This window comes from Elaeis guineensis, chromosome 8 (assembly GCF_000442705.2).
Source record: "Elaeis guineensis isolate ETL-2024a chromosome 8, EG11, whole genome shotgun sequence".
Lineage (NCBI taxonomy): Eukaryota > Viridiplantae > Streptophyta > Magnoliopsida > Arecales > Arecaceae > Elaeis > Elaeis guineensis.
Genome location: NC_026000.2, coordinates 24,188,740 through 24,260,828, shown reverse-complemented (window position 1 = coordinate 24,260,828; position 72,089 = coordinate 24,188,740). Strand labels below are relative to the sequence as shown.

General features: G+C 36.0%; 1 protein-coding gene and 1 pseudogene across 3 annotated transcripts; one reads left to right on the top strand and one right to left on the bottom strand.

Annotated features, from left to right (window-relative positions):
• Positions 1-1,481: 1,481 nt before the first annotated feature.
• Positions 1,482-4,026, bottom strand: LOC140851184 (protein FAR1-RELATED SEQUENCE 5-like; annotated as a pseudogene).
• An 18,254-nt stretch (positions 4,027-22,280) lies between these two features.
• Positions 22,281-59,937, top strand: LOC105049827 (flowering time control protein FPA). Of its 3 annotated transcripts, XM_010929587.4 has the most exons (7): positions 22,281-22,834; positions 25,292-25,537; positions 25,688-25,819; positions 25,957-26,864; positions 26,959-27,860; positions 27,960-28,296; positions 59,614-59,937. In XM_010929587.4, the coding sequence occupies exons 1-6, from the start codon at positions 22,529-22,531 to the stop codon at positions 28,274-28,276; spliced, it is 2,811 nt and encodes a 936-aa protein (XP_010927889.2). In that variant the 5' UTR covers positions 22,281-22,528; the 3' UTR covers positions 28,277-28,296; positions 59,614-59,937. The 3 variants fall into 3 exon arrangements, with proteins under 3 accessions (XP_010927889.2, XP_010927888.2, XP_073117801.1); XM_010929586.4 differs by having other exon boundaries at positions 26,959-28,296; XM_073261700.1 differs by having other exon boundaries at positions 26,959-28,296; positions 59,537-59,937.
• The last annotated feature ends 12,152 nt before the right edge of the window (positions 59,938-72,089 follow it).

Sequence of the window (72,089 nt, the reverse complement as noted above, 5' to 3'; positions counted from 1 at the left end):
ACTGGATCACTACCTTATCTCACATTGACATAATTGTTGATGCTTTTATCTAAATGGAGATGCTAAGGATATTTAATAAGGATGGTATTTGTAGGAAAAAAGAACATGAATGCCAGAAAAAAAAAGCTAAACAACATCCAAAGGGTATATGTAGATTCAAATCATTAACATGAATGATTTTGTACCATCTAATTAACAATATCAACATACATAATCAAAAGCTATATATAATGTAGATAAACATGTGTGTATGGAACTCAAGCAAATATTCCTCCAATTGTTTATAAAATAATTATGTATATTGTAGTCCTTTTGTAAAAGGTGCAAGAGATTTGGTAAAAAAAAATTAAAAGATTATTTTTCAAAAACTAAATATCAATAATTCTTTAAAGCAGAGATAATTCAATGCAAAAAAAAATAATCTGATAGAAAAAACAATCTAATAGTTGCTTACTTCAGACTTTTCTCATTAAAAAATTTAAGAAATAGATAATTCTATCATTTGTAATCTCTTCCACTAAAACTCTATCCACTTACAAACTTCTTCATCAAAATTCTATTCCAATCCTTTCAAGTGTTTCAAACACTTTCAACATGGTGGCCTCCATTGATTACCAAAAAATTTTTGTAATTATTAAAAAAAAAATAGTATTAACATATTAGAATATAAAATAAAAAAATATTATATTTATAATTCAATATCTTGAGATATGTTTGGCATTAAACCAACACCGTGCATCATGGTCGTAAAAGGAATATTCCACCCATTCATATTCCAACCAGCACTTGCACCCTACATTAATTAATTATAATATATAAAAAATAATTAATTATAAATTAGAAGGACTATAAGAAAACTAGTAAATCTATCATGTAAACTAGGACACAAACTTTTTTTTAAAGATATCACTTGATATAAGTTTGGATAGACAACTTGTGTTGGAAAACTTGTAAGTGTTACAAATGAACTAACATCCGGTGCACCCATTATTTGAGTAAATGGTGTCGCAACTTGGATAGTTTATGGTGCATCACATTGGGCAGTTGTTAATTGAACTCCATCCTTTATATTTCCTACAACATATTAATGTAATAGAAATTGAAATAAATTAATTAAAGAATTCATAACATTGTTAAGAAAAAAAAATATATAAACCACTTACTAGCTCTTGTTTCAACTTTAGGTTTTTCTATCTTTCTTTCTTTTTTTTTTTGATACAAATGGACGGTCACATCATTATAGTACGAGAACAGCCTAAAGAGTCAGAATACAAAATATCTTCCAAGACCCAAGGGCAGATGTCACCTTGATATCAAGTCCAGTCTCCAGAATGCTCGACAACCAAAGAAGCTATCCAGTTTGCAGCACTGTTGGCTTCCTAATAAACATATCGAATAGTCATCTCAGTGGAAAGACGAAGGGATCTCTAAATATCGTAGAGAAGCAGATGAATATCTGGATATTTTACCTCATCCTAGATCTAAGCAATGACAATGGCAGAATCATCCTCGATGAAGATCCTCTCAGTCCATAGCTTCTGTATCGCGTAAATGATGTCTGTCCAAGTGGCACGTAGCTCAGCATCGGAGACGGTCGGGTCAAAGAGCTGAGACCTCCCCACTGCCAAAAGCTTCACATCCAAACCCTAGATGACAAAGTCTGAACCACCTCTGCCATCTCTAACACTGCTATCAAAGTTGACTTTGATAAATTCTGAAGGTGGGGGCTCCCAGAAAATGAAAAACAACCCTCCAAATCATTGCAGGTGCAGTAAGGAAGTCTTAAAAACTTAGGATGGTATGGTCTGAACTAGTAGTATCGAAATAATAGTACTCCATAGTTAAGTAGCAGGCTCTCTCCAGCACATGCCGCATAGGCACAGTGTCAGCGATCTTTCTCTTTTCAAAATGCTCTTTTAGTCTAGAGGTGGATACTCCTTTAGGGCTTACATGAGGAGGATCTAAGATATGAGTTTCATTACTTTCTGCAACTATGTCACTATCTTTATCAACCAAATAGCCTTCTTCATTTGACTTCTTGAAAAATGCTTCAAGCTCTTTGTTTGCATTATCTAAATGCTTCCAAAAGATTCTCCTTGCTTCATCTTGTGCTTGACTCCTTGTGACAAGCTCATAAGTATATCGCATGGCACGACTTCGAAACACAAGTTCGCTCTCTTTACCCCCCTTTGATGATTCACCAAATGAATAGATTCTTATTTTTACAGCTTTTGTCTATCATTCTTAAGATATATTGATCGGGAATTGCATTTATATTTTTCAAGTAAAGTGCAGCCAATGCATGAGAATGAAGTATACCAATAGTTTCAAACTTTTTACAACTACAACTCACCTCCATTAATGACATGTTGAGATCAACAAACCTTACTCTTGGGCCTCTTTCTTGTATCATGAACTGAAACTTATATAAAGCATCACCATATGGAGTTTCTATGAAATTAGTTGCACCACATCCATCAAGATATTTTTTTTCAAGCATCTTGTACAACTTATGTGTGTAAACTTCAGATACTTGTTTAAGGATACTGCTATGCTTGATTGCATGTGGAGGAGCACTTTGATGGCAATAATAGTCTTCATATCCCTCATTGCTATGTCACCTTTTACTAAATTCTCAAAAGCAATAACAAAATTTGTGAGAGAAATAGTTTTGTCACCTATTCTATTCAACACATTATTTATGCTGTCACTTCTTTGAGATGGTTTAATTCCACTATCAAAAACATCCTTATTAAGAGCTATGCACTACTTATTTCGAATTTCATACAAGCCATTGAGCCACTTATGATTTTCAAAATTATACTCTGAAACCATTTTGGCCCATGTTTCTTCAAACTCTTCTTTGGATTCACACCCTTCAAGCATTTGTCAAACAACTTATGAAAACTTTGATTAGAATTTAGCCCTCCTAAATGTGAAGGTGCATTCTTTGAAATGTGCCACAAGCATAAGTGATGGCGAGCTTCAGAAAATATCTTTGCAATTGCTCTACTCATTGCATGATCTTGATTTATAAAAAGTATTTGTGGTTGGCGACCACCCATCGACTCCAAAAATGTAGTAAACAACCACTCAAAAGAATCTATTGTTTCATCTAATAGAAATGCACAACCAAATATTACATTTTGCCAAGGATGATTAACTCCCACAAATGATGCACATACAAGATTATATCTATTTATTTTATAAGTAGTGTCAAAGATAATAACATCTCCAAAGCAATCATAATCAATTCTGGACCTACTATCTCGTCAAAAAAAAATTGTCATTTTTCCTCTTTGATCCAATTGAACATCCCACCTTTTTCATTGGTTTTTTGCTTAAAATAATTAACCAAACTTTGTGAATCTCCTACCTCAATCGATTGCATTTTTGTGTATAAATATAATTGGAAGCATCTTTCTCTATAAATTTCAAATTTTTAACACCACCACATTCCTCAACCATATAAGAATATACATTTATTGTTGGTATTCCAGCGTTAACCATTGAATTTAATACATGAGCCTTACCTGAAGAAATAGATCATACTAATCTTAAAAGATGTCTTTCTTCTATTGCTGCAAAACCATGATTATGCTCTTCAATGAATTGAGTTACTTCCCACTAGCCTTGTTCATCAACTATGAAGCAGATCATTGCCTTGCATCCAGTTCTTGTCTCTGGCCTATTAAAAGATGCTTCACTTGGATGCTCATCATTCTTCAAATCTTTCTTTGAGCAATAATAATTTTTTGTATGAATTTTTTTTATCCCAACAACATATGTTTGTTTTTCTTTTCTTACACTAAATCCCATGGAATGCGCATAGTTGCGGTATAGCTCATATGCCTCTTTTTCACTATGTACAACTTGTCCTAATTTATACCTCACTTCAATTTTATGGTTTAACATATAAGAATTTTCTTGTATCCTTTTCTCTTTTTGTTTCACTTTGTTATCATCATTTTTACTATCAAGAGACACAACTTCATTACTTCTAATCTTAGATTTAGAGTTTTTCATTCCTGTAATATTTAAAAAAATCTAAGATAAGTGAGCCATGAGTAATTATGTGTAGATATAAATAAAAAAATTAATGATTAATAGCTGTAGTAGTTTTTTTAAATAGCTGTTAGGATAATGAATACTTCAAAGGAATAGTACATCGTTACGGTTTTATCATTTACTAGAACTTGAATGGTATTGATAGTTGACATGATAAAGATTATATAAATGATATTGATATACTTAAATAGTTGATGTGATAAAAAATATTATCAACGGTACTTCAGAATTGGACTGAAAAAAATTACTAATAGCTAGTCCTACTCTAATAAAAAAAAGTCAAATGAATGAGAAAAAAAACTGACCAATGGTGCTTCAATAATGAATTAACAATTGCTTGTTTGCTTCAGATGCCTTGATGGTTGAGTTTCAATTGATTTGCATTTCATATCGTATAGTAGAATTGTTTATAGAACATTAGGGAAGAGAAGATGGATGGTTATGGCCGGAAGAGGGAGAGAGAGTGTACGTATGGGAAGAGGAGGACAAAAGAGTGAGTGGGTATTTGGGGATGATTAATTTTTATTATTTTTTAATAACCTATGTTAACTAGAGTTTAGAACCTTCTGGTATTAATTAGGACTATTAATACTTCATCTAACATGACTAACTTTATTGATTTGGCTACATTTAATTGGTCATTCTACAGTACAAGGTAGTAGAATGATTCTATCCAAGAATTTTTTCTTTTAGAGAAGTGATCGTAGAAGAAAAAAAAGTATAAAGTAGATTTTAGATTTTGATATGTAAATCAAACCCATTAAGCATAAATCTATTAGAGTCTTTGTAGTTGACTAAATAAAATCAAATTGAATTGGTTTAATTTGGTTTAGGGGTGTTTTGTAATTTAACCCTTAAAAAAATATTTATTATATAAAATTTCTTTTTTTGTAACTAGCTGAACTAGTTTTAGGAATTTTTGCAATTTAGTTCCTGATAAAGTAACAAATTCTATAATATTCTTAAAAATTATATTTCAATCCCTATAATAACTTAATTATATAAAGATTTTTTGATAATTATAATAAGATCCTTATTATATGGTTTTATTATAAATTTGTATATTATATGATAGATTTATATGCTTTTTAATTTGTTTATATGCAAATAAAGAATTGTAGACCTATTATCTTATTCTTGATGATGTGTTCAATGCCATATAAAGTTAGTAGATTTATTATATTTAGGAGTAGCCACAGTATCTTAGATATAGTAAAAATTATATAAAAATTATAAAGTATAGTGCAATGGCATGTGAATAAAATTATAATTAAGTTATAGAATTAATTACTCGTAAGGAGTGATTATATTTATGATTTAATTGGAATAAGATAGATATTTAGGTATTGAGGATAGAATTTTTTTCTAGGCCCACATATATGAAAATTTACTATTTTTTGATATCTATATTGTTGATCTTATTAATAAAATATTAATAATTTTTATGCATGATGCATCTCTACCCATAGGAATGTTAGAATTTACTGCTGAAATAGTATTGATTATTTCAAACTATAATTTAATTAGTCATATTATTTGATAATAATATGAGTATGTATTATTTATAGTATTAATTTTCATAGTTATTAATAGTAGCATAGAATTTTTTTTTTCTTAATAGATTGAATTTCTTAGAATATAAAGAGAAAAATAGTACTCACATTAGGGTATACTGACCTATATCTAATAATTTGAATGAATAAATTTTAACCACTTATGGATGAAAGTTTATCAGAAAAGAAGAGTTTTTGAGAAATGTGAGCGATCTAATCGACTCATTTTGCTCTGTAAGAAATTTAATATGGTACATTAAGGGATTCATCCCTTCATGTTATAAGGCATGTGTTTTCTTAGATATTGTAAAGCAAAAATTAGTAAGCTCTGATAAAACAAAGACCGACATTCATGAGTATGTTATAGAGATAAGAAATATCACAACACCGTTATCTAATATTAAAATTTTCATATCAAATATCCTTCGATCCACTTTATTCTTACTTTTCTTCTATCGGAGTATAATCTCTTTAAGATCTCCTATAAGTATACATAATGAAGATTGAATAGTTAGTGAATTACTGACCAAATGTATACAAGTGGAGAAGAGATTGAGAGAAGGAGAAGATAGAAGCATGAATTTTACATCATATCAAGTTAGTGAAAAAGCAGATAAAGAAAAGGGTGTACCTAATACAAAAGGAAAAAAATATTTATTATGGTATTAGATGAAGTCATTAATAAGATTATCAGATGCTTCTTCTGTAAAAGATATGGATACTTAAAAAAAAACTATATGAAGTATGAAAAGTGATTGTAAAAAAAAAATACCCTTTACTCTTATGTGTGTTTTGAATTCAATTTAATAAATATTTCTAATTCTACCTGATGTATTGACTCTAGTATACTAATGCATATTATCAATAATTTACAAAACTTTCTATTAAGAAGGCCTCTGACTGAAAGTGAATGATATATTTTTATTGAAAAAATCAAGTACATTCATTTATTAAGATAGTTGGATGCTATAGGATAGTCTTATATCTTGGAGTAAGTTTTTATTTTGAAAACTCTTTTATGTTATGGCATTGAAGAGTAGGACATATTTTCAAAAAAAGAGACATAAGGCTAGTAAAGTATAAGATCTTATGATCATTAGATTTTACTGATTTATTGATATGTGTTGATAGCATAAAAGAAAAGCAGACATATATATTTAGAAGGGTGCCAGAACGATTAAAGAAACTTTGAAAATCATTCACACTATTGTATGCCAATCTTTTTTCTATATTTAATAGGTAAAAAATATTTCATCACATTCATTGATGACTATTCATAATATATATCCATATCTTCTATTTGATAAGGCTGATATCTTTGAGACCTTTAAGAAATTTTGAAATAGAGATAGAGAGATAATCAAAAAAAATGATTAAAGTGATCAAATCCAATAAAGATGGTATTGAGATGGGATAGTAGCTATGATCATTAGTAAAATTTTTAAAGACATGATATTATATTGTATTACATAATGTAAAAGCATGCTCGATCAAAATGATGTGGCTAAAAGGAGGAATATGATGCTTAAAGAAGTTGTTTGAGATATAATAAGTCATTCTATTCTATCTATTTATTTGTGGAATAAGGCTGTAAATATAGCTATATATATCTTGAATAAGGTTCCTACTAGGACAGTTCAAAAGACTTATTATGAGTTATAGATTAGTGAAAACCTATTTTGGAATATATGCATATATAGATTTATCTAGCTGAAGTTAAAGTTTTTAATCCATAAGGAAAGGTGTTTGATCTCAGAATGATTAGTGATTTTTTTATTAGTTATTTGGAGAGATTAGAAAGAGTATAGATTCTATTGTTCATCTCATAAATCACAGATAGTAGAAATTAATAAAGCTAGATTTTTAAATAATAACATGTTTAGTAGGAGTAGAGAATTTTGAGACATTGTCTTTGAAAAAATATTGGATTTGTAAAGCAGACTGAAGTAATGATTCTTATTGTTATTTTTTAAGATAATATTTAGGAGGGATCACCACTTTATCAAATTTCACTCCATGAGATTTCTATTGTCGATGAAGTAACTATCTAATCACCACCATAAGCGGATTAAGGAATAGCTTTTTGGAGATCTATTAGAATAAAATTATGTGGTATATTTGATAGATATGGATAAAAAAGATATGACTTAGATATGTTTACAAGTCATGAAAGATGAAAACTCCTTATAGTGGTTGGATACCATAAAAGAAAGAGTTGGGCTCTATAGATAACAACCGTATCTGAAAATAAGTTGACCTATTTGAATGGTGCGACAAATAAGTTGTAAAAAGAGTCTATATAATCAAAGAAATCAAATAGAAAGATCAAATGATATAAAGCCAGACTTATGGTAAAGGAGTTTATACAAAAGAAAAGGCATTGACTATTCTTCTTTTAGAATTGTCATAACTTTAGTAGCTCATTTTTGACTTAAAGATATATTGGATAGATGTTAGAATGGTCTTTCTTTACAGTGATCTAGAGAAAAGGGTCTACATGAAACAATCTAAGAATTTTGTGGTCAGTGGATAAGTGCTTATAGTTTACAGATTAAAAAAATTCAGTTATGGACTTATATAGGGTTTCACACAATGGTATCCCATTTTTAATAGGATAATTAGGTTTTTTAGATTTAAAAATAAATACTATTGATTAATATATATATCCGAGGGTCAGTGGGAGTAAGTTCATAATTTTGGTTAATATTCTATTTATCAATAGTAATTTTGGTACTTAAGAAAATTAAATAATTTTTATTCCAAAAATTTTGAGATGTAAGTATGGATGAAGTCACTTATGCTATTAGCATTAAGATTCACAGAGATAGATCCTTAGGGCTACTTGGACTATCTTAAAGGACTTACATCTCTATAGTACAAAATTTGAGATAGAAAAATATTTCTCTGGATGTACTTATATTGTAAAGGATGATAAATTTAATAAAGCTTAATATCAAGAATTAAGATAAAGATAGAGAAAATGAGGTTCATAACCTATGCATCTAATATTGGGAGTCTATACATATATTTATATGGGTCCGGATATTGCTTATGTTGTATCAATGCTTAGATATTATTAACATGATCCAAGATTGAGCATAGAAAAGCTAAAAAAAAAATCATATATTTTCTATAGGATATAAAAATTTATATGCTTACATATAGTTGGTCTAATCATCATGAAGTAATAGGCTATTAGAATTTGTACTTTACTGGATGCACTAGCAGTAGAAAGTCTATTATTGATATATCTTTCTACTTACAGGAGGTGCTATATCATAGATATATATAATATAAGATTTTATTTACTATATTTACTATGGAAGTAAAGTACATAGCCTATGTGAGACTTCCTCACAAGTTATAAGATTATAAAATTTTATCATAGGATGTAGAGTTGTTAACTCTATTAGTAAACTGATAAAGATATACTGTGATAATTCTACAGTAAGATTCTTTAATAATATGAAGAATAAGTGCTTGCAAGCATATAGATATCAAATACCTTGCTCTTTGTAAAAGAATAAAGGAGAATATAGTATCTGTAGAATATATTAAAGAAAAATTGATAATTATAGATCCACTGACTAAATGACTCATTCTCAGGGTTTTGAGGATTAGAAAGATCATATAGGATACGACTTCTTTTGTGATATGTATTAGACACCATATATAAAATCATCACATTGAATTTTATGATAAAGTTCAGTTTATTTTATGCTGATCAATTGTTTATCATGTGATATAAAGATGATCAAGAAATAAGTATAAAGTTTAGTTTATTCATAAAGTAAAATTTTATAAAAGAACTTGATTATGAGGTATCATTAGTATGGTGATAAGGTTGTGTGTTGATCGATAACATATTTATCACCATAATTCATACTGGTGATTATTTTATAATCAAGTATATGGTGTATATCCTATGGAGGAATAAAGTTTTTAAAATATGGTCACATTAATTTTTCAACTATCAGATCTAGATAAGATTTCATTAAAGATTTTTGAAATACTTTAAATAATTAAAATAAAGATGCTTGTGTTTGGTTGGGCCAAGTGGGAGAATGTTGTAATTTTTTTAATTATATCCATCTAGATGTGGCCCACACTAATACGCATTATGATTTATTTTGCATGTTTTAATTGATCTAGACTTTGACTAAAAATAACCTCTAATAAAGTGATAAGGATATATTAGATGGTTTAATAAAATTGAGCTCTACACAATCATTGTGAATAAAACCCATCTTTCAGTCTTTGCAACTGATTTAGATATTATTTCTGATGGATGAGGTATGTTATAAAAGGACTTCTATGGACTTGATTTCAATCTGATCTAAGAGTTTGTAAGATCCTTTCCATTGAATAAACTCGGATAAGGGATTGAGAAATCAAGACATTGCTCAATGACAACGAGGAGCATCTAAGATTGATTTTTTTGTGGTTATAAGTTGCAGATCATTGTAGGCTTTAGATCATTGATTCAGATTGTTTGAACTTGAACAACAATGGCGAGAGGTATGATTATTTTTATATTAAAGATTAAATTTTTGAAAGATCACTTCAATATTATGAAAATTTAAGAATGATATTTCTGTAACTAAATGAAGTGATAGATTTTATTGATAATTACTATATTTAGTTATCAATTATTCATTGTCCTTTACTTTATGCATTTTGAACCCCACAATCCTTCCCTTAAAAAAATATACGCACCACCTGACTATTATACCCTCATTATGGATGGATTATATATAGAGAGAGAAGGAGAGAGATTATCTCTTTTTTTTCTTATTTATTTGTGATATTATCTTTTATTTATTTATTTATTTATTTTTAAGTATATAAGGCTTACAAGAAATTTGAAGCTATGAAATACAGGTATTCCTTGTTTGGAACATTCTTCCCCACAAATTGATCCTCATTTTTTTTACGCTTCATTGTAATGTACATTTTCAAATGGGCATGAGCTTGTGTATTAAAATTTCGGTAGTCTAACACTAGCTTCTTCTTGTAACTTGCTACATAAAACTTAATTTGGTGACATTGCCCCAAGTTTGTATCATTTATTATCTTGGAAGGTGATCTTTACCTAAAATAGATGGTCAAATATTATCTGATAGTACTATCATGTCATTTTCCTCATATATCATACTTATTTTAATATGAGATAGCCCCAAAAGTAACATGCATACCCTAAATTATAGGCTATCAGTAGTTAATTATTTTTTTTTAAATTTTAGTGGATAAATATCAACAATCGGAGCTAATACATATAATATTTTAATTATAGTTATAATATTTAAATATACTATATGGTTATATATAACCTATTTGAGTTAACTAATCCAATGAGCGATATCGCACAGACTTCATTTGAATGCAGGTCTACATTCTTCAAAAAATTGATATTAATGAAACTTCAAATGGTGAACTGGCTTCACCAATGGATACAAATATTTTAATTCAAAAGATACATAGAACTTCAAATTCAATTGTAGACTTGCAGCTAGAAATGATATCAATGAAAGTAAATCTTTTTCTATGAAAAAAAAGAGTAAATCTTTGGACAAGAACATTATGTGAAGATAGATAGTAGAGATTCTCTTTTGTGGGATTACAAGGACTTGAATCTTTTTCTGTTAACAAATATATAGATGATAACTATGTTACCATAGGCATAGAGGTTCAATGCTAAAGAATGATTTATAAGAAGTAAGAATCTATAAAAAAAATTTTACCATACTGCAGTATATCTTTTTTTTAAACTTATATTAAGGCATTGATGTTTCTCTTTGAATTGGACTTTTACTCGAATGAGATAAGGGGAGATAGATTATACTCAAACTACTTTCTGACTTTCTTATTTCTCAAAATATCAAAATTATCAGTATAATGATTATTATTTTGCACTTCATGTTTATGTTTTATTTTTCTATGGTGGCACATATTTAGAATCATGAAATTTTATACTTTTGATATTTTCTATCTTTATTGCTTGTCTAGAGTCATCTTTGACATTTGATTATTTGGATGGATTTTATATGAGGGGTGATGCAAATCTATGTGATCGTAACTTAAGATATCTTATTATGTCAAAAATTAAAAAGTGATAATTCTTTCATCTTCTTATATACCATTATTACCTCACTTTCATAGTCCATTAAAAAAATATTCAATATTGTAGTATCTTTCAAATAATCATACAGAGAATGAACCTATTGCATGACTAGTCATGATAAAATTGCTTTTAGTAGAGTAAGTTTGAAAAATATTAACATAAAATGGAGGACTTGACCGTTAGGTTTCATCGAATCCTTGGAGTCGAGCTGCTTTGCTTATGAGTAGATTGACATTCTTTTGTCTTTCTTAAATGACAAGCAAATAGGCTAGTTTATAATTTTATGAAATTTGATTTATAAACTAATGATCCAAAAAAAAAAGAGAAATTACTTCTCAATCTCTCCTTTGACGTCGCTCTAACAAATTATCTTTGTTGACTAAAACTTAAACTCGTGGTCCCTCCTTATTATGTTACCATAACAGAATATCTTTTTTGCACAATTTTACTTTAAAAAAATATCTAACTTACATTTTGACTGGGACTTCTCTTAAAAATGTTTCCTATTCTATAGTTTCTAGATTTTTTGGACATCCTATTACATGTAGAATCCTTTCCCCTAAGATTGAAAATCATAGATGTTGAAGTTGTCCTATTTAGGTATTCTTCTTGGCCTTCCCAAATATTCAAAATTCTTCCATTTAGATGTTCTTCTTAGCATTCCTAAATCCTATTTGATTTAGATTGGATTATCGTGATACTAAAATTTAGGTATGAATTAATTTCTTTATATCTCATCCCAAGTCTCTCGTTCATGCCAAAAACCTTTTCTGTTCTTTTAACTTGTCCAGGCCTAAATATTTTTTTTATTTATGGATGAGCTGTTTATCATAAATCTTTAGAAAAATCTAACTTTCTAAAAGATCTCATCTAGATTTCTAGCAGTCATGGATTGTAAAGACATTGAAAATTATACTTTTATGACTGTGTGCTCTTATGATAGTGGAGCTCATATCATTTCAATTTCATAATACACAACTTTCAATGATATTTTTAATGAAACAATGAAAAGATGAAAGCATTTATCTCCTACAATGATTGATATAAAATTTTATATTCCTAACAATTTGAGAATTTTTGTTATGCTCATGACGGATAAAGATATTAGGAATATGTATGAAATACATCTAAAGTTAAAAGCTACAATAATTTATATGGTTGTATATCATTTTGCATCGGTGACTGAATCAGTTAATGTGATAATCAATATGAGGTAATATAAAATTTATTTATAGTTTATTTTAGTATTCTTTTGTTTATATGTTTGTTTGTGCATTTAGATATAGTTGCCGCATGAATATAGTAATCATAGTCTATGTATAAATATAAAATTAATTGATAATATGTTGATAGAATAATCTTTTTATATTATAGGGATAACGATCTATCCCAGAATACTGAATATATATATTGTTGCAAAATTTGTCAGAAAAGTAATTCATCTTGTTTTTTCTCATTTGCTAGTTCAAGCAATTTTATTTGAGTTATCAAAAAAATAGAAGCTATTATTGAAGATGAACCAAATCTAAAAAATATGTTTGATGCTTAGAAGAGCTCTATAGAGGATGTAAATTAAGAATTCAAGGATGTCAAAATCTTTCATATGTGATATAGTTCATAATTTCTATATTATAAATCACAAAGATTTTATATTTGTGAAGAATGATCATGAGTGTGTGACCATCGAGTGTGTATATAAAGGATGTGGATAGCACATTTATACTTTTCATCTTGAAAATCAAAATAGATTTATAATTAAAATAATAAATAATAAATAAATAAATATATATATAATAGGGTTGCAAATTTGATTATATCTTAAGGCTTTGATACATTGGGTTTCAAACATTGTGAAGGAGCAAATTCAAGATATGTCATTATATAGGCCAAATGATATTGTAAAAGATATTAATTGTAAATATGGTGTGAAATTGCCATATCATCAAGCTTGGTATGAAAAAGAGATTGCTATCAAGGAGCTCTATGGTCAAAAGTCAATATCTTATGAATGAATATAATGATATTGTGATGTCATTCTTCAGACTAATCCTGACAGCATAGTGGAGCATAAAGTCATCGAAGGTCAATTCAGATATTTATTTATTTTATTTAAAATTTTAATCAATAATTTTATAAAAGATTGTAGATCTCTAATATTCATAGATGCAATATTTATTAAGCATAAGGATGGTTCCTTATAGCATATGCGGTTGTTGATTCAGAGAACGATGATAATTAAGTTGATTTTGTCAGATTTTGAAAGGAGTCTTAGAATTTTATGTCGACTATTATAAATAATAATTCATAATTATGACAGATAGATATCAAAAATTTATGAAAATAGTGCTAAAGTACTTTATTAATAGTTACTATTCTTACTGCATCCATCATATCAAAGATAATATAAAAAATCAGATATATAGCATCTTTTTCTAAATTTTTAAGTTGCATCTTTAAAATACATGGGTATGTTAACATATAAGTGATCTATATGTGATCATGTCATTGTTTTATATGTAGGTACTTGTCCATTATTGTACAGCTGAAGGAAAGAGGTTGATTGATTTATTATATATGGCTACATGTACTCCAATGCTGAATATTTTTTAAAAATTAATCAGCAACTTATAACAAAAATCTTGAGAATAAGTAACTTTATCATGCATGCAAAGCCGGAGTATAAAGCAAATTCAGTCTTTCTAGATTCAGGTGAGGGTATCATGATATTTAATATGACTGAGTATTTTAATAGTTGAATCATGGAGGCTCGACATCTTTTTATTCCTCAAATGGTTGATCATATAAGACTCTAAATGATGCAATTGATGCATGATAAACAGACTCAAAGTTATAGCATCTAAACCCATCTTTGCCCCAATCTTGAAAAAGTATTGTAGAGAAATGTAGAAGAGGGTTGGAGGTCATCCATCTTTTGCATCAAGCATTATGATTTATGACGTAAAGGATACAAAGTAGTTTTTAAGGTTGACCTATAGAAATGTACTTGTTGGATGCCATGTAAGCATGTATATGCATACATTAAAAAAGCTGGTAGATCATTATATCATTTCATTGATAATTATTTTTAGGCTAAAATGTATAGCACAGGATATATAGAATCTATCAGTCTAATTTTTGATATTGAGATGACCCAAAGTACCTCAGATGAGATACATATTTTACCTTATATCATAAAGACTCATCTTAACAGGCCTAGAAAGAATTAGAAGAGCTTCACAAATAGATTTATTAAGAAATATGAAATATAGATAAGATGAAAAAGGACACAATAGAAGGACTTGTAATAAGGTTTTAAGTAACTATTTAGGATTTGGATAGAATTATAGACATGTTGCAAAGTGCAATTTATTGTGAACTTGTAAAACTTGAAAATATCTATATTTTTCTGTAATTCAGTTCCTATAATGAGACATGCTTAAAATTATCATAATAATCTCGAGCGACCTCATGTAAGTATTTCTAAAAACATCAGCATATACATTTCGCAATCTACTCTATGATAGCTATGTTGTAGACACCTATGAACATCTCGAACTTGAGCTTTAGGGATATGGTATCCTACTCATTCTGATAGTCAAAAATATATAAATATTGCTTATATAATGTGGTACAAAATACAATACATTACCTATAGATTTTGTTACATATAAAAATAATAAATATTTATCGAATACTGATACTCATATATTTATTTGCATCATCTGATATATTAAAGCTCCATAATGAGTTGTAGCAATCAAATCACTATTTTTTTAAATCCAAAACTAAAAGGTATCAATGCCATTGTGTGTTCATTGAAATGAATAAGTACCTATACTGCTCAAGATCTAATAAGTAGATATCCCTTATCTATTTCTGTATGCTTGGCTGTATTGAATCTAGAATCTAATTAGTAACCCCAAGAGTTACCTTGGTGATACATGAAAGGCATTAAAGTACAACACTCTATACCAAAAAAGAGAAGAGAAAGATGAGAAAGTCATAAAATCTATTACTGAAAATAAAATATATGATTCTAACAAATTTTATACTGATATCTCATAACGCAAAACTAAAATAGAGTTCTCTATGAGCTCCCTACACTCTATATGAAATAGCTCTATCATATGAAAGTATAAATTAATAAGGAGTGCATAATCAAAAAATAATTAATTAGGACCAAAAGATAAAAGAGCAAGTGCGACAAATGAGCATCATTTTCATACATCACTCCCATGCAGCCCATCGTGGAGAGCTGATCCAATGCATGAGAGATACAGGAAGGTTTAGATGTATCTTGGTCCTCTCAGGTATTAAAAAAAGAACTTATAATGAATAATGAGATATAAAAAAATATATTCTATTAACTTACTCAAAGTGACTTTCATCAATATAGAAATTAATTGTTGCTTTAAGATATGATGGGAGTATATTTTTCTCTTTTCCGTAATAGATGCACCTCCATGCCAATCATATTAGCCTATCTGACATCACTGATCTTTTAATATCTATCACTGTACTAGAATCTCGAATATGCTAAATACATGAAGCATAAAAAATATTTTTAATAAGTGAATTGAATATTTAATGTATGTCATACAAGCATATGATATAAAGTTACAAAATGTCATAGAGATTTAATAATTAATACATAAAAAATTTTTAAACTTCTCTAAGAGGGATGAATCTCCTTGATTCTTAACTGACTATGATAACTCTATAAGTGCAATAGTGATAGACCCTAAAATTGAAGACAAGTAAATATTTGAATTACTTTTGGTGGTGGTTAAGGCCATACTTCCTTCGCCTTTGTTCCCCTCTTGTTGTTTCTTTCTTGCATATTTATAAATTTTAAAAAGATATAATATGATTTTTTTCTTCTCGATAGACTCTCTCGTGAGCTCTTATTTTCACTCGCTTGCCTAAGGAGGACACATATGTCACAACAGTATATTTTTTCTCATACTCAACATTAGCTATCCAACTGACTTGACAAGAATAAATAAGTTGGCACATAATAAGCATTCATATTATCATATAAAAATCATGTCTTTGACATAAATTAACAAAAACTATCTCCACAATTTCTATACTATGAGGGATATTAGGATCCATTTCAGTTGGATTGGACTCTTCACCTATAACAGAAAACTCTACCTCTTCTAATAATGAAGATTATTTAGGTCAAAAATAATATCATATTTAAATTTTGATATTATAACTACAACACGATATTCATCTTAGTGAAAAGTACATCTATGCCTATAATATCATCAGCTGGCATTAAACTCTTATTTCAGAGCATCTTCTTAATATACGAAACCTTTGTAGATAAAGGTAACTATCCATACATTCTCCACTGCAATATCCTTAATGAATTGAGGGTCTTTTAAGTGAAAACCATAAGAAATCAAGGACCTCTCTACTGCTACCATACGTGTCTCTAAAGCATCAATAGGAAGTTATTTGGTTTTGCAAGATGATGGAATATGAGATATCATAAAATCTTATAAAGATTGTATGTAATAAGCAATGTACAATGAGAAACTATATTTGTTCCTATATAGTGAATTTTTAAGCGTGCCATCTAAACATAATATGCTAAATATCATGTTGGCACATAACAGCTATGTGCCAGATAAAAATAAATATATGTTACATGAAGATAATTGCATCTTATCACAATAAAAAATATGTAGTAGAATACCATTTGTATACAATGACATTATATGTGTGTGGGGTGGATTTTACTATGTGCCTGTGCCAGCACAAAATATGTGTATACTAAATAAAAAATAATATTTGAGTTATATAACTAAATATAAAGTATAAGAAATAAAAAAAATTAAGATTATATATACGTCTACTTTTGTATCAAAATCAGCCCCTATGACTTTACTTATGATAGGAGGTGCAACTCCTCTTCTCTAGACTTTATGCTTTTGATTATCTATCAAGGATAAAAAAATTTAATTATGCATCAGCTTGAAATATTTGTGATGTTAGATACAAAATGTATATTACAAATCTTTTTAATCTCTTTATGACTTCGGTAATCGCCTCCACCTTATGAAAGAATAGGGCGTTGCTCCAATGCAAGAGAGAAAATAGATGAGTGGTGTTCTATAATTTTTAAAAAGATTATTGACATGCTCAACAGCCCATGCCTACACAAATAAAGCATAAGTATTATATTTTAAGTCAATTTAACTCTAAAATAATTAAATTATAAGTAAATATAGACAAGCTTACCATCAGAACTACAGTTAATCCATCTATATACCCAGCAAAGCCTCTTTCAGTCATATTTTTTTATACGCATACTCTCTGCTAGACTAGGGATCCACTGTCGAAGGAAAGAAAAAATTGCAAGACCCCAACTATACCATACTTGGTAGTCCAAATCGTCAAGATATAAACATAATATCTTAGGAACATTATAGTATACAATTGAGAAAATGATAATCACAAAAAGATAAAGAACCCATAACTTAGTGGAGTCCTCTATATCTTGCAATCCAAACTTTCTAACAAGATACACCAATTTATCTTTCACTAAATTTCTGATCGTCTTTTTGTGGTCACCATCGAAAAATCTGATGATAAGATCCAACCAAAACTTTTCCTCCCTATGCAACTCAAGCTCATCATCCATGGCTCTCAAATCAAGAATAAAGATAATATCAATCTCCACAAAAGGAACCAGAGTCTTATTAAACTGAAACCCCTCATTCTCATCCTCCCAAAAGGAGATAAGTACATCTAATAATGGCCTACTCTACTTGATGTATGGAAGCTGAAGCAAATGGCCAAATAGAGTACCAGCCACCTTTGCCTTCTGCTCTTTAGACATGGACTTCATAAGTCTATCAATAACCTTAATGTAGTAGCTGAAGTAGCATCTGTTATTAACCATATTCATTAGGCCAATATAAAATGCTTTACCTCTCCCTAAACTTGCCATCATAATACTGCATTACAAATCAAATTCAAACAATATATATTAGAAAATATCATCATAATATCATAAATATATATTAATCTAATTTATTATGCATTAATCATTGATCATCGTAATTTTAACAACTAATGCCTTTCGCTTCAAAATCTATAACTCCTATCACAAAATTATTTTCAACATCTGGGGAAGAAAGAAGCTTGGGCTAGTGATGTTGAAAGAAATGGATCCTTTGTAGAGAGGATGAATTCAAATCAGAAATCTAAAATATTCAACAATGAAATAGGAAGTAAGCATTTTTTAGGCTCTAATTTTGATTTAGCAGGAACTAAATTCTCCAAATAAGGAGAGTTTTGATACAACAAGACTAGTGACCTATTATGGATCAATTTGGCCACTTGATGTTGGTTGGAACAAGTTTCGAGAGGAACATCCATAATATATAGGATTTAATTGAGTTTCAAAATATTAGAAAAACATTAGTTCTAATTCAAGAAGAATTTCATATTAAAGATTACATTGATGTGGAAGTCAAGGTCAGTCTTTTGCTCATATTTAGAATTTTCAAAATATTTTTATTATAAATTTTTTTTGTAATTTATATCTTTCTTTAATCTGGATAGAAATCAAATTTGATTTGGATTGGATCTCACTAGTATGAAAAGAAATTTTCATTCTCATCTAACTATATGGGGAGCCTGACTTAAATGAATAAAGTAGATCTCTATGAAATAATAAAGAATTTATATCTTCCTTTTAAGCTAGGAGAAGAATCCAACTTCGATAAAATGGACCTCACTAGTATAAATAGAGTTTATATGTTGTGATTTTGTATAAGGAGAATATAGGGGATAAAAGCAAAGAGCATCGTAAACTCTACTTTCCATCCATTAGAAGTCCAGCAGAGAAACTAAAAATAAAGAGCATAAACTTTATTTTCACCCATGATACGTGCCATAATTTTTGCAAATTTTAAAGTTAATGAAAGTGATTATATTAAGAAAAAATTAAAAAAATACTCCATCAGCTTTAGCCTAATTTTATTTACATCTCTGTACTTTAAAAAATATCAAATCGATCCTTCTAATTATCAATATGTTTCATTATGATCCAGCCATCTATGTTCGTTAATGAAATGATATTATGTAACTATCATATGATACTATTATTTTATAAAATAATAAAAATATCCTTATCTCCACCTCTCTTCTTCTTCCCTCTTTTTCGATTGATCTCCTCCTCCTCCATCGCCAGCGATCCTCTTTCTCCTCCCTTTCCTTATCTATTTCTCCTCCTTATGGCTCCTTCCATCTCTACTCATTCCTCTACCACCTCCCCCTCCTCTTCCCTCCTCTTCAATTGATCCCTCCTCTATCATCGCATCCCTCTTTATCTCTCATTCTTCTTTCTCACTTATTTTTTTCCTCCATGATGGCTCCCTCCATCTCCATCCTTTTCTCCACCACCTCTCCTTACTCTTTCTCCTCCTCCCTCCTCTCTCTTTTCCCTTATCTTCTATTGATTCTCTTCTCCATCACTAGCATCTATCTTTCCTCCTTCTCCTTCCTCCTCACTTATTTTTTCTTCTCCATGGGAGCTCCCTCCACCTTACCTATTCCTCCACTGCCTCTCCTTCTCCTCCTCCTCCATCCTTTCTTCTCTCCAATTGATCCCCTCCTCTTCTCTTCCTCTTCCTCCTCCTCCAACCTATCCATAAGCTATCCCCCTCCATGCGACCCCCTCCTCTTCCTCCTCATCCTCTTCCTCCCTCATCTCCTTTCTCATCCTCTTCCTCCCTCCTCCCTTCTCTCCAATCGATCCTTTTCTTCTCTTTTTCTTCTTTTCTTCCTCATCCTTTTCCTTCTCCAAGTCTATCCATGAATGAGGGATATTTCTGTATCCTGAGAGAAAAAAATAACACTGTTTGTTGGTAAGCGAATGATCGAACTATATTGCAATATATCGATAATTAGAAGAATCAATTTGATACTTTTAAACTACAGAGGATATAAGTGAAATTGAGCTAAAGTTGAGAGGGGTATTCCTATAATTTTTTTCTTATATTAACTAACAATGTATCAGAACAATCACACAATAAGTGACATGAAATATAAGTGCAACTATATGAAATATGAGTTTTCTTTCTTCATTGATATCATGGTTCATAGTTATTTTACTCTAATATATACTTAATTCAATAAGAAATTGAATAGATAAAAAGGAGAGGGCACCACTCATGTATGGGAGAGATGGGCCATTGGGATCATTTGACAATGTGAGGATGAAGAAGACCTCTCCACTCCACAACCATCCGACCATCTCCACCACTCCGTCCGTTGTTAGCATTGCCCTTGTCCTTGGATTCCATCAACTCTTTTTCCTACCTTTTCTTTTCTTGATTGCCCATCCTCCCTCCTCTATATTAATAGTTTCTCCTTTGATTGAGACAGCACCACGACCACAGTCAATAGCATGTGTAGAATTATATTGAATTTGAGCTATCGAACCTACTTCTCATCTAGGATTGGAGAATTCTGGAGATGGAGAAGCAATGGGGGAGAAAGTAACCGCACTCAATTGAGGGCAATTTGTTTGTATAAAGATTGAAAGTTGATTTTAATATAATAATAGAGCAGAAGTTTTAAATTTGATCAATAAAAATACAAGTCCGATCTACTAATGTATTGGGCATTGGATTCCTCCCCCCCCCAAAAAAAAACTATGTCGTAGGGGAGGTCCTCTCAAGCATTGGTGCTAACTACATGTTGTATGTTAGAAATGTAAACTAAGATCAAAGAAAAATCTAAAAGAAAAAAAAATAAATCTATTGATGTTGAGTGTTAAAATCATCTTCACCTGCTAGGTCTAATGTGAGAGCTATGTCTTGTGCTAAATGAGACAACTCATGTTCACAAATCTAATCACATGCAATTTTATATAATTTTATAGAAGCCAACTATTTACTAAAAATTACTATAAATCATATAAAATAAATTTATAAATAATTATAAAAAATTAAATAATAAGAGAAATTGAGAAGACATGCATTGAGCCAGATATGTGAAAATATCCAAAAATAAGATTTACCCTCTTATATAGATATATAATGAGATAGTTTTAAAGGTATAATGCACTCGACTCTACTTGAATGCTTGCTAGCTGACTCTCGAATCTTAATAGAGTATAGAGTAGATGCAAATGTACCTGCATGAAAATATTCAATATGAGATTATTAATATAAATTTAAAACTTCAAATATTTTCATAGATTTTGCAACACAATGCACCATGGTCATCTCATGTGGCATGCAAAGTCACGTTGCTATAATAGCAACACACTGATCTACCTTGAGGCAACCTAATCCGTAACCGGAGAATTGTGTTTAACATAAATCATATGCACGTATTCGTATTTTTGGATTAATTCATGTCGAAATATCTCTACATGGGTTGGACCGGATGGTTCAACCAACTTGGCAGTGGACCCGTGGCCCGTAGGTTCAACGAACCTTGTGCCGGCCAGCCGACCGTACACAGGTTTTATAGCTCGGTAACGCACGCAGAAGTACCCACACATAACATTCAGGCGTCTCCCTGCCCTGTTCACGGCAGCGCCCTCTTTCCTCCCCTGCTATCCTTTTGCTACCTCTCCCTTTATTCTTCTCCTCGCCGCTCTAGGGTTTCTTCCCTGCTCTTCCTTCCCCTTCGATCCTCGAATTCGTGTTTCCTTTTCGAAATCACCGGAAAATCTTGTCGTTTCCGCTGTTCTTGGACCCCTATTTCATCCTCCAACACCGGATTTCTTGGTCTCTGGGTTCTGGCGCCGTCGATGCCGTCCAATAAATCGGTTGTCGGGTCGTCGGACCACCATCGACGGCCACCATCCAAGGAAGGGGACAACTATGCGGCGCTGTCGAGCGTTCTCTGGGTTGGGAACATCCCTGCGGACACCGTCGATAACGATGTCATGACCGTCTTCTTCAAGTTTGGCGCTTTGGACTGCAACACGATGCACGGGGCCAGGAGCTACTCGTTCGTGTTCTTCCGGAGCATCGATGATGCCAAGGCTGCGAAGGATGCCCTCCAGGGCTCCCCGCTGCACGGGAGTTCCATCAAGATTGAGTTTGCCCGACCGGTTTGTCCCACCCCTTCGTGTAATCTGATATGGATTTTACCTAGATTGATGGAGAGAAAAATGCATTTGTCTTCCCTGCTTGTGTGTAACGTATGTGTTAATTTTGTGAGCAGATTGTGGGGATGATTCCAAAAATGAATTTTGGATAAGGTTTTAGATATTTCCAATTAGGACATGTTTCTCTATTGGTTTCCTTTTTGTGTTTTTATTTGGTTATTAACGTGGAGGATTTTTAACCAAAAAAAAAGGGAAAAAGAAAAACAGATTAGAAGATTTGATCAACAAAGCAATACGGTGTATTTTTTTTTTTACCGAGACATAAGTGACCAATATCCTGTCCGATAGAATCATATCGTTGAACTTAAATATTCAAGGATGATTCCCAAATCTGAATTTTTTCAATGAGTTTTTTATTTTTTTTTTTTGTTCTATGCCTGATTCTTTTCCCCTATTTTGATTAGTCTTTAGTTATTAACAGGGAAGTTCAAAGGGTTTAATGGAAGATACAATATGGCAATTTCTGTAATAATTGGTGTCATCTAATTTAGGGGAGATGTGTTGGATTCCCTGCCATAAAAGATTATTACATGGCCTTTTTTCGTTGGTATGTGATATAATCTTATCTTTCTAACTCTTGTCAATGGCAACCATAACATAGGTATCTATCTGGTTTGACATGCTTTCTGAATTTAATAGTAGGCCCCTAGCTTGCCCCAAGTTGTTTACATGAGGATTTAAGTGCTGTTGGCATGGTGCATATTGGTTAGCATGTGCTTCTGTCAGTACATGCCATCCGGTATTTGAAACCCAAAAAGGAACCTTTTTGTTGGTACTGAGCAATAATGAGCCATATCACTACAAGTCTCTATGGGCCAATATGCCTGTTACCAATGCTTACCTAGTACCAGGTGCTGGTACTGGCCCAGCATGGGTTGAAACTTGAAACAATGGTACATGGGTATATAAATATATCTACACTTGCAAAGGTGGATGGCGTCAAAATGATGGTGGTTTGTAAAGGATATGTGCACTCGGATTGATTATACCCTAATACATTATGCTTGTTTGTTAGGATTAAGGACATTACATTGATCAAATTAACAGACATTCACAAATGAATGGAAATGCCTTTTGCATTTGGAATTTTGAATCATGAATATTCATATTTGTTAAAAAGAATTGGAGTGCTACTAGTTGATGGTAATATTGCAAAAATTATAGAATTATCTCAATGAAGCAGCCTAGTTTAGGAATTATTGTTATTGATTCACCCTTTTTTCCTCGCTTCATTTGCTCAATAAACTGTTGAGTCAATTTGGAGATGATGTATGACATGGAACTTGAATACCTCTTAAATTGCTAGGCGATGAAATGCAGGTTTCTTACATGGAATCTTTGAATGGTGTAACTATGAATGTTTTGAGTGGCTTTCTTTTTTGCTAATTTTCTCCAAGGGGATACTCTTATAATGGGGTAGCAAATAACTTGGGAAGTTGCTAATTAAATCATGGCTACTCCACAAATATTTAGAACCTAGTCCACACACATCTTTCAATAAAGATGGTTCTAATTATATAGTTTAAGTTACCTATATGGCAAATGGAGGCAGAAATTTATGCAAGTTTTCTCTTTTTTTAAATGATACGAGTACATTTAATCATATCTTCTAGCTCTGATGTAAAGGAGGGAAAAATCATCCTGTTGTCTATGGATGAATGTGATTGCTTTATGCTTTCAAAATGATGGTAAAAAATTACATCTTATCAAGCTAATTGAGGATAGTCTATTTATTTTTAAGTGTAAAGTCCAGTTATACATAAATGATAAATATAGAGGATTGGGAGCAGTTTTTTTAGCAAAGAAACTTGAAAAAAGAGGTGATGGGCTAGGTGCAGACCAGCCAATGGGCCATGAACATACTCTCCTAGTCGTGCATTGGTGTGCGACTCGCAGGTGCATGCGCAGACTCATGGGGCATGGTGGTTGCCTATAGTGAGCTAAACCACTTCCATCAATTTATGCATCAGTGTGTGATTTGCAGGTGCAACCCTTCATTATTATAATCTGCTACATTTTAAACTTTTTTGTCTGACTTAGGGCATATTTATATGCTATAGGAAATCAAATTTGGTGGAAATAACCAAAAAAATTATAGGCAGATGGAGTTATGGATTCTTGTGCTAATCGATGATTTCATCCTTATCATGCCTTCTCCCATTAATCCTTTTTACACAAGAAATGCATAGCTGAGCCATGTACATGAGATAAGACCTGTGGATTATGGATTTTTTCCTCTGTAAGCTTTAGTTAAGTTAATGAGTATATGATAATGTCCTGATATGTTAAAATACCTATAGACTATGATCAATGATTTTCTTCTAGGTGTTGCAGTCATTTGCAGTGGAAAATTACATATGAAACTGGACTGAGAATTTTCTTTTAATTTTTTGGTTTCAGGCAAAAGCAGTTAAGCATTTATGGATTGGAGGAATCAGTTCATCTGTCACAAAGGAACAACTTGAGGATGAATTTTTGAAGTTTGGGAAGATTGAAGAGCACAGATTCTTCAGGGATCGAAACTCTGCGCTTATTGACTATCACAAGACGGAAGATGCTATTGCTGCTCACAAAAACATGAATGGAAAGCATTTAGGTGGTGAACCATTACGTGTTGATTTTCAGAGATCCCAACCTCCTAGAAAGGTGTGTAGTTATTAGTGCTGGTTTTCCCATATTTTATATTGCTTGCAAGCCTGTTATCCAATATTTTTAATTAAAGCTGTAGTGACTTTTCTTTTTTAAACCTTCTGCTGTACTGTTGTGGTCCTGATATCATTATCATCATGACCATAGGATTGGCCTGACCAACGAGACTCAAGGAATGGACAGTTCAGCAGTCGGGGTTTGGGCATGCAGGAATGGTTGCTGCCACCTGATGGAAGAGGTTATCATGATTCTTCCTATCATGGGTCTAAGAGGCATATGGTATTCCTTGAACCAGAAAGTTAATTCTTAATGTATTTTGACATGTTTTAGCCTGTTCTTTTCTGTTGAAATTCAGATTAGAAGTTTTACTATCTTATAAGCTGTTTCTTGTTTTGTATTTGTTCAAACTTTCTCAGCCACATGGAGGACGAAGAGATGGCCACCCAAGCGATGTTCTTTGGATTGGATACCCACCTTCAATACAGATTGATGAGCAGAAGCTTCATAATGCCATGATTCTGTTTGGTGAGATTGAGAGGATCAAGTGCTTTCCATCCAGGAACTATTCTTTTGTTGAATTCAGAAGCATTGATGAAGCTAGGCGTGCCAAGGAAGGTTTGCAAGGGCACCTGTTTAATGATCCAAGAATACAGATACAGTTTGCAAGCACTGATCTTGCACCTGGTAAGGATAATACACCACCATTTCCAGGGTTTAGAGCACCTAGACCTGAGATGTTATTTTCTGAAGGGCCTATCGGACCTTTGGAATTGTATGCTCCTGGTCGTGCTATAGCCCCAAATAGTTTTCCTGGGTCGTTGTTTCCAAATAGGATGCCTGGACCTGGTATTTTAATGAGGCCATTTGGACCACAAGGATTTGATCCTTGTCATGGGAGTCCGGAGTTCCATGATTCTGGTGGCACTACCATGCGTTCTAATTGGGGACAGCGATCTCCATTGGCACAAGGTATTCTTCTTTCTCCACCAAGTTTGCGCCCTCCTTTCCAACCCATGCCAGGTTTATGGGATGAATTTGACATAAGAGAGGTGAAAAGATCTAGGATGGATGGTTCTTCCACCGATGGTGCTTTCTTTCATGTAAGGAGGGTGGATGGTGAGGGTATTGGAGACCCCTCTGGGTTTTCTCAACCCGATAGAGGTGCCTCCAGTCAAAATTGTGCAAGTCCAGTTGTTCATGGCTATGGTGAGCTGCATCCTTCTCATCGTAGTGACCATTGTTGGCGTGGTATTCTTGCCAAGGGTGGAACTCCTGTTTGTCATGCTCGGTGCGTGCCTATAGGAAAGGGTATTGACTCTCATTTGTAAGTTTAAATTCTCACCAGCCAATTCATGAGTAGATTTATAAAAATAATTGGTTATATGTTATGATGATTGATATATGAACTATTTTGGCAGCCCTGAAGTTGTTAATTGCTCAGCCAGAACAGGATTGGATATGCTTACAAAGCACTGTGCCGATGCCACTGGATTTGACATTGTCTTCTTCCTACCCAACAGCGAAGATGACTTTGGTTCTTACACTGAATTTCTCCATTACCTGGGCTTAAAAGGTCGTGCTGGGGTTGCAAAGCTTGATGATGGGACTACTCTGTTTTTGGTGCCCCCATCAGATTTCTTGACCAAGGTATTGAATGTTTCTGGTGGTGAGCGTCTGTATGGTGTTGTTCTGAAATTGCCACAGCAATCAACTAATGCAGCGGTACAACCACCACAACTAGCAATTCATCCCCTGTCATCCCATTACATTGATCGGCAAGAGGCATCTAATTCACAGAAGGGTTATCAGTCTGTCCCACAAAATGAAGACCAAGCTTTAAAAGTTGATTACAATAGGCCATTATATGTGGAGCCAATGCATCATTCAGGTGTTGGAAAATCACTGTTGATGCTTGCTGATGGACCATGCGCAGCACAATCAGCTTCCCTGGACGATGCTGGCAATTCTGCTGTTGCTTCCCAGGTGGAGGTTTCCTTGACTCCTGAAGTAATATCTTCTTTAGCTTCTCTGATTCCCAGCAACAATCAGTCATCGGCTGCTGGGACTGTTCAAATGCCATCGGGTTCTACTAGTGGGCCTGTTTCATCTTCTGCTTCTGTGATGCATGACACGTTAATGCCTTTTGAAGGATGGAGACAAGACCGAGCAGCAGTTTCTAGTGCTCCCCTAGGGCAAACAAACCATCTTCCACAGCATTTAGATCCACAGTTTAATCACCAGGCACCGCTCATCTCTCACTTTCTGACATATACTAACATGCCAAGTGGACCAGATCATTCTGCAGAACCTATTGTTGGTGGTACACAAGTTCTGAACCCTGCTTTAAACATGCCAGAGTCTCCATCTATTCTGACCAGACCATATCATTCAATACCATCCCATGGTGCCCAATTTCCAGGTTCTTTTGCTTCTCACAGCAACTATGGCATATTACAGACAACAAATGCTGCTCCTGTATTCAACCAAGCAGTTCAGCAGCAGCTGAAACCCACTTCCTCATCTTCTCATGATCAAATTGGAAATCTACCCCAGCCCCAAATTGCCATTCCACCTACTCAAGGGCATCAGCCACAAACTGTTTTACCTGGTTCAAGTACTTCAGGTAGTGATGCTGATAAGAACCAGCGGTACCAGTCAACCCTTGAGTTTGCTGCCAGCTTACTGCTGCAACTTCAACAACAACAAGCTGTACAAGGGACTGGAAATCAACACTGAGAAATATTCTCACTTGGCAGGTATTCTTTTCACCTGGATTTCATTGATTTATTAATATGCTGAAGTTTCTTTATTAATTTAGTAGTAACTCCTCAATGCCACTGCGAAAGGAGTATCTATTAGGTGCATTTAGTTTAGTTATTGGTACTTTTTTATTGTTTGTATTCTATGATCTCATTATTTTCAGGTGATGTTATTTCTGATCAATTGTGCTTGCAGAAGTACAATTATGACGTTATAATAGGCATGTTCTTTCAACAAGTTTCACTGATAAATAATAAATACTTTTGATGTTTGACTACCATTATATCGATAACAAGACTCTTAAAATTTTTCTGTCTTTTATTGAGTATTTATTATAACTTTTATGTGAGTTTGAAATACAGGCTATTGTTTGTTTTCTATGGCATGCTTCTTTTTCCCCCCTTTCATGTCTACTGCTGAAAATTAGTAGTAATATTATGATTCATAATGAAGTGAGAGGTGTGGGCAATCCAAGTGCTTGTCAGGTTTACGAATACCATTGATGATTTCAATCTCATATTTGATTGGTTTTAAAATGAAAAGTTTGCTGTACAAAGTCATTAAACGATTCTTCTGTATTTTAAGCAAATTTCTGTTCTTAATTAGTTTCATTTGGTATAATTAGGTGATTAGAGGAAATATTGAGCTGAAATGTAATTTTAGGTGTCTAAAATCTGATTATACTGTTATCAGAATTCTATTGGAGAATGAATCAAATAACACCTTTGATAAAGCCAGTGTATAGATTATGTATTGCCTTTTCAGTTGATTTTACGATACTAGGTTATATAACAGTTTTTCAGTTTTATTTTATGATATGAAGGGGGAAAAAGGAATGGGTAATATCTTTATAGCAGCATGCTAGAGATGGCATCAGATGGTTCATGGGAACTTTAGCATTGTTACTGTAAAGTTGATGATAATTTGATATGATGGTTGATTTATCAAATCATAATGTTTATAATAGCATAAATTACTCGTAGCTATTAAATGTTCTATTACTTGTCATCATCATTATCCTAAGATTTGAGAAGGAAACAAAATTACAATAAAACGCAAGTTAATAAGATTTTTTTTTTAAACTATCTGCTTGAATTAGTTTTTTAAGTACTCTGGAATCTGTTTAATAACTGACAAATAACCATGAGGTGAAATGCAATTAACTCTTGAAAGCTATATCATGAAAGTATTGATTTATTAGCAATGTCAAATTTGGATTGTTGGTTTCTTGTGTCATTTATATATGCTTATAGTGCACAATGTAATTTGATCTTGAATTAGTTGTTATCTGTCTGCCTTCAAACGTTTGGTCTTTTGTTATGATGATTACTTGAAATGCTTAGTACACAGACTGAAATTGGTTGATATGGCACTAGTCTAATGTTAAGCAATAAGCATATTTGTAGGTGTAGATCAATGATTGTTGAAATGCTGTGTCCTTTTAGGCATGTATACTTTGCAAAACCAACTTAAATGTATTTGTGCCAATTGAGATAGAATTTTGACCAAGTACAACTTATCAGTAATTTGCATGACACAAAAGAAAAAGCATGGTCAATTCTTGGATTACTAAGAAACTTGGATGAGAACTTCATTTTTCCTCTATCTACTTAAATGTTTTAGATTTTTTCTCTTTGTTTTGAGAATGTTGCAATTTTTTTTTTTTTGTTTTTTATATGTACAAATGCAAGACAAGCCATAAAGCAATTCAAATGAAGGCCTTGTGGCATAAAATTTTGAGTTGTCTTTCATACTGATTCTTTTTCTTCTATATCGTTGTTTATCTGGACATGCATCTTTAACCAAATTATTTGGTCCCCTTAGTAGAACTTAAAATCTTAATAGAGAAATCAACCTTTTGTTGATGAATGCTCGTAGAACTTTGTATATCCTTTCCTTCCAGTCTTGAAGCTTTCTTGCATTCTCAGAATGCTTTTCATAATTTCATCAAATGGTAAAGCAATCTTAATAGAACCACATGTATCGAAATTGAAAGGAAGCACGATTGATTTCCAGCTCGTTCGAGGAACTTCTGCGTTCTAATGCATTAGTAACTTAGTGGAGAAGTAGAAGGGAGGGGTCGCCCCCTTTTGTACTCCAACTGTCATTTGTAGCTAGACTATTGAGAAAAGAGGGGTATTTGGGAGCCTGCAAAGCCTTTCACTTTTTTCCTGCCTCTTCTATATCATCGTTGGATCAGAGAGTCCCGAGCTCTCTCCACCGCCCCTCCCCACCTTTTCAGGTCATGCCATCCTTTTTTCCTCTTACATTCATTTCACCTGCTTGACACTAATACTATACAAAATCCACCATGCAAACAAGAATATTTTGGTTACCATCATTCTCACGAATCAGATGCCGGAATCATATTTAGGCCTTAAGTAATCGACATGGTTTATTGGGCCCCAACATGGACAGAAGAGCTTTATTGGCTGGAGAGGTGATTTGTGAACATGTTTGCAAAGGTTGCATGCTTGTGATGACAATCTCTGCCTGCAATTAGTTTACTGTGTTCTGTTTCAATTAGTTTCAGGGCGTAGAGATAGCCAGCCGAACTACTCCATATTTCCATTACTATATCATCAAGGTTTCCGGTTCATATTAAGACTTTGCATGCCAGCTTATCCTACATTGCTTTGCAAATATACCAAAATATTTAGCCTCTAAGATTGTTTATCAATTTGGCAAGGATTCCTTTATTGGATCGAAACAATAAATTTAAAAAAAATGAAAAATTAATTTCAAGTAAACTTTTAAAACCTTTTTATTTGGCTTTGGCTGGAGCAAAAGGTACTGAACACCTGACCTTGAGATAATCATGATGTTTTTCATGAGTTCCTTCCTTTACGCGAGGATGCAACAAACAGTAAAGATTTGGGCAATTCATCTTATGATTGTGGATGCTTTATTTGTTTTCTCAATAATCTTATGCTTCCCGTATGGTTCAACCTATTTTTTTTCAAGAATGAAAATTATTTCTTTCCATTTGTCAGCCAACTTTGATACGAATCAATGGTGGTCTTGTTGTGAGGGTTAATGCATGTAAAATCAATCTGTTGGTCAGACATTTGTTTAAAGTGGGAATTACATTTAAGATGCACATAGAACCTCCTCCCTTCTGCGTAAACAACAGAGAAAAGGATAAAAAAAGATGCAGAAATGCTATTGAGAGTTGGATGATGTAGTGATATTAGCTTTGGGATTGCATCTGGATTTTGCCACCTCGTTAGATTAAGTTTAGGCAGCATTGGTTCGGGTGTAAAGCAGGCATGAGGATTCCAAGCTTTATGCCTGCAAAAGAGCCATTGAAAAACAGGCTTAATGTAGGAATTATTTTTCTGGTCAAATATGCTATATGACAGCCATAACTATTCCAACTGGGAGCTATCATAAGCTATCTGTTGTTATAAGAAATCTCTTATACCTACTCGTTACCATTTTATGGACAAAATAACGCTCATGTCAAGGTTATTCAGAATATAGTAACCAAACAAAACTTGGAACTTTTATCATAACTATTCCCATAGGCATAATTTTTTCCTTGCCCGTCATTCCTTGGAACCAAATGCAGTCTGATAGTGAATTCAGGATATTGGAATGTGCCTGTACAAAAAGCTTTTTAAGAATTAATGTGTACGTAAACTAGAAAAGCTTCATAAGTTTTGTCAAATAGCCATTATTTTGTTCTTGGTGTATATGTATTAGTCTAACATAGGGATAAGTTATGATTTATGGTAATGTTAAAGTATTTTCATTTGATTGGGCTTCAGTCTTGATAATATGAGTGAAAAATATGAGTAAAAACAATGCATCTCTTTTTAGGATTGTATTAATATTTGTAGAGATATGTACAGATGACTTAACATAAATGGAGATATAAACAAGCATAGAAGTAAAAAATAAAATAAGCCTAATATGCTACTGTCATAAATATATTTAATGTCATAAATACAATAATATTTTAACATGTCCTGCAATTTGAACATCCCACGGTCGAATGTGAAGATTGGATCGAAGTAGAGTAAACCAAAAAGTGGACAATGACTTTTTGAAAATATTAAGTTGCTTTTCAGAAGAAATGTGAAGAAGAGATAAATCGTCCATTTGATCTCTTGTAGGAAATGATGATTAAGCTGAATGTGCTTGGTGTGCGTATGAAGAACTGGGTTGGCAGCAATATAAGTAGTGTTGAGATTGTTATAGTAAATAGAGATAGGCCACACAAGGCCTATGCCAAGATTTCAAAAATGATGGTGAATCTAGATGGTCTCAGTGAGCATGAATGCGACGAAGTAATATTTAACTTCGGAGCTTGATCAAAATATAATAGACTGTTTCTTAGCAGATCGGGAAATAAGATTTGGATCCAGAAAGATACAAAAATCACGAGTGTCGAGTATGAGGACATCTTGCCTAATCCGTATTTGAATGGGCCATTAAGGATGGACGCTGACATTGAGAAAATTGAAGTCCATAGGATAAAGTACTGTGAATGTAGTGAAGGATGCATTTGACATCTTAGAATTGTGGTTCACGCAGAATTGGGCTATGAGGTTGACAGCATAAGAGATGTCTGGATGATTGAAAGTAAAATATTGCAAAGCCCCATGATCTGATGATAAGTGTAAGAGTCCTTAAGCAGGCGACCTTCGTGAGCGGACAAATTGGTGTTAAGCACAAGAGTAGAGATCGGCTTATTGGAGGAGAAATCATGACGCTTCAAGAGGTTATGAGCATATTTTTGTTGAGTAAGAAATACACCACTAGTCGAATTAGAAACTTTCATTTTCAAGAAGTAATGAAGAAGGCTCAGATCTTTCATGGCAAACTCAGCCTGTAAGGTAGAACTTAAGAAAGCCAATAGAGAGGAGGAGTTATCAGTAATGATAAGACATCAATATATAGTAAGAAGATAATGATCCTTTGTGCGGAACAGAACACAAACATGGAAGGGTTGGTTGTATTCCTCTTAAAATCTAATTCAGAAAAAAAAGAGATAAATTGTTGAAATCAGACGCGGGGTGTCTGTTTGAGCCCATAAATAGCCTTCTACAAACAACAAACGTGGTAGGGATAGGATGGATGTACAAAATCAGACAGCTACTTCTTATAGACCTCCTCAGACAATAGTCCATGAAGGAAGATATTTTTAACATTTAACTATCGAAGAGACCATTCAAAAGAGATAGCAATATATAGGACAGTGCGAATAGTAGTAGGCTTAACTATCCAGGAGAAGGTCTCATTGAAGTCGATCTCCGATTGCTGTTTATAGTTTTGAGCAACCAATCATGCTTTGAGGCACTCCAAAGAGCCATTCCCCTTTTGTTTTACTTTGAAGATCCACTTGCAGCTGATGAGATTAACAGAGGGTAGCGAAGACACAAGATCCCAGATAGCATTGGAGAGTAAGGCTTGATATTTGTCCAACCTTGCCTATCACCAACCTACATGCTGAAAGGCTTCAGAAAAAGAGTTAGATTTAGTAGGTAAAGTAGAAGATATGGAAGCCATGTGGGAAGAGGATATATCTCGCTTTCAGACAAGGATCTCATGAGCATAGGGTGGGTGCGAATAGGAGACAATGCAGGAGTGACGGAGGGTATAGATGAGGGTGGCAACTTGATTGCATCAGAGGAATCGATCCCAATAACTGGATCGATCTTAGCCGATCTAAGTGAGGATCGATCCGATGTGGGAGTGTAGGCTTGAGTGTGGTTTCAGCTATGATTAGGGATTCGATTTTAGATTTGGGAGGACGAGATCATCTAGTATAGACATGAAGTCGTTTCTAATTGTTAGACGAGGTATGCATCTCAGTCCTAGGTAGAGAGGAGGTAGAGATCTCGTTGGTAGGTAGTCCTTCCAATTATAAGGAATCTGGTTAAATATTAGGAGTAAAATATCTAGAAGAATTAGAAGCAGAAAGGTTGTTAAGAAGAAAATCAAATTGTGATATTGTTTCGAGGGTAGAGAGATCACTACCTAAAGGAGATGGATTTGATAAAACAATTTTGAAACAATTAAAAATTTAAATGAGAATATGCAGAGTCAATAAATTTGGAGAGTCAAGAGTATAGAAAAATAGATTCAACGAATGTAACATGCCGAAAAATATAAACTTTACCGATATTTGGATAAAGGCATCGGAACCCTTTGTGTTTATAAAAAATTTTAAGTAAACACAAGATAGAGACCGAGGAAAGAGCTTATGATCGGTGATGTCCTATAGATCTAGATAGCATAAGTATTCGAATATCTTCAAAAGTTGCAAGTCTCGAGGAGGATAGCCATGCAAGACATAATAAGGTGATTTACCCTTTAAAACAGTAATAAAGGGAGTATGATTAATAAGAAAAATAATAGTTTGAATTGCATCAACTCAAAACCTAGCAGGCATGCAAGATTAAAAAAGTATAGTTTTAACAATATGAGCAATGTGTTATTTTTTCGTTTAGCTACCTCATTTTGTTGTGGTATATGTGGACAAAAAATTCTATGAGTTATATCATATTTACGAAATAAAATAAAGAATTGTTCATTATCATACTCTTTTCCTTCATCGGACTGGAAAGATTTAATTTTCTGTGGAAAGACATTCTCAACTAAAGTCTTAAATTCAAGAAATTTGTCAAACATCTTATGCTTGAATTTTAATAAATATATCTATGAATAGCGAGAATAATCATCCATAAACATAATATAATACTTGAAATCAGAAATAGAATTACTAGGTACTTGCCATACATCAGAATAAATCAGTTGAAAAAGAAAAATCAAAAGGAACTCATATTCATTAAAGGAAAGTTTCATATATTTACCAATATGACATGTATTGCAATAAGACAAATTTATTCTAGATTCAAAGTACACATTATTCTCTTTCATAAACTCAGACAAAACTAATTGACTCGGATGACCTAACCTCTTATGTCAAAGCTCGCCGTTAAGTGTTATAGCAACCAAAGTAGATTTTGACTTATTTCATATACTTGCAACTCTCGAACATAAAGATAAAGTGACATTCTCGGACTATTGCATCGTAGAATCTCCATTCTGGTTTCCTTGTTCTTTACAAAAAGAATTAGTTGAGTCAAATTCGAATGTTGAGTTATTATTACGATAAAATTGATGAACAAAAAGTAAGTTGCATTTTATAGAAAGAAGAACAAGAATATTTTTTAAATCAAAAGATCAAGTAGGAGTATTTAATTTTATTTCATCAGTTTTTGCAATAAGTAGTTGACCATTACTAGCAAAAAATTATCTCTTTCATTATAGGGCTTAGAACTTAAAAGCATACATGTATCTAATGTTATATGATTAGAAGTACAGTGTTAGGGTACCAGACCTCCTAAGGGGATTCATGAAGGTTCGTGATCGTAAAAATTTATGGAAGGTTGTCAGAGACAAAGGCGTAATTAAATCTCTGTTTGTACTGGAGAGTGGTGTGATCGAATTTGCCACATATCTAGCACTGCACTCCAATGTATGGTAATGAAGAAGATGTCGGTTGATGTGGTGGAGTCGACAATTGGTTTTGTGTCTGTGGTTGTGGAAAAGAATTAGGAAAAAGTGAGATTATATGAAAAAAGCTATGAAGGATATGCTCGTTGAGATCTTCGACCATACGACTGTCCACAATCTTCTCTCTATCTACGGTCTTCATGAGATCTATCTCCATGGCCACTTCGATTTTTTCAGCCTCGATTGGCATAAAGGGCACTGGCATTGTGTGATGAGTTTGTTGGATGACGATTTTTTCTCTGTATTTCGATCTCCTACATGAGAAGAGGACAGAGTTGATCGAAGGTGGGTTTAGTTTGGTGAGTGTTTAATGTACTCACAAATTCTCGATATTCTTCTGGAAGCTCTAAAAGAACAATCATTACAAGATTGTGATCTAACTCGCCTTCTCCAATTGCATTTAGGGTATCTCCGATAGTCTTGACCTTCTACATGTACTCGATCATGCTCATTGTTTTCTTCTTTTTGTTCTGAAGTTCCAACTTGAGAGAGAATGCGGTGGATGCAGTTTTATTTAAGAAATATGCCTTAATCGCCATCCAAACCTCGCATTCTGTCTTTGGTGAAATAGATATTACTATCTATAAAATGCTCAAAGGCAATGTTGCGTTAATCCATGATAGTATAGTTATATCTTCTTTCTTCAAGATAGGGTAGGTTGGATTGGTTAAATTTTGTTGTCAGTTCTCTCAATTGTTTGAGAATAGATGATTGTCGTGACATCTATACATGAGGAGGTTCCAAAACTTTCAAGCACGTTCGAAAACACTTGTTTCCAAATAAGATAGGTGTCAGTGAGTTCAACTGGACAGAGATTTTGATGTTGATGACGGGAAGTGGTGAAGACACATTAGCCATAATAAGTTTGTCGTTAGATGATAGAATAAAAGTTGCACTAAGGAATTGATAGCGGGTAATGTAGCAGGATTTGCTGTAGCAGACAGTAAAAACAAGAAAAATAATATGAAAGAAAAGAGAATGTTTGATGTTGGGTATGTGGATCCACCAGAGATGTGTATGGCTATGTGAAAGAAAAGAGAAGGAGAAGAAAGAAAGTAATCGGTGGTTTAGGATCCACCAGGGATGATCATTTATGGTGGTGGTTTATCCTAGGGTTAGGGTTTTGGCTTTGATGCCATGAAAAATGTGGGTAAAAGCAACGCATCCTTTCTAGGATTGTATTAATATTTATAGAGATATGTACAGATTACTTAGTATAAACAGATATGTACAAATAAGGCATAGAAGTAAATAATAAAATAAGTTTAATATTTTAGTGTCATAAATACATCTAATGCTATAAATACAATAATACTCTAATAACTAGAATAGAGTGAAATGAGAATGGCATAGAGGCTCAAGATCTAGAAGGTTTTCTATGGACCTGATTCACTTTTCTTGAGTCATTTTCTTAAAGTGCTTTTGTTAAATTTTCTGCTAATGATTATTGGCTTTCTATAGAAACTGATAAGGTTCTGTCTGCTGTAATTTTCTAGATTGTTAATATTCTTTTCATACCCCATTGTATGAGCTCATAACATATAGTGATGAAAGAGTTGATGGGGATGATGCCTTAAACATTTTATTGCTAGTGGATCGCATGCAACTGTTATGCGCTAAGCATGATGGTAGGAGGGCATGACACCACATAGATCACCGCAGGGCAATTAAGATGTATTTGCTTTAAATGATAGTGGAAAGGTTGGTTTATATCAGTTATATAGGAAAAAGAGGTTGATTTAGGAGTAACCTAGATTTCTTGGGTGGTTGAAGATGAAGACATGGGTATCCATCATTTGGTTTTGTATGATGCAAGCATTAGATTGCATTAGATTCCAGAGCTGGTTAGTCATCTTAAGCAAAAGATATTGACTAGCAAGGTTCGGGAACATAGTATTAGCGGGAAGGGGTAAATTTTCTTTCAGAAGCTTCAACTTGTTGCTTGAACTTGAGGTAGGAGAATCAACTAAGTGAAGGAAAACTATAATTAGCTGGGGATTGTAGATGATATAGAAGGGCATGAATGTTGTGTTTAGACGCAAGGAGAGATGTTTCCCCAAAGATGAACTTGCATGGACTTCTATCATATTATTTTGGGTTGGCTCATGCCAAGGTCACCCGAGACTAGAAGGGGAAGTTTCAGGGCAGGACTTACCAGACTAGTTGAAAGAGGTAAGATGGATTCTGAATTGTGTTGATAGTTATGTGAGTAAAGGAATTATGGTAATGGGCAAACCCTTACCAACTTATATTGGTAATGATATGCATGCATCAAGTTGGGTGCATTTATTCTGTATAAGTACCAGAACATCTGATGGAAAGTGTTACTTTATAACATCAAATTAGTGGGACAATTGGTATTTACAAGTATTCTTTTTTGTGGTGCCTAACTTCCTACTTGAGGAGAATGAGGAAAGTTGGGAAGCATCAATTGTTCTTTAATCCAATAGTTTATTTGGCTGCAGCTGGCTGTATGTTGACCATCACATAACTTTGCCTTTGGAAATGGACAAACTATAGGTTGCATTGCCGTCCATTATTTAAGTCCTTAGGAGATTCAGTATGTGAAGGCTGGTACTACTTTCAATGAGGATATCCATGCTTTTGGCATTCTCCCCCCTCTAAAATGTCAAGATAGCTTCAGGACCTAGGATTGATGTTGCATGCTGTATACGAATTCCAAATTTTGCCAAATAAGAATTTCGTGATCATGCTTTTAAGGACCTGCAATGGGGCTTGCTTAGGGTTATCTAACTCACTTGTTCCATTTTGTGGATCGGTATTCTCATGTGGATTAGCAATAGGATTCATTATAAATTGGTTTAAAGGGTTGACTTTCCATGAGGGGCATGTATTTCATGCCTTTGCTGAGACTCGGGTTACCTAAACGACTTGTTCCCATTTTGCAAATTGGTAAGTTTCATACACATTTGCAATACGATTTTTCGAAAATTGTTTTAATGTGAAGACTTTCGATGGAGAGATGCATTTCCTGTCTTTGTTAGGATTCTAGATATATAGGATTGGAAATTGAGTTGTAATCTAATCCTATGATAATAAGCAAGATGCTTGGTCCGACGAGAATTATAATCTTTGCATCTTTACAAAATTAATGGTTGTAGCTTGAAAGCCTTGAGAGATGAGCGGTGAGCTTAGTTTGACAAAATGAGATCGTAAAAGGATTGAGGAGTTCAGCTGTATTCGATTGGTGGGGAAGAGATCCTAAGACATCTATTTGAGAATTGTGCGGTGTGAACTTCTATTAACACATTAGTAGTAATTAAAAAACGTATAAGTGAACCAATGGTTCAGGTAATGTAGGGCCTGCTTTAGTGGTTGCATCCTTTTCCAAGCAATAAGAGATTCTGGGTTTGATGGTCTATTTACAAAAACCGGACCTGGTTATTCTTCTTTTCCCTAAAAGAACATGCATTCGAGCACGTGTTTGCTCGTGTACTCTTCTTCCAACCTTTCAATATGTGGCCTTGTTAGTGGAACACGTAAGATAAAGACCTTCGAAAGAAAGAAATAACGATATTTTACACTCTCACCAAAAGAAATAAAAGAAATGACATGGTTAAGAGATGTTCAGCCTCCGTGTGAAATTCTTCTTTTGCTCGATTGCATAAATTGGCGATTTTCGGATAGTATAGCTTTGTTCGTCCGGAATTTTAATCTATACCCAGCTTTGCTTGTCCGAAATTTTGATCTATGCCCAGGGTTGGCTCGTATTCTAAATAGATTATTACGTGCCCCACACGCAAGGTGGCTTTCCCGTCGAGCGTTTCTACGGACCTGGTTTCGGTATCATTGAACAAAATTTGAACTATAACGGCTCTTTCAACCGGTTCTCCTCCAATTTCCAACCTGGGGAATTAACGGCTCTTCGAACTGGTCCTCTCTAATTTCCAACTGGTTGTATGAGAATTTGTTGCAATCCAGTTTTTGTTTACAATCATTTGTCCTGTCCGTGAAGGATGACAAACATAAGTATTTTGCTCTCATTTAATTCATGTTTATTTGTAACTTTTGTTGGATCTGGATCCGAATTTGGATTTTAAACTTTTTTTTTTTGAATTAGGATCTAGTAAAATTTCAAGCTCTATTTAGACATCCAGCTAAAGATCCAAAATTGTCTAAAATAACTGATTAAGAGAAATTCTTTGTGCATCGCAGGTAGTGTAGAAAATTCGATGTGGAGCATACTATCTTATCTTATTGGTCCATATAGCTACTGCTTTCTGATGCACATTTAATGCTTACAATTTTATTTTTTCATTAAAATTTTGAATGACGAAAATATGTTTGTTTTTTTAAAAAATTATGACATCTTATGTCCATATTATCGTATCCTGCGTTTAGAAAGTCATAATTTTTGTGCATAGTATGTCATAATATAATGCAGGATGTCGTAATATACATAAAATATCATAATTTTTTTTCAAAGAACAGAAGTATTTTGTCATTTAAAATTTTTAAACGGAAAAGTAAAGCTGCAGACATTAAATACGCATTGAAAAATGATCGGATAAAAATGTTCCTTTTATATTATGACATCCTGTGTCAAATCATGACTTTTTATACATATGAAATTATAATATATCATAATATATCATAGAATGTCATAATTTTTTTTACACAGATTGTCATAATATGATATGATGTAGGATGTCATAATATGTTATAAAATATCATAATTTTTTTTAAAAAATAAGAATATTTTCGTTATTCAAAATTTTCAAATGAAAAAGGAGAACTGAAGGTATTAAATGCATGTTGGAAAGTGATTACCATGTGGATCAATCAGATAAGATGGTGCATTTTATGTCGGATCTTCTGTACCATCTATGGTGCACAAAGAATTTTTCAATTGATTAAACCTAAAATTTGAGAACTGGAGTAGGGCTTAACGTAAAATATAACTAAAATTAGTGGGGTCTAAGTGTGTTGCACACTCGAGCTCGGTATTTGCTTAGGTTTGGGCTTCAATCTTAACAGCTTCTTAAACTTCTTTTAGTTTAAAAGATATAAAATGATATTTGTAAAGATTAAATATTTGAAAGAGATTGATAACATCCTTGTGTTGATGGTTGTTGGTAAGAGTATTACTACATGGAACAGAGCTATGGATATGTTGTTTTGTCACCAAAATCATATTCCTAAATGGTAAAATAGATCGAATAATATCCATCCAAATTTATTTTTACATTTACATTTTTTTAGATATAAATAAAAATTTGAACATTCAATTAATATTCATATTCATATTTATATTCATAAAAAAATAAATAAATAAATAGATAGCTATCCGATTCATATTAAAATATTTAATTTTATTTATAATTTTATTTAAATTTATATAATATTTATGAATTTTTTAAATATATAATTATATTAATATATTATTAACTTATCATTCATTCAGTAATATCTTTGATTTTGTGGTCATAAAATTTAATTATCTAATTTATATTTATATTTGTATCTATATTTTCAATATCTAACTTGTATCCTTATTTGTTTAAAATAAATATAGATATAAATTTTTATATTTAATTAATATTGTTATTCATATTTGTATTCATTAAATAAAATAAATATAGATATGGATATATTAGTATCCAATCCGATTTTAACTCTATTTCTAAAGCATACATATGTTTTGTTTGTTATATCAGATACGGGTAGGGCATAGCTAAACTCGAGCCTAACCCATTTTAACATACGGGCTCATATTTTAAGCCCAATCCAGCTTGTTGGGTCCAAGCTCTTTCAAAATTCTTCAGGCTTGGGCGTGCTATCCGACCCATGAATAGGATTAAGTCGGGGACACGTTGGAGACACAAACCCAACCTCTTAACGACAATGCATTTGTTGATTTTTGTAGGTTGTTCTTATACTTATGGAAAGTATTGAGGTTATTGAATAATTATTTAATATATTATTTTTTAATAAATTATGGTTTTTCTTCTTGAAGTTTTGGTCGGGCTTTAAAATGTCCTTAAAACTAAAAAAGCTCAAATTTGATCATTCTACTTCTTCGATCATTTTAATGTCATCCTTTCCTTGGATTTCGGTCACTTTCTCTTATTGAAAGTCTCGGCGGGCAATAGTTGATGTTTATGTGATAAAAATTGATGCTTATATAGCCAAAATTATTTAAATGGATGTGATGTGGCATCAAGTTAGTGAAATATAACAGTCAAAAACCCTTGCTCATAGATGACATGGTACATAGACAATGATGTGGCATAATAGATAAAAATAATACATAGGTGATGATGTGGTATATACCGTGAAATTTTCTATACAAAAATATACAATCATCAAGTGGCACATCATCATCTACGTGTTGCATCATCGCTCATATGCTATAAATTATATTTTTGATCTTTTAGGTTTCATAGATGTTTTTACATGGTCCTTATAATTTAAAACTCTCTAATTAAGTTTTTTTGTTCTCAAGTACGATTTAGTGTAATCTTTTCGATCGAGTAGTTGGATAGATGATGATTCCAAAATAGGGTGAGCCATTAAATGCATTTAAAAACCCGGAGATGCAGTGATATTCAAAATAAGGAGGCTGAGACTAAATCTAGAGATGGTTTTGAAGTTGATCAGGTTTGGAGATCTAAAGACAACCATTGTAGCCGTGGCAACAGATGAAGAAGTACTTGTTGGAAAATATATCTCAAAATCAGTCATCAATCTTATCTTGTAAATTGCATATGAATTTTTATTAATAAAAATTATTTGATATTTGCATTACAAATTGTCCATCTTTGAACTTCTATATTGTAATGAAGTCTTTAGGACTAGAATTAATCGACAAAAGAAGATTTGTCATTAAATCCTTAAAAGTATTCGCAACCCAATGATATGCTATTAATAAGACGATAGCAATATCAAGTATAGATCGTTGTGCATCATATGAATTGGTTGTCCTCTTAATTAAGAATGTAGAGACACTGTTATGATGTACAGATAGAATGTAGGAGTACATTCACATTGAACGTGATCATGTGTCGAACACTTTGCTATCAAGTGTAGCTCGTGAAGGATATGTGTATAAGTATTCCTCAGATCTGAGACCACCACAGTACTTATAAGCAACTCACTGTACTTTAGTATCGGACCATCTGAGTTTCTAACTCAGTGACGTAAGGATACTGCGTGTGATCAAATACTTATCAAGTCAGTGTGTGAGCCAAGATGAAATTGATCCCTCTGAATTAGTAGGAGATATGCATCAGTGTATTTCAATTTAGTAAAATGTTGATCAAAATTATCCATAAGATGGATTTGAAAGATTGAAATACAATGTGGTCGACTTAATTAGGGTTAACAGTTAAATCCTAGGTCATCTTGAGCATTAGGATCAAAGGAATAAATTATACTAATGCCGTAGGTTTCAGAATGTTGCTTTGCAATACTTCGACCTATCCGATCGTCGGATCATCATTGCTAGATGGTTACATCGATTGGTACAGGAAGTTTTCCTATGCTATCGATTTAGGTTTGAATCTATGGAATCACATACATTAGAAGATTTGGTCAGATCTGATAACTGAAGAGTCCAATTTGATTGTCTCTGGTGACGAGTCCTACTGGGACTGGAACTCTGGAGGGAGAGTCCCACTGGGACTAGGATTCTATTATTATAAAAAATTAAATAGTAATTAGATTACTAATTGATTTAATTTGATTGAGTAAAGAGCTTTGGATCAAGTCTAATTGAATTAGATTCAGTTCGACTCAGATTGGATTTGATATGATCAATCCAGATTACAAAAAAAATTTGATCTTGATTCGATCAAGATTTTGACTCGAGTAATTTCTAATTGGATTAGGAATTTGATGAGATATCTAGGTTTCTAATTGGATTAGGTTCATTTCTATCAATGGGTTCAATCCAAATTTGATTTGGATTAGAATCAGAATTGAAAATGAAGAGTCCTTGTCAACTTGGACTCTATTCTTATCTCTTGCGCCACTCCTGAATCCATATCAATTTCTCCACGCTTAATTGGATTTGGGTTATAATTTTTGACATCATGATAGAGGGTCCAATAAGAGTGGGTGGCAATAGTTGATGAGTCATATTTTTATCTCTTGCCTAATTCGAATGCGATCTGAATTAGAGATAAAATGTAAATTAAGAAAAAAAATTTCAAACAAGAAAAGTTTTTGGTGCCAAATTAATTTTTTTCTATTTTTTCTGGAGAGTTTTTGGATGTGTGAGATACCAGATCTCTTTCCCCATGCCAATTCTCAAATTTGAAAATTTTTGGATGCCCAAAAAGATTTGTGGTGTGGAGAATATGGCGCCCTTCCTTGGATGAAAACCCTAATTTCTAGTCTATAAAAAGGGGGCTCTTCTCTTGGACATCCCATCATTGATTCCCTTGCTATTTTTTGATTTTCTAGAGCTCTTCTCCTCCTCTTCTCTTCCTCCTTCAGATCTCCTTTTGCTTTTGAGTGTCCAAGGTACTTGAAGAAGAAGGAAGAGATCAGCTGTCGAAGTTGCTTGCAGGCTAGCATCTCTAAGTTCCTGATCTGCGCTAATCTTCACGTGGATTTTTCTATAGAAACCAAATGACTTCGTGTGGATGCGAGCGGCGTCCTACCAAAGGAGATCAATATCAAATTGGTTTGGTAATGATTTCTATTTTATCATAATTGCAATGTTAGATCTAATAGTTAGATCTAGGATTTCAGCATCGATGAGATCAATGTGTGTTTTTGTTTTCAGATCTAAAATGCATATTTTTCATATCATAGATCATGGGATGGTAGTCTAGATTAGATCTTATATATATGATTAAGATTAAATTATTTAATTTTTTATTTTCACTGTATAAAATTTTTAAAATTATATGCATAGCATTACTACATATTTTCTTCAATTGGTATCAGAGCATGGTTATTTTGATATGAATTGTTGTGATGTTAGATCTAATTTTTTGATATTAGATCTGATTATTTATGATTTAGATTAGATCTAAATAAGTTTATTTTCAGATTTGATTATCATCTATTTAGATTAGATGTTCTGAGTAGCAAAATACTCGGATTGGGTAATTACCAGGTCGTCCGGTCATAGGAACAAGTAAGGTTTCATGACCCTCTCTTTTTATTCAATTGAGTGCTCTTCATGACATGTAAGAGTGCCACTGTGAGGTTCCATGAAGAAGAAAATGAAAGGAGAAAATTTATTTTCTTGTAAAATTTGAGATCTTGAAACCCTAGGTGTTGTTGTATGTGATGCAAGTTGTGAAGAAACTAGTTATATCTGATCTTGATTAATCAAAATTATTTTAATTTAAAATTATAAAAATTTAGATTTGATCTAAAAAATTTTATGATTTAATGTGAAAGATTTACATAAGAAATTATTTCGAAACCATAATCATGTTGATGCAAAATTTAATTGAGAATTAAGTATTAAATTAATTAGATCTAGAATTGTGATTTAAGATCTAATAACATTGTATAAAACATAGGGCATGGGTTAGCTCAAATCAGGTCTTTCTCTTTAATTAGATTAGACCTAAGGTTAGAATCAAAAAATTAATTGACCATATAGAGAAATTGATTAAGTCTAACCAAATATTGAATTAGATTAATCAGAATTTTTCTAATATAATAGTTGTAGATGGTCAAGTCCATGTCTTTGATTAGACTAAATGGATCTTGATTGTAGCTCAATGGTTGAATCTGAATCACTACGTTGGTCAAATCAAAACTAGTTAATCAATTGGTATCTTAGGTAAGTTTGGCATTTCGATCAGTAGTTTTTAATTGGGAGTGGTTTAACTGGCCATTTCGATAGTGTTTAAGGCAAGCTTAGCAGACCCTCCCATCGATCTCACTTATTTGGTCAATTTGGTGAATTATATTTTGATTAGATCGCTAAGTGATTCGAGTTAGTCCATGCCATTAAGGTTGATCAGTGTGACTGATCTAGGTACCAGTTCAATCAGTATGACCTAACCCGATTCAATGACTTAGTGAAGTCAGTGGGAGGATTGTAGTCTACTAATTGAATTCTTCTTCTCTCTTCTCTAAATTGATTAAATCTTCTAAATTATTAGATTTCTAAAATGAGCTGGTTATGATGATAACTAGATCATAACCTCCTATTAAGGTGCATGGTAATGGGTTCATTATTTCTGATTGACATTGCAAGCGCCATCTGTCTGGTGTTCACTCTAAATAATAGAATTATCATTCATCATGTAATGACTCTTTAAACCATCTGATGATAATTGGATTGATCGAGCCATTCTCAGACTTGATCACTCATTAGGTAGAATCACTGAATATATTCATGTTAATGGTTTGATCTAACTGAAACTTTCAGTGGAAGCCTACCGCCTACTGAAATAAAATCTGGAGCTAAATTAATTACTAAAAGTTGTTTGGAAAAATAATTGGTTGAGAACCTATCCATAGGTGCATATGGGTTGACCGAGCCATCGTCGGATCTATATGTAATCTATGTGGATTCTAGTCCTTGCTAAAGAATTAAGATAATTTTTCGAATTGGAAGTAGAGGCTACCAATTCGTATAAAATAGTGGGAGGATCTTTAGACTAATATCCATGTCTTTAGGATTAATAAATTCATATACTAATTAAATTTTGATTTTTTCTTATGTGTGCAGATATGACCTCAAATTTATTGCTTCGATCACTATTGGACAGTGAGAAGCTAATCGGTCTGAATTTCGATAATTGATATCGAAAGCTAAAGATTGTCCTAAAGCACGAACGGATCCTATATATGATTATGGATCCGACATCTGAGCCTACTCCCAACACCCGAGGCATGATCCAAGATACTTATTTGAAGTGGCTCAATGATCGCACCATAGTTCATTGCATTATGCGGGTTTCCATGAATGATGAGTTCAGTCGAAAATTTGAAGAGGCTCAGTCAGAGGAAATGCTCCAAGTGTTGAGAGAATCTTTTGGCACTCCTGACGACGTTGAGCGGCACAAGACTAGTTGCACCATTTTCAACATTCGGATAAGGGAGGGTGCATCTGTCATCGATCATGTATTGTACATGATCGAACAGATTGAAAAACTGAGCAAATTTGGCCTCCCCTTGCATGAATAGCTGGGGAAGGATGCGATCCTGAACTCACTGCCCAAGTCCTACTTACCGTTCTTCAGTCATTTTAGAATGACGAAGCTTGTAGTCAACTACCACGGTCTGGTGGGATTACTACAGACTTTTGAGAAAGATCACCAGCTTCACAAGGAGATGGTGAATTTAGTGGGAGGATCTTCTTAGGGTAGTTGTTGTCCCTTTAAGAGAGAAAAAAAAAGAATAAGAAGGTGACAGGTATTGGGAGTCAGTCCTAAAAATTCAAGTTCAAGGCTGATCAAAGTCAGGCAGAGTACTTCTTTTGCAAGATGTAGGATTATTGGAAGAGAAACTATCCTCAGTATAAAATTTTTCTTGATCCCAACAGGCCAAAAAAGAAGAAGAAGCAATCAGTTGTTGGATAAGATATTTATATGATAACATCTTGTGACTTCTCTCTTTTTGATACAATGACTTGGATATTGGATACCGATAGCTCTATTAATATTTGTAATTTATTACAGAATCTTCAGGTCAGTAAGAGATTTGAAAATGGTGAGAGATTCTTGAACGTTGAAGATGGAAGATCAGTTTCAGTTCTAGTTTTAAGAATCATCAAGCTTGTATTCGAATCTTGTTATATTGTTCTTGATGAGTGTCATTACTGTCTTAGTTTTTTTTTGAATGTTATTTCTATAGATATTTTGGTCAAATCTAATTACGAAATATCAATAAAGAAAAATTTTTGTGATATCATTTTGAATGGTGTTACAATTTTGCGTAAACAGTTAAACAATGAAATCTATGTTGCATCTACGCCTAATATAACGTACATTTCTAATAAACACCCTAGAATAGATGATGTCACGGATGCCTACCTTTGACATTGTAGGCTAGGTCATATCAACAAGAATAGGATGAATAGGTTAGCTCAAAAAAAAATTTTCATAAAAATGATTATGAATCGTTATCTACCTATGAGTCTTGTTTGCTTGAAAAGATGACTAAGTCATCTTTTACTAAAAAAGATGAACGAGTCAGTGATGTACTGGGTTTGATACATACTAATGTATGTGGACCCATGAGCACATGTGTCAGAGGAAGGTATAACTATTTCATTACGTTCACAGACGACTTATCTAGATATGGGTACGTCTACTTGATGAGACACAAGTCTGAATTGTTTGAAATGTTCAAATAGTTCCGTAATGAAGTAGAAAAATAAAATGAAAAAAATATTAAAATTTTTCTGTCCGATTGAGAGGTGAATACCTCTCTAGTGAATTTCTGACATATCTAGGAGAGAATAGAATTCTCTCACAATGGACCACTTTAGGGACACCATAGCATAACGGTGTCTCGAAAAGAAGAAATCGGATCTTGTTGGACATGGTTCGATTCATGATGGGGTTTGCAATTCTACCGATCTTCTTTTGAGGATATGCATTTGAAATAGCCTGTCTTGTGCCCAATAATATATCGAGCAAGTCAGTTAGTAAGATACTATATGAGATATGGTCAGAGCATAGGTCGAACATCTCTTACTTTAGGATTTGGGGGTGTCCGACTTATGTTAAATGATTACAAACTGACAAGCTCAGTCCTAGGTTCGATAAATATAATTTCATTGGGTATCTTAAGAAAACGAAGAGATATTATTTTTACCTATCTGCTGAACGAAAGGTGTTTGTCAGTAATAAGGTATACTTTTTGAAAAAAAATTCTTTAGTAAAGGAATAAGTGCTTTAAAAATTGAGCTTGACGAAATTTGACAGGTAGAAGAACCGACACAAATGTTTGAATTTGAACTAGATTTGATAAGATCAAACCCAAAGTCCAACACACAAACATCCTTAAGGCGATCCGGTAGAGTACTGCGTCAGCCGGGTAGATATTGAAGTTTCTTGATTTGGGACGGAGATTCGATTGAACTCGATGAGAATGATTTGGATCCGATTATCTATATGAATGTGATGCACAGGTCCGACTCTGATAAATGGTTTGAAGTCATAAAATCTGAAATGGAATCCATGAAGATCAACGATGCATGGACATTAATTGACCCACCTGAAGGAGTTAAACCTATAGAGTATAAGTGGATCTTCAAAAGGAAGAAGGGCGCAGACGGAAAAGTGGAGATCTATAAAACTCATTTGATTGTCAAAGATTATCGTCAGCATTATGATATTAACTATGACGAGATATTTTCTGCTATGGCAATGCTCAAGTCCATTCAGATCATGCTTGCCATAGCAGCATATCTGGACTATGAAGTTTGGCGAATGGATGTGAAGACAGCTTTCCTAAATGGATAGCAGAACGAAGATGTGTATATGATACAACCTGAAGAGTTCACATCCACAGATGAGTCCAAGGTGTGCAAGCTTCAAAGATCCATTTATACATTGAAGCAAGCATCTCGGAGTTGGAATATATGTTTTGATAAGGTAATTAAAATATATGGCTTCGTTAGGAATGGAGAGGAACCCTGCATATATAAGTAGGCTAATGGTTCAATAATTATATTTTTTGTATTGTATGTGGATGACATTCTCTTAATCAGGAATAATGTCCCTACATTACAGGGAATAAAAGTATGGCTGTCATCATAATTTTTCATGAAAGATCTGAGAGAAGTAGCCTACATCCTAGGGATGAAGATCTATAGGAATAGATCTAAGAGGTACCTTAGGCTTTTCTAATTCATGTATATAGATACCATGCTGAAACGATTTAGCATGAAAAATTTTAAGAAAGGCTATCTTCCAATAGGTTATAGAATTTTTCTTTCGAAAGAAGATTGTCCGACAACTCTTTAAGAGAGAGAGTATATGAGTAGAGTTTCATATGCTTCGGTAGTGGTTCTATTATGTATGTTATGACATGTATGAGATCAAACGTGGCATACTCACTAAGGATAGTGAGTAGATACCAGTTTGATCCAGAAGAGAACCACTAGAAGATCGTAAAGATCATTCTTAAATATTTGAGAAATAGTAAGGACCAGTAGTTTGTGTATGGTGAAACTGATTTGAAACTAGTGGGGTTTACGGACTCCAACTTTCAGTCAGATCATGACGATAGCTAGAGTATGTCGGATTATATTTTTACTTTGAATGGTAGAGCGATCTATTAAAAAAGTTTCAAGCAGCACACTGTGGCTAACTTTGTTTGCGAAACGGAGTATATCGCGACATTCGATGCTGCGAAGGAAGCTGTATGATTGTGGAAGTTCATTGGCGAGCTCGGAGTGCCACCCTCATTGATGGTCCCGTCTTGTTATATTGTGACAATACTGGAGCCATTGCTCAAGTCAAGGAGTCGAGGTCACATCAGTGCATCAATCATATTCTACGTCTTATTTCAATTAAATCATAAAAATAATCACTCCCTGTGGGCCAAGTTAATTATTTCTATGACTTAATTATAATTTTATTCATATGCTATTATACTTTATTTGTTAGTTTTTATATGGCTTTTACTACATTCAGGATGCTATGCTACTCCCAAATCTAATAAATTTACTAACTTTATATGATATTGAATACATCATCATCAATATGATAGTATACCTATAATTCTTTGTTTGCATGTAAATAAATTAAATAGCATATAAATTAACTATATCATATGTAAATTTATACTTTTATCTAATAAAACCATATGACAAAGATCTTATCATAATTATCAAAGAATATTTATATAATTAAGTTTATTATAAGAACTAAACAATAATCCAAAGATCTTTATGTAATAAACTCTATTATAGAGGCTTAATAAAAATTTAGGGATCTATATGTAACAAAATTTATTATAGGGGCTAAAATATAATTTATCGAAGGATCTTTATATAATATATACTTTATTGGAAGCTAAATTGCAAAAGCCCCCTAAATAAAATTCAACTAGCTCAATTTGGTTTGGTTCAATCAATTACTGGAAAGGGTCTTTACTGAATATATATTTTATTAGGGGTTAAATTGTAAAATTTTCTAAGAAAATGGATAATCGGATTTCATATTTCAAGTTGGAACCCAAAATCTGAACCCATTAGGCCCAAATCTCCTTCCTCTTCCTTCTTCTTTTCCTGATCACTTCCCTAAACCATCTTTTGTGGGGGATTAACCACCCATAAACTCTGTCGATGTTATACCAGCAGTTAACCATCGGTGGTTGGCCTGAGGCTGCCATCCTGACCGCATTGAGCCAATGATTGATGATTTTTTCTAGATGGGAGAGCGATGGGAGGAGGGGCGAAAGTCGGTACTCATCTCCTTTAACCTTGGCCGGTGGTTGATGGAACGCCCAAATGGTTGAACTCTCCCCAACGTGATGGCCGGATTGCCAATGACTGAAGGGATAACCACCAAAGAAAACTCTCGATCGGCATCCATGGAACGGCCAGTCTTGTTCCTTGATAAAATTCGGCCCTATCATTGGATGGGAACACCCTCTCAACGTCTGTCCGGGAACACTTGCTCTGGCCGCCGGCAACCTCTTAGCATCCTTATGCTTGATTCATCGATAGTTCACAAGATCTAGCAACTTTCTTTAACCTTTTTTTCTCATGAAGAAAGGGGTGGTTGTCGGAGGAGAAGCTCACTGCGACATGTCTAAAGTGGTTGCCAGATGCAGGTCAGAGGACCGGTCACTATGATGAAGAGAGGATGCCCAGCCTTAAAACCTTATTTATTTATTTATTTATTCAAAATTAATTCTAGCTCAAAAATAAATCATAAAATAAATAAATAAAAATTATAAATCCTTTAGAGATCAGGAAACAGATTTAGATCGAGATGACTCCGATCTCAAGCACTTGATCTGAATCAGATCTACATTTAACATCACGGCTTCAGGATTCATCGTCAGTCATATCCCCTCAGATGTCGATAGAAAAAATGGAGATCTTTTCTTCTTCATTTTGTTCATTAATAATAATCAAATAATCTTTAATATGCCAAAAATAAATAGAAACATGGTATATTTAAAATTTTTCATGTAATATCAAGATCAATGGACTGAACAAAATAGCACAAAAGGTGCTCTAATACCACCAAATGTAGAAAATTTTAATCTGAATAGGAAAATTAGAGTACCTCTAGCCATTATTGTTGAGGCCCAATTGAATCAAGCTATAGCCATCTGCAATCTGCAAGCATAAGAGAACCAAGTTGGATGTGCTTCTTGATGTCGTGGAGAAACGTCTTAGTTTTTCAATTCTTGATCTGAGTATATCCGATAAGAAGGTTCTCGGATGAGTCAGGGACCAAATCTATAGTTGTTCTTTAATAACGTGTCTCACCCATCAGAGACAGTATCTGAATCAGTCATAATAACTAGAAGATAAACGTTATTCATGATGATGATTTTGTGAGCTTAACTTTATCAAACCATCAAATATATCCCTATCACTTTATTGGAGGTTTATCTTTACTCAGAGTTCTGATCAATTTAAAATATATAAAATAAATCTCAATGCGTGTTAATATACACTACATCTAGATGGATTTAATCAGATAAATTACAATATTAAAACCATAAGTCATGGTATATGGGAGATGCCATGGTGCATAGATGATGATGTGGTATATAGGTGATGATATGACACTCCATAATAGAATATTTTTGGGCAGACAATTCTACTGTATGTATTTCATCATCATCCATGCATCATATCATCAAAATGAATTTTCATATATTATACTACATTATTATCCATATGCCACATCAATTGCGAGCGTGATCTGATCAGAGAGAAGAAAGATTTTGTTTAATCTGCTCAATTTGAATCTCTCAATAGAAGAAGAAAGGATTTTCGGAAGTAGGATTTAAGTTTCTTTTCTTTCATTGATTCTCCACAATTAAAATTGAGATACATAGCCCCTTATTTATAATAGTGAGGCTCATCTTTGCATAATTTAGATTAGATTCTTCTTTTTTATCTTCTAAAAGGATGTCCCTTGAATAATTTCGATCGGATAGGACCAACTCTTTAAAAAAAATATGATTAATATAAAAAATTATGAAAATATACTAAACTCCTATAGGAGATAGATCTTGACTTCTACATCAATTTTATCTTCTACCACTTTGTCTAATTCTTTGCTGATTAAAAGATAACCTCTAGATGAAATCTTTTTTGAAAAGAAAGCTTTGGTTTGATCAGCTTATTTCGAGATCCAAATTATGAAGTTTGATCTGATTTAACTCCTTAGGAGTCATCTAAAGTTGTAGATCTCAGGAAGATATCCAATTTTAAAAAACAAAAGTATCTTATTCAAGCATTGTATGACCAAGTTATGGCCTTTAAAAGTTTTGTATGTGATTTGGCTTCTTGATATGGTGGATCTTGCTCTTGGATTCTATTTATCTTCATTATAGTGATCGGCGTGATCTATATCGAGTATGATAGTCCTCCTTAAGACTTGTAGGAGGTATTTCATTTGAGATGATCCATTTAGGATTAAGGGTGATATGGATAGAGGTGATGAGATCACCGTATTTGATTGTACTATGGTGATTCTATGTAGTAGTAATTTTAAATCATCCCTACTATTCAAATTACCTCCAAACCTAGTGATTGGATACCTATCCTCAAAGTCAGAAATCCAAGATCATCTCCAGGCAGTGATCTTAGGTTGAAATATAAAGATAAAAATATCCCTTACTCTAATAAAAAAAAATTAGTGTATCAATATACCATTAATATATTATATCCATATTGTATATATGATATCATATATTATATTTATGATATATATTATATTACAATATAATATTAATCATATTATTGTCATATTGTAATTCATTAATAATTTTAAATTATAGTAGAGATATCTTATTGTAGTTTATATTTATATATTTTCTAATAAATTACTTCTATTTGCCTTATTTTTTTAATCAAAATAAATATTCATATTGATAAATAGTATATTATAGGCATAAACAAAAATTTTAATTTTATAACAATGATTAATATATTTTTATAGGACTAATAATTTATAGAACTAATATATATATATCTATTAATTATTAATATATTAATGAATATAGTAATATTTTATTTATAATATATTATATATGATCAATAAATATTTTTTTATAGAATATATTATGGGTAGTTTTGGTATTATATAATAAATGATATTAGATTTTCATAGAATACCAAACAAGTTACTCGTAAATATCCGAGGATCTTTAATTAATGGACCATGGCTTATAAAATGTAGTGATCTTAGATTACTGATGATCAGATCACAATAAGATTCGGATCATCGATGATCTTAGATCATCTTGATGATCCTATTTGAATCACCAAATGCTACCATAGTGGTGAAAATAATTTACATTGAGTTTGATAATCCTCTGAATATCTATAGTGATAGTAGTTTATATCGAGTTTAGTGATCCATCTGGATCAAAACATTAAGTTTGATGACTTTTCTGAATACTCATAGTAGCCTAAATAGTTCGAATATGATAATCCATCTAGATTAGAGTATGGGTTTCTAACCGCTACATCTCACTGACTTAATGCCATATCATCCTAGTTAATGCCATGCCATATCAATTTAGGTGATCTTTACAATATTAATATTAGTTTTTGTCACGTAAGCATGAGTTATTATTGGTTGAGACATTCAATAAGAGAGGGCTAATATTAAAATGGTTCAGAAAATAGAGTGATCAAATTTAAGCTTTTAAAACTTTAAGGATGTTTTAAAAAATTACCTAAATTTTAGGAACAAAAAATATAATTTATCTTAAATTATTTGATAAAAATGAAAAATTATTTTTAAATATTTGCAAAAGTTTATTGCTAAAATATTTAGAGATATTGGCAACTTGTATGTACCACTATATTTTTATATATTTTTGTTACAATCTTTCTAAAAAAATAAATAATTCATGATTATTTTATTTATGTTAAGTTTAAAGACTAATGATAATATTTGATAAAAAATTATCAATATTTTTATGTTATATTATTATTTTAAATAATTTTAATATTTAATATTTTAAAGCAAACTCAATCGAGCCCATAAGGGCTTTTGATCAGGTCGGTCTCCATGTGGGTTTAATAATCATGTCTTAAACTTTTAGTTATCTTGTGTATTATGTAATCTACATAATGAATTACATTATGACGTTATATGGTTATAAAATTATTATTAATTATCATGATATAGTTTTGCTAAAAATTCAATTTATGTTGGATTTATGTCCGTATGTGGATAGAAAAAATATGGATATAACTAGTGTCTAACTTATGTGCATATCAGCTTAGGATAAATGTGTATTTGTTTACTATATGATTTGTATCTATATCTATTTAGAAAAAATATGAATATCAATTTTAATATTTGTTTAGTATTTGTATATGGATCTTTTCATATTATGGATACGAATATGAATATATCCATTTTTGATCCATTTTCAACCCTAAATTATGGGGGAGCAAGGGGTTAGTGTAGGAATGGCAATGGTTGGGTTTTGGTTGAGTTGGTCAATATTTGTATTGATCCAACAATTAAAAATTTTATATCCATATTCATCTCCTATTCATCTCGAATCGGATCAAGTGGTGGTGTTGGTCGGATAGATAAGATCGATTAGGTTGGATCGGAGTGAGCCATATAAAAAATTATTATTCAAATATTATAAAATAATTATAATTTTGAATGAAAAATTTAGATGGATGTTATATCCTGTTAAGTTCAGAGCAAGGAATTGTTAGGATTTGATGCCTCGAGATTCAGCCCACAGCGAGGTTCGCGGCGAAAAATGGAGTCCAACGAGACCAAGATCACCTGAAACGGAGCTCGGATGGAGGAGATACGAGCTTTTGAAGTCGGCATGAGATTCGAGGTGGCGGAGGACCGCCAGCGACCTGCGGCGGGCGGCAGCGGCGCGCGGGACGCGCGACCCAGGCCCGTGGCCCATGTGGGCGGGAGGCCCAGGCGGGCGCACGGCCCAGCCGGGCGTGCGGCCCAGCCTGGCGCGCGGCCCCGGCACGTGCAGGCCTGCACGCGGGAGCAGGCCGGCCCAGCCGGCCCTGCTGGCCTTTTGCACCGGTCCACCGTGGACCGGGCGGTCCACGATTGGGCCTGTGGACCGCGTGGGCGTTTCCCACACGTTTCACGTGGTCCACGGCACTATTCCATGGACCGATCACGATCGGACGACCCAGGAAGATTGCGGTGACGATCCGACGGTTTAGGAGGTTGATTTGGCTTGTTTAGGAGACCTAAACCTAATCTAATTAGGTTTTAAATCACGTTTAAGCCTTTAAAAAGGCCTGTGACAAACAAACAGTGGTAGTGGTTGGTTTTCTCGCACCGTACGAAGCCGAGAAGAAAGAGAGAGGCGGAAGCATTGCTGCAAGAGAAGGAGCAGGGCTCCTCGATAGCGGTCGCCAGACACTTCAGGGGTTCAGGGGGTCTTCAAGAGAGAAAGAGCTTTTGTAAGGGAAACTTCTAGTGAGAGAGAATTGGGTGTACAAAGGTTGAGGGTGAGGTCTCCTCTCGTAAAATTTTCTTTTTCATAGTGAAGTTTGCATGTCCCGTGGAGGCGAACCCTTTTGTAGCTGATCCACGTATTTTGATTATTTTTTCTTTTCTTTTATTTCTTTTTTCTTCCTGCTGCATCGCGTGGTACTGAAAAGATCTTGGGAGGTGGTGTCCTGGCCAGACATCCACCCAACAAGTGGTATCAGAGCAAGGCGGTACAAGGACGCAAATTGCAGTGGTGCTGAGCAAGACTGAAGATGGAGAAAATAGGAACAATCAAGATGGAGATCAACAAGTTCGATGGTAAGAGCAATTTCTCCTTGTGGCAGGCAAGGGTGAAGGACGTGCTCATCCAACAGGGGTTGATCGATGCTCTCTTGTGCGATGAGAAGCCGACTACCATAGAGGTGCAGGATTGGAAACGGCTACAGATGCAGGCGGTGAGTACCATCCGCATGTACCTAGCGGATGAGGTGGTGATCCATGTGCTGAGCGAGACTTTCCCGACGGTGCTGTGATCGAAGCTCGAGGATTGTACATGGCGAAGTCTCTCACCAACACTCTTTTCTTCTGGAGGTAGTTTTACCAATGCGGATGACTGAGGGACAGAGCGTGCAGGAGCATCTCAGCCACTTCTAGAAGATCCTCACCGACCTTCTCAGCGTTGGCGAGAACGTTGAGGAGAAGATCAGGGCGCTGGTTTTGCTGGCGTCACTTTCCCCTTCATACGAGTCTTTGGTGACTGCTCTTCTAGTGGGGACGAGCACTATCAAGATGGACGAGGTCACCGCGGCGATACTCCAGAACGAGGTTCTCAGGAGGGAGAACTCAGCTTCGAGCTCAGGCGGCGGTAGCTCAGCTTTGGTGGCTTCTGGAAGAGCATGAGGCGGTAGACGGAGCGACAGGAGATCGCAACGAGGGCGGTCTAAGTCTAGGAGGGACTTGAGCAAAACCAAGTGTTATCGGTGTGAGGAGTTAGGGCATCTAGCCAGAGATTGCCCTCAACTGAAAAATCGGACGGTGGCTGCTGTAGCGACGGCCGGCAGCGATTTAGATGGAGATGTCCTGGAGATATCTGATGAGGTATCTACTTCTTTCCAACAGTGGATATTAGATTCTGCATGCCCCTATCATGTATGTTGCAGAGAGGAGCAGCTTGACTCCCTGGAGAATAGTGAGGGCACTGTATATCTGCCGGATGGATCGAGCTGTGCGATCAGAGGCATTGGGACGGACAGCTGGAGGACACGTGATGGTGCAGTGAAGAGATTGGGGGAGGTCCGATACATATCCGATTTCAGACAGAATCTTATCTCACTTAGCAGACTGGATTCGAGAGGCTACAGGACGGTAGCTGGTGGACGAATCCTGAGGGTGCTACGTGGCGTTAGGATTGTGCTGGAGGGGAAGAAGGGGAGCAGAGGATATTATTATCTGACAGGGAGTCCAGTGCGAGGTGGAGTTTCGGGAGCCAGGTGGAGCCCAAAGCGAGGTGGAGCTCTAGGAGGCAGATCGGGTACGAGACAGGAGACTCGGGAGGATGAAAGGCGACATCGCAAGGTGAGATTCCTATTGCCGCAGGACGATGCCCCAGCAGGTCTCAGGTCAGAAGGAGCACAACATACGATGGAGATGGGATCGAGCAGCCTGGCTCGACTCTCATGTTTGCCCATCCATGATCAGCAGGCGATTGCCCCAGGGCATGGAGGCGAGGGGATTCAAAAGCTCTCGGAGTTTGGAGGAGGCCGAATATCGAGTCGAGGTGGAGATTGTTAGGATTTGACGCCTCGAGATTCAGTCCACATTGAGCCATAGCGAGGTTCGCGGTGAAAAACGGAGTCCAACGAGATCAAGATCACCTGAAACGGAGCTCGGATGGAGGAGATAGGAGCTTTTGAAGTCGGCACGAGATTCGAGGCGACGGAGGACCGCCAGCGACCGGCGGCGGGCGGCAGCGGCGCGGCCGCAGGCGGCGGCGCACGGGACGCGCGACCTAGGTCCGCGGCCCACGCAGGCGGGAGGCCCAGGCGGGCACGCGGCCCAGGCGGGCGCACGGCCCAGCCGGGCGCGAGGCCCAAGCGCGTGCAGGCCCGCGCGCGGGAGCAGGCTGGCCCAGCCGGCCCTGCTGGCCTTTTGCACCGATCCATCGTGGATCGGGCGGTCCACAGCTGGGCCTGTGGACCGCGTGGGCATTTTTCACGTATTTCATACGGTCCACGGTACTATTCCGTGGACCGATCGCGATCGGACAGCCCAGGGAGATTGCGGTGACGATCCGACGGTTCAGGAGGTTGATTTGGCTTGTTTAGGAGACCTAAACCTAATCTAATTAGGTTTTAAACCACGTTTAAGCTTTTAAAATAGCCTGTGACGAACAAACAGTGGTAGTGGTTGGTTTTCTCGCACCGTACGAACCCGAGAAGAAAGAGAGAGGCGGAAGCGTTGCTGTGAGAGAAGAAGCAGGGCTCTTGGACAGCGGTCGCCAGGCACTTCAGGGGTTCAGGAGGGTCTTCAAGAGAGAGAGAGCTTTTGTGAGGGAAACTTCTAGTGAGAGAGAATTGGGTGTACAAGGGTTGAGGGTGAGGTCTCCTCTTGTAAAATTTTCTTTTTCATAGTGAAGTTTGCATGCCTCGTGGAGGCGAGTTCTTTTGTGGCTGATCCACGTATTTTGATTATTTTTTCTTTTATTTTGTTTTTCTTTCTCCCTGCTGCATCGTGTGGTACTGAAAAGATCTTGGGAGATGGTGTCCTGGCCAAACATCCATCCAACAGGAATATCATTATCTATATTCATTTTATATTTTAATCAGATTAGATAAATTTTTTTTATTTAAATTAGATTAGTTTGGATATCCAATGAATCGCAGCCGATCTAGGTTACGAGGGAGTAGAATGACGACAACTCCGAGGAGGGCACGGTCATTTAAATTCCATCGAGTTCTTCAATGCTATGAATCCCCGGGAGTTGCTCAGCCTGCAGTGGTCATCGGAGTACAATGTTCTTTCTAGCGCAATAACAGTAGCGTTTTTCCTTTGTTAGGTGATGTATTTCTTATACGAGATTCTTTTTGTACGAAACATTTGACGCTGTCTCCCTCCTTTGTAGGTCTATGGTCGCATAAATGCCTCGTGTTTGTCCAATTGCCGTCAAGCTGAGCAATGTATGATTATTTGTCTTTGTAGGTAGACATGGATGCCATTTTCATCGTTTATTCCTGCTGATGGGGACATGGGAGCAGTCTGTGCCATCATGGTCCGCTGGTTTGTTGGAACTGGAACTTGGAGTGCGATCCACCATGCAGCCCGAGTCGAAGGAGATAGATGGATTATGAATATGTTTTCTTTACTGAAAAATTGGACTAATTGAGTAGGGAAAGCTGTATCATTCGGATAAAGGAAACATAATCTTAAGTTAGATGAACCCAACAAAAATCTTAGAATCTGGATGTTGGTCATTGCAGTAACCTTTAAAGTGCTTGCCATTGTTGATTACAATTTTTCTTGTTACATCCTTCATATTTTGTTTCATCTTCTTCTTCTTTTAAATTGGGCTCAGATCTTTGGCATAACTGACTAAGTGCAGGTTAGGGATGCATTTGTAATCATCAAAAATAATTTCAGATTTAAAAACAGAATTTTGAATCTTTGATTACAACCCATAAAATGTTACATTCTTCACATTTTGTTTCTCTTTTTTTTCTTTTAAATTGAACTTAGATCTTTGGCATAATTGACTAGGTGCATTTGGATAAATCGTCAAAAGTGATTTTAGATTTAAAAGCAGAATATTTGGTTACAATCAAAAAATGGTTTTGGATTGCGATTAAGATTCCTCAAAATGTAATTTACATATAACTGCTCTCCTTTTCCATGGATAAGCTAAATATCTTTTTACGGAAAGTTAATTTTTTTAAAAAATTATGTTCTCCATCTAACTTTTTTTTTTTTTTTTCAGGATTATTAATCTCTCTTCTTATTTCTATCTTCCTCTATTAATCTCATCTCCATCCATATCTCAAATAATTTTCTAACTTCTAGGATATTTTTTGTGTGACTACTTATCTATTAGGGTTTTTTTTTTTCATATTAATCTCTTCGTCTCCATCCACATTACATCTTTTGATTAATCTCCTCTCATCTTTCTTTGATTAATCTCCACTCATCTTCATCCGAGATGACCCAAATTAAAAAAAAAAATAGTAGAAATTTTATATCCAAATAATTTTAAAATTATTTTAAATATTTATTTTTTTTGATCATTTTATCATTTAAAGTAGCTTTTGGATCTGTTAATCAAACATATATAAATTATTTTTATAGCTTCAAAATAGTTTTAGAATATGATGGCAAAACAAAAAACTGTTTGTTAGCTTTTGATATCAAAAAATATTTTTACTAAAAATTACTCTTGGCTAAAAGCTGCAGCGTCCATGAACAAGCATTCACAAACAGACCCATAGGTTTTACTAATAAGATAAATATAAGCTAGCACCTTCTTCTTCACTGTTCATTGAATCATTTATTTGAATTACTAGTTGGTCATATGTAATTTAATCTTGAATGACTTGAAAAATAAACCATATTTCTCAACTAGCAGTAGGTTCTTATACCTTGACCCAAATGTGGTCAGGTGGGATAGTCTTGTATTGCCCATATCCATCCTCCTTTTTGTTCTTTTGGGGTAGTTGGACTTGGGATCAAGTCCTTGCACAAGGAAGCATCTCTGGTTGGGCCTAACCCGTATCCCATCAGCCCAACTTGCCCGTTGGATCAGGACCAACGGCATTCTATGAACTTGGGTTAAGTCTGACTTGCCAGTGCCAATCAAATCTCGAGTTAAGGTTGAGCTTAAACTCAATCCAAATAAGAACGTGTCTTGAACCCTTGAACCCAGACATCAAAAGTGTTGAAATCACATAAGATTCTTATATGTTCAATGTAATTTATATTACTAGTTCTGTTAAACTAAATATTTCATATCTCCCACATTTCCTTCTTTCTGTCCAACCAAATGTCAGACGCTTTTGCAAATCTTTTCTTTTTAAAATCCTCAATCAGCCTAAAGCAACTGGATTAATAGGATTCAATCCAATCCAATATTAACCCTACGCAAGTTGGACATATCCCAACTCCCACCCTTTGCCGGGTTGTGTTATGCCAGGCTTTAGATCCATAGAGCTTTGGTTGGATTTTACCACCTATAACCCAATCTGTTTGAGTTGCACCCTTGGTTGTCTAAAAAAGAACGGAGTCCTCTTTCACCAATGCAGCTTCAATATATGGATTCTTCATGGTCATCTGTGACTACTAATGCAGCTTCAATACATGGGTACTGAAGAATTTCCGTGGCCCATCTAATTGATAGGATGATGTTGAGACAAGTTGAAATTTTTATGACTGTTCCTCATATTATCAGATAAAGTCACTCCAGAAACATTCTATTTGTACAAAATAAAATTAAAAAAAAAACTTCTTTAGAATTTATTTATTTTTTAATGTAACTATTGTCCGGAAAATTACTAATTTTATGAATAAGTATCACGGGAAATCACTTCCTTTTTTTTTTTTTTTGAAAAAGTGCACAACTTTGGAAAAGGTTATGAAAAATGCATAACTACATGACCTCAAATTATTTTGAGGTTAGCTTTATAACTTCTCTCACCAAGCAATATTCTTACCATGAGCTATTTTTTATTTTATTTCAAGTTTCTTTATAAACTTAAAATAGGAGATATTCAAGTGTAGGTTTGCTTGATTTTGATTACCAGCTATCTATGTAATATCATCCGTTAGTTTTCTAATTTGAACGTGGAAATAAAATCGATAACCTTAAAAATCAACCAGCATAACATTTGTGATACGCATGTGGAAAGATGATATCATGCCCTGGTGGAACAGAAAATTCTTTTTTCTTGCTGTGATAGGTGGATTAATAGTTTAATATAAAGAAGCATGACCATTTTGATGCCTTTAATTGCAGTCTGCATGTAATATGAATTATTACACTTATTGTGGGTAATAAAGCATGTCAAAATTCAAAAATAAAGATTGAAGCTACAATAATCTGTCAAACTATGCATCTCCTATATGGTTCCAACATAATAAGATATCTCCAAAGAGATGCTGAAGTATCCCTGATCTTTCCGCAAAATGCCCCAAAATAATAAGATAAATGTAGAGTTGTGTACGCTTAATTGGTTGTTTCAAACCTATTTTGTTTAAGATGACTTCCTTATCTACTAGTCACCCATCAAGTGAAAAACGAAATTTCTACCATATTAGTCAAATATCCATGATATGTTTATTTTATTTTATTATTATTATATTATATATTATTATATTTTATTGTACGTTGTTCTACGGCATAAGTCTGATTCAAAAGAGTCTGGATTCTCAGCTATGCATTGCACGGTGGGTGCACAGCACACCATCCATCGGCAATGGACGATCCTCATGGTGCTACTCGTTATCCGCCATGCACGCACCATCGGCACAGAATGATCGCATTAAATATATTGTCTCATTAAATAATGCCTCTACCACGATCAAAATGAGCCGAGCCACATACTTGCTATAAATACGTTTGTCTCTATTAAATAATGCTACTAGGTATATTAAGAAAAAAATTTCTTCTCAAAATAGTACAGACATGCACCCTTGCGTGAATACGTGTTGTTTCAAGCTGAATTGAACACCCAAGTGATCAAGGTCATCATATATCACCAAGCTAGGCTAGCACTTGTAGTCAGAATTTGTTCGCCCTCACTCAGTTTAAGTTGGATATAAGCTGTATCTTTTAATCCATGCTTATTAATCAGTTCAGAAACTATCTTTCTAAAAGACATAAATCATGTACTATCTATCATTCAATGATCCTCCATGTTGTCACTCAAAAACATTTTCAATTGACTCACCTATAGCACCTAGCTTTGACATCAATATTTGGATGCACAAAATTGTTTGAGAGAAAATTTATCATCCTGAATTATTAGAGAAATATCCGAAGAATAGAAAGAGACCATGCATGCATGCAATGACATAGATGATTTTATGCTTATAGGTATCACTATTTTTCATGCATGAAAAATATCATAGGAGATTATATTTATCACAATTAGCATATGTTAGGTAGGATGTGTCAGATTATAGATAATCTAATAATTTTTGGATATTATTTATTTAAAAATATAATTATAAAAAAAATAAATTTTATTATATTTGATAGATGAAAAATTATTCTAAAAAATGATACTGAAAAAAATTACTATATTTGGTTGAAGATAAATTTTATATAAAAATATGATAAAATTTATAAATATATTTTTTAATATAAAATAATTTTTAATATCATGATAACATTATCATTTCCATCAATTTTAATATAACGACTATAATTACATAGTCTTTTGCATAATGCCATCTTTATCTTAATTTTTTCATAAAATTCTTGATTGAATATATTTAAAAAGACATCAGAACAAATTCAATGATTAGATATGTAATTTTATTGAAGATACTTTTATCAAAAATGAATTATCAACACTAAAAAATTTATCGGATACTAATCCTCCATAATATTTATTTTATCTTCTCTTTCCTAAAAAATAAAAATAAAACTTATTAATTTTATTATTATTATTTTTAAATTTTTTATATTAAATATGATAATCTGATATTAGATTTATTTTTTCTATATTAGATTACTTTCGATGAGATGAAATGGATCCTAAATAATTTTAATCTCATTAAACATATCCAAATGCATACGAACCTTAGATTGGTGTGAGCGTCCGGTAGAAAGAGATACGTAATTTTGGTTTTGGTAAAATTATGTGTTATCGATAACTTACGAAAAGGAAGCATTAGTATTGTTGGGTATAAAATACCCCCTAGCCGAAGTTCACGTCAGGAGTGACCCTCCAGGGGTTCTACCGACGTCCGACCTTCGGCGACATCTTTCCGGACCCCTCCAGCGGATGAACCTCTCCAGCGCCATCCGACACCCACTGACCAGTCGACCCTCTGCTGAATTCTGCGTGAAACCGAACTTCGTCTGCGGAAAGCCTCTGACCGAGCTCCTACGGCAAGTGGCCCACGCCTGCAGTATTAACCCCAAGGCATCCAACGGCAGAAGGCTCGCCAGCAACATCCGAGCTCTCCCAGATGGATAGCTACCTCTCTCCCCAGACACTTCAACCGAGCTTCGGCCAACAGGCCTGGACTCCCTGACAGACCACAGTAATGGCCACGATTCTGCTCCACTTCCTGCGATGGGTTATGTGCGGCTCCACCACTCTTGGCAAGTCACGACAACGGACACTGTTCCACTCCCCGCAACGGGCTCCACGTGGCAGGCCAGGTGACAGCCACGACTCCACTCCATCACTCTTCGTAACAAACTCCTCCTGGCCCCGAACGGCCCACTACCATGCAGTTACAGACGTCGCTATCAGTCTGTTGCACCCTCCGTCTATAAAAAGGGACCCAGATACGTTATTCACTAAGCTCTAATTTCTATCCAAAAATCTGCTAAAATTTTCGTTCGAGCACTCCATTCTTGTTGAGGAGAGAACTGACTTGAGCGTCGGAGGGTCTGCCGGAGCACCCCCAACTCCAGTTTAGACTTTCTTTGCAGGTCCCGGGCGACCACGGCTCCCTCGACTCAGCTTCTCCGATGCAGGCGGATTTTTCCACCAACAGGATTGGCGTAGAGGAAGGGCTGTGTCTTCGCAGTACCCTTGTTCTTAAAGGAGCGCTCAACGGGACCGCCTCCGGTCATCTTCTCCGACATCCTCTTCTCCTTCCTCCACTAGATCTTCGCCGATGCCTCCCCGCAAAGCGTCCACTCGCGATCCACGGCCTCCGCGGCTAGATCTCAGGCTCCGCCTCACCTCCAGTTTTCCAGGCTCCTCCTCCTCCTCCGGCAACGGCGGTTGGTGGAGCAATTCGACCTACTGGTTCAGCAGGTCAGAGGCCTCACTGAAGCGGTGTAGGCCATACAGCAGCAGCAGCAGCCGCAGGCATCAGTGCGACTGGAGAGAGCATCGTCGGAACTCCAAAATCCGACGGTAGGACGGGCCACTTGGGCCAGTCGCCCCGTCTTTCCGGAAAGACGAATCCGAGGGTGGAGAGCCCTCAGTTAGATCACGATTCTACTCCTGGAAGATCTCTACCTCCATTCTGCCAGAAGACCCTCGAGACCCGTAGTCGAGAGGATTTCCTGGATCAAAGGCTCCGGGAGATGAATCGGCGGATCAAAAACTCCGCCACGCTCCCCCCGTCATGGTGAGGACATTTGTACTGACCCTCCCTTCTCTCAAATGATCATGCAGGAACCGATCCGCCAAACTTCAAGCTCCCTCAATTTGAAAGCTACGACGGGATTTCGGACCCAGTTGACCACCTGGAGGCCTTTCGGACAATGATGCTACTCCATGGCGCGCCAGACCCATCCTGTGCCGGCTTTTCCATCCACCTTAAAGGGAGCAGCGAGAAACTGGTACTCGCGCTGAAGCGGATACCATCTTTTCTTTTGATCAGATGAGCCACCAGTTTGCGGCTCATTTTGTTAGCAGCCGGCGTCCCCGGAGGGGTTCGGAGTCCCTCATCAACATCAAGCAAAGGGAGGGGGAGTCCATTCGGGCTTACGTCAACCGTTTCAATGTTGCCGCGTTGGAGGTCCGGAACTTGGACCAATCGGTCGCGATGGCCGCTCTGAAAGGCAGCCTTCAGAAGAACGACCTTCTATTCTCCCTGAAAAAGAAGTACCCCAGGACTTTGCTAATTTGTTGGCTGGGCCGAAGGGTACGCCGAGCAGAAGAAGCCTTCAAGATGAAGGATGAGGAGACCGCGAGAGAGCGGCAGGCGGGAGACTCGGGTAAGCCCGCGGTCGAAAAAAGGCGAGAGAAGCTCGGCCATGTTCTCAACTCCTCCCGGGCACAAGCGCCCCCAGACTCCTTCCCGAGTCACAGCAGAGAAGCCCGGAGCACCGGGTTCGGCGGGGCTCTCCCCCAGGAAGATTCCGCAGCTATGCCCCCCTCAACGCATCGAAAACCCAGGTGCTGATGGAAGTCAGAGAGCAGCTCCCAAGGCAGAAAGGATGCGCACACACCCTGGGAAGCGCAATCCTAACAAGTTCTGCCTCTACCATCGTGACCACGGCCACGACACAGAGGAATGCATTCAACTCGAGACGAGATCAAGGAGCTCATCAGACGAGGTCGACTCGACAGGTTCATTCGACGCCGGCCTGAGGGTAGAGAGGATCGACCAAGGGCCCTGCCGCAGCCTGAGCCGCCAAGGAGGGAAGAGCAGCCCGAAGATCGGCCTCCAATTGGGATCATCAACTCCGTCTCTGGAGGACCTTGACGGGGAGCAGACCTTCTACAGCCCTGAGATTTGAAAAACCTGTAAATGTATTACGAACGATTTCGCTTTAAATCAAGATTCCTTTCAGATTTGTACATCTCTCCCTTTTTGGCATGGACTTGTAACGATAGGGGATGACTCCTTCGGACAACGAAAATAAACCCTAATATGGGCAAATTGAAGACTCGATTATTTGTAGACCGGATGGGGGAGAGGCCATATAGCGCCCATATGCACCCCCACGGCCCTATTAGGGACAAAGGAGAACCTCGCCCTAATATGAGCGAAGTTGAAGGCCCGGTTATTTGTAGACCGGATGGGGGGAGAGGCCATACAACGCCCATATGCGCGCCCACGCCCTGTTAGGGACAAGAGGAGAACCTCGCCCTAACATGAGCGAAGTCGAAGGCCCGATTATTTGTAGACCGGACGGGGGGAGAGGCCATACAGCGCCCATATGCACCCCCACGGCCCTGTTAGGGACAGGAGGAGAACCTCGTCCTAACATGAGCGAAGTCGAAGGCCCGATTATTTGTAGACCGGACGGGGGAGAGGCCATACAGCGCCCATATGTACCTCCACGACCCTATTAGGGACAGGAGGAGAACCTCGTCCTAACATGAGCGAAGTCGAAGGTCCGATTATTTGTAGACCGGACGGAGGGAGAGGCCATACAGCACCCATATGCGCCCCCACGGTCATGTTAGGGACAGGAGGAGAACCTCGCCCTAACATGAGCGAAGTCGAAGGCCCGATTACCCTTAGATCGGACAGGGGGACAGGCCCTGCGACGTCATGTGTGCCCCCATAGCCCTGTTAGGAACAGGGAAGAACCTGGTCCTAACCTGAGCTGAAATCGACTACATCAGAAATAAGGGAAGAACCTCGTCCTAACACCAATTAAGGTCGACCATTCGAGACCTGACAAGAAAGAAGAGAACCTTCACGACGGCCCTTCTACGCTACCGCGACTCCGTAAAAAGCTAGAGAGAACCCTTGCTTAAAAGAAGGAGGGAGATATGAAGGAACAGCGGCGGGCTACCCCAGCGAAAAACGGAGGCCGAACTACACCAAAGACACAAAGGACCTCATCTCCGTGAAGAAGGAGGAAGAAAAAGAGAGATCTACGGGCACGAGCGAAAAGGCAAATCGACACGACGATGGCTGGGAACCTTCAAACGGTGTCGACGTCGAACAAATCCAAAAACAACAAGAAATTCGATAATGACGATCTAATACAAAGATGAACAAGAACCTTCAGACAATATCGACATCGCACGGGACAAAAAATGAAAGAAGTCCGGTGGACGACAATCCAACACGACGCACGGGCAAGGTAACAAAGATCTTCTTTTCATTTCGTTAGCAAAATGTGTGTTACAGAGCCCGAAGGCCAAAAGAAAAAAAAATAACAAATAAACAGATGGCAAAAGAAGACACATAGAAGGACAAAAGGCAAAAAGAGCCCTAAGGGGGCCGGCTTCCTCCGACTTCGAACTTTCGGCTTCGATCCTTATCAGGGAGTGCCTTAAGCTCTCGACTTCTTCTTTCAATTCTTTCTCCCTCATTAGCACCTCCATATACCTCCGATGAAGCCGCTGGCTTTCGTTCTCCGTCTCTCGGCGCCTCTTTCTCAGGACCTCAGATTCTGCCTCCATGTCCTTGACTGCCTGCTGCTCGTATACCAGCTGGATCTTCAATTGCTGCAGTTTGACCTTCCCTCCCCAAGGGCGACAGATAGCTCTTCTACGGTTCCTCTCAGGGATTGGAGTTCGTCGGGATCCCGAACGGGGCAAACGGAGCCCCTTCAGATAATTGCCTTTGAAGGCGGGCAACCTCGTCAGTCGCCATCCTGAGCTTCCCCTTGTAGTCATCCACCTGCTTGCACCAGCCGGCCCGGTATGCATTATAGTTCACCTCGGCATCCTGGAGCTGTTGCTGAAGGTCGGAGAACTTCTTCGACCATTCTCGATCGTAATCGGCCCGAGTCGAAAGCCAGGACGAGCTTCCTTCCAACTGGCTGATCCTCTCCTGTGCAGCCGATAGCTCCGCTCTGAGAGAGCTGATCTTGGAAGCTTGAGCCCAAGATCGATCGCTGGCGCCTTCTTATGTTCCTCGAGCTCCTTCCGAAGTTCACTTTCCTCCGGCTATACTCCATGATCCCCTTCACGTGGAGGTTCCGAAAGTGGGTGGCCTCCGCGGTAGCCTCAGAGTGGCTTCCCTCAACCTGCGAAGTTCGCCCTCCATCTCCTTTGACCTTTTTGTTAAATGACGAACTTTCTTCCTCAGATGTTGGATCGTGGATTTCAGCGGAATTTCCTGTGGCAAGGGAAGCGCTTCGGCAGGACACTGCCATCGGGAGACAAAAGCGTCAAGGCGCGTCTCATTGCAGAAAGAAAAAAAGAGAGAAGAGAGAAGAGTGGAGAAGCCCTCCATAAGGAGAAACCCAATTTTATTGATTGAATATTTTTTAAAGACAAAAGGGAAAAGAAAAGTTGCAATAAAAGAAAAATACAAAGTCAAAGGTCTTAGACCTCTGAAGTAGGAGTTGGGGAGCTCGGTGTTCTTGGAAGGGGAGCTGCGGTGGCAGCGACAGTAGGAGAGGGCCTGGCTTCATCTTCAGACGCCTCGTCCAAGAAGCTGAGGTCGAGCTCGAGAAATTTCTTGACCATCTTCTCTTGGTAGAGCTCGAACCCTTTGATGAACGCATCTTGGCCGAACTTGACGTTCAGGTCCCTCATCTCCGCAGAGGCCTTGAACTCCTCCACCGCTTGGACCCTGGCCTCCGAGACCAGAACCAAATCTGCTCCGTCAAATTGGCTACCTCGGCCTCCGCCTTCCTCACCATCTCCTTCGAGCCTGCTTTTCTTTCTCAAGGGCCTCTCGAGGTTGGCTACCTCGGCAGCCTTTTCCTTGAGGCGGGCGGCTTCGGCCCGGTGGCCCTCCTCTGCCTGGATAGCGTCCCTCCTCGCCCGGTTCGTCGCCTCGATGTTGGCAAGGAGCTGGTGCCCAATCTGCAAGGGCGGCCAGGAGGTCAGAATGAAAGTTGAGAAGTTAGTTAAACGGAGGAGCAAAGAGAAGGAGGAAAGTGAATCTGTTTACCTCGAGAAAGGACCCTAAAGAGTCCCAAACCCGCTGTTCGGGATCGGCGCGAATGATCCTTTGGACGACTTCGGACAGGACGCAGCCGTCGACCAGTCGCTTTATCAGGTCCCTGTCATTAAAGAGATTCTCCATCGGCTCTTCTTCGGAACCGTGGGATTCTTCGATGACGGCTCGGTGGCCGCTCACCCTGCGGGCCACCGTCTTCCTTCTCCTCCCCCTCTCAACCCCTGGCACCTCCTCGAAGCGGGCCTCCGAGGCGGGAACCTCAGCGGGAGAACTCCTTGAAGAGGCCCGGGGAGCCAGGGGCTCAGCGTCTGAAGGAATATCGACCGCGAGAGCCACCTGGGCAGGTGTGGCCGAGCTCGTTTCCTCCGTTCTGGCCTTCTTTGCCGACCCGGAGGCCGCAGCGCCTTTTCTTTTGTGAACCTTGAGGCCCCTGGCGAGCATCCGTGCTGCTTCGGCGTCCATTCCTAAAAGAAGAGAAAAGAAAGAAGAGAGAGAAAAAGAGATCAGTAATGGAATGAAAAAGGAAGAGGTGACACGCAAAAAAAAAAAGAAGAAAAAAAAAGAAAAGCGGAGAGGAGAAGAAGAAAAGGAGAAAAGAAGAAGAAAGGAAAGATGGAATACTCGCAGGATCCAGGGGGCTCAAGCCGATGTTGAACAAAAACTGCTCCTTCAAAAGTTGGGAAGGGAAGGAGTTGGATAACTAAGAAGCTTCCGGGCGGCCTGAAGGTCGTCATCCCCCAGGCTGGGAGCCCGGCGGACAGAGTCCCTCAGGGAGCCCCAAGGGGGCAACCCCAGCTTCAAGGTCGGGCATTGGACGTAGAGGTACTTTTCCTTCCAATTATGGATTGAAGATGGAGCGTCTTTCAGCAACCCTTCTTGTCGAACTGAGGGAGAAGTACCACCAGTCCTTTGCCGAGGGGTGGCGCTTGAAGGTGTAAAAATACCTAAACAAAGAAAGAGATGGCTGAACTTCGACTACGTGGCAAAGGGAGAGGAACCCTATCAAAAACCTAAAAGAATTCGGCGCGACTGAAGCTAAAGAAATATCTAAAAAATGAAAAAGAGCGACGACGAAGGATGGAAGCGGAAGCCGGAGCCCAACACGGAAGGCCTCCTGGTACAGGCAGAAACGACCAGGTGGGGGGGTGCTAGCCCGGTCGGCGGGACCAGGAAGCTCCAGATCGTACTCTGGAGGAACTCCATACTGAACCTTTATCAGTAAAAGTTCATCCGGAGTCTGAGAACAGGGAATGGCACCCGGTGCAAAAATCGGGTGAGGCCCAGCCCTAGATGTGGGTTCGTCTACAGTACGAGGGTTTTGGGGGATTGAGGCCGACGAGCTCCTGGAACCGCTAGAGACAGAGGTGCCAGAAGATATTTCAAGCAAGAACCCTAAAAATCCTGAAGAGATCAGGCGAAAAAAAAAAAGAGAGACGAAAGGTTCGTGGGGGACCAAGCAGGGGGAATGCGGCAGAAGAAAAATGGAGGAGAAGGGGCACCTAGATGGCAAGAGAAGGAACGAAAATTTTGGGACTGACCTAAGTCGCTCCGAAGGATGCAGAGGTACAGGGACAGGGACGACTCGAAGAACACTTAGGGCCAGAGCGGACGCCAAGGAAGGTCAGTGCTCTCGGAGAGAAGGCGGGCACCAACCGGACTTTCAGGCAGAATGAGACTCCTGGGGGCGGAAAGGCGGGTTTAAATAGACCCTGAGATCCGGTGCCATAATGATCGCGGATCTCCCCAGGCCGACCCATGTCCGCCACGTGTCCCACTCACCACAGCAGGCAGCTAAAAGCGGCTGACAGCTGACAAAGCTATTACTGTACCGTACCTGGGCAAACGCTCCAGCGAGAATTTCGAAAGGTCTCTTCGGATCGCCCCGATTTGAAAAGACTCTAGCACGCGCGCATTAAATGCCAGAATATCTGAGGGCGATCGTGCACAGGATTCAAGGAGACAACTTCGGCTGTGAAAATTTCTCTGTACTTCATTCGAAACTCGAACTCGGAAGTAGGGGACTGGTGTTGGGTATAAAATACCCCCCAGCCGAAGTTCGCATCAGGAGTGACCCTCTAGGGATTCTACCGACGTCCGACCTTCGGCGATATCTTTCCGGACCCCTCCAGCGGATGAACCTCTCCAGCATCATCCGACACCCACTGACCAGTCGACCCTCT

Excerpts from the sequence above, each read along its gene's own strand:
- LOC105049827 (XM_010929586.4), top strand. The coding sequence starts at position 22,529 with ATGCCGTCCAATAAATCGGTTGTCGGGTCGTCGGACCACCATCGACGG. Across the intron at positions 22,835-25,291 it reads AGATTGAGTTTGCCCGACCG|GCAAAAGCAGTTAAGCATTT; the intron begins GTTTGTCCCACC and ends TTTTGGTTTCAG. Across the intron at positions 26,865-26,958 it reads AAGGGTATTGACTCTCATTT|CCCTGAAGTTGTTAATTGCT; the intron begins GTAAGTTTAAAT and ends CTATTTTGGCAG.